Source organism: Cucumis melo, chromosome 10, assembly GCF_025177605.1.
Source record: "Cucumis melo cultivar AY chromosome 10, USDA_Cmelo_AY_1.0, whole genome shotgun sequence".
NCBI classification, from domain to species: domain Eukaryota; kingdom Viridiplantae; phylum Streptophyta; class Magnoliopsida; order Cucurbitales; family Cucurbitaceae; genus Cucumis; species Cucumis melo.
Genome location: NC_066866.1, coordinates 24,377,094 through 24,449,182, shown reverse-complemented (window position 1 = coordinate 24,449,182; position 72,089 = coordinate 24,377,094). Strand labels below are relative to the sequence as shown.

Here is a 72,089-nt window from a genome sequence, read left to right as displayed (position 1 = left end):
TCTTCGCATAAAATAAGTCACTCCCTTGAACCCAGAAAAAAAGGGGCAAAAAGTAAAAGAAAACTCCTCTCGCCGAATTGATTTTTATTATAATTATTTATTTTTTCTCTCTTTTCTATTGGGTTCTTTATCGGATTGGATTTTTAGATTTGGGTCACCGATTTTCCTGTTATTTCTTTAGAATTTGTCCGAATTCCAATCCCGATTGCCCCCCTCTTCTATTGTTGGGGTTGTGTTTAATTTCAACAGTTCGTTTGTGGATTTTGTTCTTTGGAAGACTGCCACGCAGCGATGTTTCGATTTGAGCAGGAGAAGATCCGAAAACGAATTTGATATTTTCCCAATTGGTTTCTTTGATCAGTTGAATTCGTTTCAGTGCTCCTAGGGTCTGATATGGCTGATGCTCTTTCTGTTATTCCTGCATTTGTGCTCCGTAACCTCTCTGATAAACTCTATGAGAAACGGAAGAACGCTGCTCTTGAGGTCTACTTCCCTACACATTTCTTCGTTTTTTTTAATTTTTTTTTTAATTTTAATTTCTAGGGTTTTGATTGTATGTAATCTTCAAAGGGTTTGCATTGTGCTTTTAGGTTGAGGGAATTGTGAAGCAACTTGCTTCAGCTGGAGATCATGAGAAGATTACGGCGGTTATCAATCTGCTGACCAACGATTTCACTATGTCGCCTCAAGCGAATCATAGGAAGGTATGAGATAAATGCGACAGTGGATACTTGTGATAGTTCAGGTTTTTCTTTTAGAGTTTGGGTTTTGGGTGAAATCTTGATTTTTTGTTCACTATTATTATTATTATTATTATTATTATTAGTTATGCGTTTGGAATTTTCTTGATTTTAAACTGTAATTCCATTTTTTAGGGAGGATTGATAGGGCTTGCTGCTGCGACTGTTGGCTTGTCTTCTGATGCGTCTCAACATCTTGAGGTTAGTATATACTTAGGCGGTTACGTATTGGGTTTTATAGTTTAATTCGTCATGATTTCCAATGGACTATAGCCGTTGTATCCTATAACTAATTACATAGTTTTACTTAAAATGTACCTGAAGAGTTTACTGGTTAGAAGATGGATCTGCTATCCTAACTCTGCTGCTTGTTGCTTAAAACTGTTGAACTATAGAGATTCTTTCTACACCGTATAACATTTTGGGAGAAGGGCATACGAAACTTGATTTGTTTTCCTCTCTCTCTTCAAATTGTGTAACTTCAAGGGTTTTTCTTAGTGTTGATGCTTATAATTGTTTTGATGCTATATAAACCAGAAAGGTTCCGTTTTCTGTGCTTATATTTGTTCTGCTTTCTTCCATTTTGGTGATGTTGTTATCTTATAGTTTTTTCTTCTAACATTATGAATGAGCTTTCCAGCAAATTGTACCTCCTGTTCTCAATTCTTTTTCTGATCAAGATAGCAGAGTACGTTATTATGCATGTGAAGCTCTATACAACATTGCAAAGGTGAGAAGAATTGTTAGAGCTGTTAATGTATTTTTGGGGATAAGCTGAATATGTACTTCTATTGCTGCAGGTTGTCAGAGGCGATTTTATAGTTTTTTTTAACCAGATATTTGATGCCTTATGTAAGCTTTCGGCTGATTCAGATGCCAATGTACAAAGTGCTGCTCATCTCTTGGATCGTCTTGTGAAGGTACTCACTTATTCACCCCCTCCTGCCACAAGTTTAAAGAGAAGAGAAGGAAAGAATTCCATGTTTCAAACGTTCTCTGGTCACCATGGATTGAGAGGAACACCAAAGAAATTGGAATGTTTTGAAAATGAAGTAGATGCATATATCTTTGGATATCATATGGCCTCTTATTCAAATGCTTTACCTTTAAATGCTTTACCTGATCTAAATTGACGCAGCTTCTTAAAAGTTAGAACTTGAGAAAGATGTCTTGTTCCATTGCTCTCTGTTTGGAATTCCTCCTCCTCCTTTTGTCCCTTGAATATTAACAAACTCCTCTTTTTTTGATGAACAGTTTCTTTTATTTTTAACTAATTTTATGTATTTAATGGAACAGGATATTGTTACTGAAAGTGATCAGTTTAGGTATGACATCATTTCTCAAACTGCTTGGTTTGACCCTGTTATAGAATGTTACATTTATGAAGCATTGTTTTGAAATTGTATTGCAAGATGTATTAATTTATATTTCTTTTGGTGGTTTTTTCTCTTCAGCATCGAAGAGTTTATTCCATTGCTGAGGGAGCGTATGAATGTCCTAAATCCCTATGTTCGTCAGTTTTTGGTTGGATGGATCACTGTACTTGATAGTGTGCCAGATATTGATATGTTGGGCTTTCTTCCTGATTTTCTTGATGGTGAATATTTGTGTTAACTGAAATTTCTTTTAATATATAATTTGTTCTCTTTTGTTTATTGAATTTGGAGTCTAAAGGTGTGAAGACCTATGTTTCTATAGTTTTTTGCTGCTAAATATTTATGATACTTACATACCCATGATAAATCTCAGGTTTGTTTAATATGTTGAGTGATTCAAGTCATGAAATCCGGCAGCAAGCTGATTCTGCTCTTTCGGAGTTTCTCCAAGAGATAAAAAATTCTCCAGTAAGATTGCTTAGCTAACATTGGTTCACTGAGCGCCCATAACCAGATTAACCTTAAATGGTTGCACTTTATTTATCTATTTAATAATTAATTTGGACCATTTTTATCGTTAAGTCTAATTGTAGTTTTGTAAGCTTTTTGGCTCTATGTGTTGCAGCTCCTCTTTTGTATTTTTCTGATTTTGAATGAAGAGTTTTGGTTTCTTATATAAAACGAAAATTAATTTCCCATTTCTACTGTTGATAATTACATTTACAACTTGTTTGGACAACAAACAAAATCAGAAAAATAGTACAAAGACATACATGCAAATGCAAAAATAGATTTAATAGTTGTCATCTATTTTTTTTTACCTTTCCTTCCTTGCATGTGCAAAATTTATTTGTTCATTTAATAATTTTCTGACTCGAGCAGTGCTACTCTTGAAGTCTGTAGATTATGGCCGGATGGCTGAGATTCTGGTCCAGAGGGCTTCTTCCCCAGATGAATTTACTCGCTTAACGGCTATTACATGGGTACTTTGGACTTTAGCATCCATCATTTGTTATTATAACTTCTCTAAGATCATTAAAACTTGACTACGTTTCACTCTTTTATGAGGTTCTTCCTAGATCTACCAAGAACCAACAGATATTTCTTACTATTGTGCATTATCTTTATAAATTTATAGTTTTCTTATATTTGCAGATTAACGAGTTTGTAAAACTTGGTGGAGATCAACTAGTACCTTATTATGCTGATATTCTAGGAGCAATTCTACCTTCCATAGCTGATAAAGAAGAGAAGATTAGAGTGGTAGGATCTGTCTTCCTCCTTTATTTTGCCCCTTGTGCCACGTACACCGTGCACTTCAATTTTTTTTTTTTTTTGGATAAGAAATACCATGCACTTAGTTTAATTCTATACTTTAAGCTTTTATGTCTCATCCACGATCAATTATGTTTCCTATATCATATGGATGGTTTTCATTATCTTTAACATAATATTATAGTTGAGAAATATGAGAGATGTGTTATAGGACTCATCACCAACACTAAATTTATGAAATCTTCTTATTAGGAAAAAGTACGAATTTGTATGAAAATTTTCTTGCAGAAACATTTTTTTTTGTTGGAGTTGGGCAGTGTAGGGAATGGGAGATTGAGATTATGTAACAAGGCTCTGCTGGCTAAATGGTTGTGGTGGGGAGGTTCTCATTTGGATGTGGGAGGAGGTGGTGGTGGTGGTGGTGGTCAAGCTGTTAGAGTTTGGCAGTGTAGGGATTGGGAGATTGAGGTTATGTAACAAGGTTCTATTGGCTAATTGGATTCTGGGTGGCAACTTCAATGTCTTTAGATGGTCTTTTGAGAAATTCAGTGGTAGGCTTCAATGAACGAGTATGAAAGCATTTAACCACTTCATTGTATTTATTGACCTCCTAAATATCCCCTTACAAAATGGTCTGTAGTCTGTACTCTTGGTCTGGTTATAGACACTACCTGGTGTCTACACTCATTGATAGATTTCTGATTACAAGAAGCATTCAACAAAAATTTGCTTATGCCTCATCAAAGAGACTGGAAAGACCAATTTCTGATCATTACCCTCTTATGCTCCCCATTGGGTTGGACAAATGGGGCCCACACCTTTCCGTTCTGAAAGTATGTGGCTGATGCACAAAGATTTCGATAATATTGTTGATTATTGGTGGAAGAACATTCCGTTGCATGGGAGACTTGGGCACAATGTGATTGTCAAATTAAAAGGACTTAAAGAGGTGCTCAAAGAGTGGAACAAATCCACTTTTGGCTACACTCATACTTAGAAAACCAACTTATGGCTGAAATCACTCTGCTGGACAACCTTGAGGAATCTAACGAGTGCTTGCCTATTTACAAAGATCAGAAAAAGAGTCTAAAGGTTCAACTCCTCGAAATGGTGGCCAAGGAAGAAACTCACTGGAGACAAAAATGCAAGACCATATGGTTTATCAAGGGGGACCTTAACTCCCACTTTCATAAAATGGTGGCCACAGGAGGCAAAATACGATTATTGAAATCATGTCTTCTAATGGCGCAGGTCTTCTTTCAGAAGCAGGAATTGTTGATTAATTTTTGAATTTTTACAGAAGGATTTACACGAAAAAGGACAATCTTCAACTCTCCCAACGTTATCTTGGCCCTGCCTTACTGATCAACAGTCTGCTGGAATCCCCCTTCTCCAGCTAGGAAATCTAGAATGTGTTTGTTCCCTTGGTACCAACAAGACCCCTGGCCCTGACGGCTATACCACAGAATTCTATAGAAAATCCTGGCACATCCTTAAGTTCGACATTATGAGGGTGTTTCTAGATTTCTTCAAGAAAGGTATTTTCAACGGCAACCTTAGTGAAACCTATGTCTGCCTCATTTCCATATGAGCCATTGCTAGGAGAGTTGGTGACTTTAGACCTTTCAGCCTCACTGCTGGGGTCTATAAGATCTTGGCTAGGGTCCTCTTCAACAGGCTTAAGGGTGTCCTCCCCACCCTTATTTCTGAGCACCAATTTGCTTTTGTTGAGGGTAGACAGATCCTTGATGCTTCCCTTATTGCAAATGAACTCATTGATGGATACTCACCGATAGGGTAAGACGGGCATCGTTATCAAACTCGTTATAGAAATGGCCTTCGATACTGTTGATTGGGCTTCCATGGACTCCATTCTTGAGGCTAGAGGCTTTGGTTGTCTATGGTGTAAGTGGATCCTAGGTTCTGTTTCTTCTGCAAATTTCTCTATTATCATCAATGGCCATCTGCGAGGGAAGATTCATGCTACCAGAGGTAGAGGTATTAGGCAAGGGGATCCTCTCTCCCCTTTCCTTTTCAATATTATTATTGACTCTCTCAGCAGAATGCTGTCTCAAGCAGAATTGAATGGGATGATTCAAGGCTTTGGGTTGGGGAAGGATGGACTTCCTATCAATTACCTTCAATTTGCCGATGACATGCTCTTGTTCTCCACAATTGACTCCGATTACATTAAGAACTTATTTGATGTTATCGGTATTTTGAGTCTTGCTCTGGATTATCCATCAATCACCAGAAATCGTAAATTTTGGGTATAAATCTCTGCAGTAATGAACTCCTACACATTGCAGATTTATATGGTTGCAAGGTGGGTTTGTGGCCAAATTCTTACCTTGGGCTTCCCCTCCACGATAAGCCTAGGACCCTCTCTTTTTGAGCTCTGGTTCTTGAAAAAAATAGAGCAAAAAGATTAAAGGTGTGGGGTTCTTACATCTCTAAAAGTGAGAGGCTTACCCTCATTCAAGCTACACCGAGTAACTTACCCACACACTATCTCTCCCTATACAAAATACCAAGTAAGGTGGCTGATTCTATGGAAAAACTCTTTAGGGACTTCCTCTGGAAAGGTAAAGATGATGGTTCACACTTACACTTGGTTTGTTGGGAAAAAGTTACTCCTTCTGTATCATTAGGTTAGGTGGCTTGGGAATCACCTACCTTAAAGTCAGAAACGAGGGCCTTCTTGCAAAATGGATCTTGTGATTCAAGATTGAGAAATTTGCTCTCTGGCATAAGGTGATCGCTGCAAAATTTGGCATTTTTAGTTGTAGTAACAAAGTTGGTTTCCAAAAGGCTCTTGGAAGGCCTTAGTATACCTCCAACCTTGCATGGACACCAATGTTGCCATTACTGTGGGCAATGGTAACTCTATCTCCTTTTCGAACTGACTTGTGGGTGAACAATAGACCTTTGAAGGCTACTTTTCCATGCTTGTTTGATCTATCCCTTGCCCGAGATGTGATGGTGTCGGTATTGTGAAATGAGGTGAGAGTGGATGGAAACTCCACCCTGATAGACACCTCAATGAGTTGAAAATTGAAGAATGGGCTGCCCTATCTTTTCTATTGGTTTCTTGCCAACCCACTCAAGGCGAGGATAAATGGTTTTGAAGATAGATTCATCTGGATTCTATGCAATCAAATTTTGGGTTGACAACAGTTATGATTATGAAACTAATCTGTTTGAGGGCTCAACAAACACCTTATGGTCTGACCAATATCTCAAAAAGGTCAAATTTTTTCTTCGGGAGCTAGCTCATAAGGCGATCCTTATCGTCAGCAAATTACATCATCTTCCTACAAGGGCCCTTTGGTATTGGGGTTCCCTTTGTAAGAATGACACCAAAAACCAAAACCACATTTTTCATTTTTTACTCTTTCTCCAATCATTTTTGAAACTACATTCTTCATTCTTGGAGTCTGGACTTGTCTGGGAACATTTCACAACTCCTATCCCTTATTTTTGACCCTCCCTTCAAAGGCAGAAAAGGCATAATTTGGAAGCAGTTCATAAGAGCTTGCTTATGGTCCATTTGGCTTGCATGCAACAATCGCCTCTTTAACAGTAAAGAAACACATTGATGTCTTCCTTGATAATGTTTGTAACACTGCTATCGCTTGGTGTAAAATGTCAGAACATTTCAGTTCATATAGGTATGACTCTCTTCTGACCAATTGGATATGTCTTCTGTAATCCTTTGGTCTGGGGTCTCTTTTTTGCCCTTCTCCTTGTAATTTCATCCTTTAGTGAAATCGTCTCTTAACAAAACAAAAAAAAAAAAAAAAAAAAAAAAAAAAGAAAAAAAGTTCTTTTGTGTTTCAGGTTTTTTCACGAGAGAGTCAATAGTAATACTGTGGACTGTGTTTAGCACCCTTCCTTTCTGTTGCTCCCACAATAGTGCAATCAGGATCTCCATCACTTGCTGTGGGGTTGCCCTTTCGGGAGAAAATAATGTGTGAGGTATTAGGTGAGGAGGTATTTAGGAGAAAGAATAAAACTTTTAGAGTGGTGGACTGGATGGTGAGGAAATATGGGAGGTGGCAAGGTTTAATGCTTCCTTGTGGGCGTCGGTCAGTTGACTTTTTTAATTATAACCTTTTTAATTTGGTTTCATTTTCCTCGATGAATGCTTGGTGTCTTATGAAATGATAATAACTTTAAAGATTATAAATGTTTATGAGCATGCCAAAATGAGCTTTAGCTCATTCGTAATTGGTATGACCTTCCACTTGAGGGTGAGAGGTTCAATCCCCCATTTTCACAACTGTTTTGCCAAAAAAAAAAAAAAAAAGTTCACAAGCACATAAATATTGTTAGTCAGAATGCAATCTTCATTTTCATTCTCAAATTTGATATTCTTTTCTAGGACGATGAAACATTTTATTTTTTTTATTTCTATTCTATATTTATTCATATGTATCAATATTTTATCCTAAGAATTGTAAGCAATGGTTTGAATATATCAATTTTTTAGAATGTAGACTATTGATTTATTAACGTCGATGTTAAACAGAAAATGCTTTCAAGTTCGTCGATGTTAAACAGAAAATGGTTTTAAGTTATTAACTCCACAAAGTGTACATAAAGAATATAATGATAAATTGGATAAGGTTCCAGTTATAATTTATAAAGAAGTCTTTTGATTTAAAGATAAAAACACATACGATGTTTTTTAACTTTTCATATTTTTGAGGCATGGTCAGGAAGCAACACACGCTTACCTAAACCCTAAGGCCCCGGTTGATAACCATATTTTTTTTAAGTTTTTAAATTAAGCTTAGAACTTTACTTCCGCCTTTAAGTTTTTAAGTTCTCTAATCCATTTCTACTCATTTGCCTTTTTAAGTTTTTAAGTTTTCTAATCCACTTTCAACTCATGTTTTAAAAACCAATCAAAGTTTTGAAAACTGAAAAAAATAGTTTGTTTTCAAAATTTGACAAGAAATTCAAGTTTCTCTAATAAAGTGAACCATAATTTTTAAGTTTTTGTTCTTAAATTTTCATTGAAGGAAAACTGGATAATAGTACTCTTTGTACATGAAATTATTATTAACTTACAGATAAAATGTAGATTTTTCACTTATAACTTAGTTATCGAATTAAATAGCTATAATATTTAGTGTCTGGCAATTTTTAGCTGCATATTAGTTGTTGAGAGTTGGTTTTTTGACTTAATATGATTAGAGAGAGTCTAAAGTGAGTCAAAAGTTTCTCTCTTCAACTTCCTTTTAGATATAATATGGTTTGGTACAGACTGGAGCTTTCCCCTTGATGGGCATGAAAATTTAGTACAACTGATTTGTTTACTTTATATTTGAAGGTTGCCCGGGAAACTAATGAAGAGCTTCGTAATATCAAGGCATTTCCATCTGAAGGATTTGATGTTGGTGCTATCCTTTCTATTGCTAGGAGGTATAGCCCCCGCGGCCCGCCCATCTTTTCTTGCCCCCTATTTCAATGAAACTTGGGTTTTCTGTTAAAGAAGTATTTTTCTACGACACCAAATTGTTGAAGTTAACGATTAGTGGTTATGTTGATTTTCATTTGATGTAAGCATTTTGCTGTGATGACTGGTGAGGATGTTTTCATGATTGTTTCTTCTGTTGATTGGTCAGACAATTATCTAGCGAACATGAGGCTACTAGGATCGAAGCATTATATTGGATATCAACACTTTTAGACAGACATCGAACTGAGGTGACTATGATATTGTCAATTTTTCATTTCTTTTATTCACATGACTTGTCTTTAACATATGGATTGACCTATTACTTACCGTAGAATTATCTTATTCGATCACCATTCTCCGTATTATGTTTTCTTTTTACTTAAGTTTCTTCTTCCCCCCACCCCTAACAAGAAAAAAAAAAAGAAAAAAAAGAAGAAAAAGGAACAAAAAAAAACATATAAGATGGAAGGAATTTGACCTGAAATTCTAATGTTTGGTCACAAGCAAGCTGTCTTTTTTCTAGTGGGTTTGTCCAGAATTAAGAGTGGAAAGTGAATCTCTCAAGGGAGAATGGTTGACCGGACAACGGAAGAAAGAATGGTCAAAAAAGCTCTTTGAAGGATTAGGGCTCCAAAAAAAAAAAGTTCCGTCTCAGTTAACCTCCTGTAACAACAGTAGAACAACAATATTCCTTGTGTCTCTATTAGACAACAAAAGACGGATTTCCAAACTGGGGGCTGGTTGAGCCTAATATCTACTTTTCCTCCTTCCACGATGTTCTTCAATGGAAATCTTCCTACCCTCCCTCAAACTTGGACCGAGAAGATCTTATACTTTACTCTAACTTCTCATCTCTCAACCAAACCACAAAGTCACTAGGACTTTCTCTCTCACTATGGACGCTTCATCTTTTCTAACATTCCTAACACAAGAGAACAGTTCACTGGAATGGGGAAAAAAGATCCATCCAAACAGAAACATTTGATTTGGGAGATGGATTTGATTTGGATGAATAGTTCGAGCCTCCAAAGGATAACAGGATCTTTATTGTTGGTGTTCTGTTGTAGTGGATCTGATGGTTTCCTTGTGTAATGGGTCCTGTTGTTTGAAATGGCTACAAGTAAATACGAGGTGAATGAGACAAGTTGATTTTCTAAAGAAGACAAGGATCTTTATAATAGAAAGCACTTGGACTTTTATTTCCTGTGCTCTCAAATAAGGTTGGTAGCACTAGCAATACATTGTCGTGATACTTCAAATAGTGTTCCAATGAGTTTCAATGAAATATGACGTAGTCTTTACCCTGCTTCTGAGTAGTGCTTTGTTACACCGAAAGGTTTAAGCTATGAAGCACTACACTCTTTTTTTTGGAGAGTGTGCCTGACACAAATCAGACACGCAATTTGTGTGTCATCTTTTTTTTTTAAACTCTGACATGCTGGAATTTTTTAATATCATTAAAAATATTTTTGAAAAATAAAACACACTGTTTTTATTGTTTAATTTCAGCCTGTTCCATGAAAAAAAAACCGTAAGCACTCATCTTCACTCTCCTCTAGTCTTCTCCAATCTTCAACGTTCACCTTCTCCCAATTGGTATACATCTCCAGACTGGTGACTGCCGTTTAGATGATGCTGGTGACTGCCGTTCACCCTCTCCCAATTAGCATACATCTCCCAGACTGATACTTTAGCTTCCAACTTACCCCATAGATCTTCCAACTAGGCAGGAAATATTTTTTAATGCATGAAAAATAATAAAAACGGAGAACTCATGATTTATGGTTCCAAAGGAACACACCCCGTGTACCATTGTTTTGGATAGAAGTGTGATCTCTATTTAGGATTTTGTACTTGTATTGTAGTTTGGAACTTTTTAATGAACTCCAACAACTAATGTACTCTTTATTTATGTTTTAAAGAAGTATTGATATGTTCTAACATGTATGAGTAATTTATCAACGAGTATTATCACATATATTATTTAAAAAAAATAAAAAATTATAACGTGTCTCTAATGTGTCGTGTCCTACTTTTCTAGAAATTGAGCATATCCCGTGTTGTGTCGTTTGCGTGTCGCATGCCGGTGTCCGTGCTTCCTAGGATTTAAGGCTCATGAGGGGCCTGCATTTCTACCGGCTGTAATTACTATCTATGTCCCTCTAGTTCTACCCATTCAATCCATTCTTACCTACTGTGCCAAGTCACTTGCTGCTTCACTTGTTAGCTGACGTACTTATCACTTTTGCAAATATTAGATTAGCGCGGGAGAAGGGGGTTCTGATTAGGATAGGATGAAGAAGTGGAAGTTGAGTATTTCTTCAGGTTAGAATCCTTAAGAAAGACATTCCAAACTGTCTCTCTCCCCCTCTTATCTCCTCTGACTAGTTACCTATGCCCCACCTTGCTTCTGGCACCACCTCCCATAGCCATACCTCGTCCCCTTTTTTGGCATTTCTAGTGCTGGCACTTCCTTCCCACTGATGCTGTGATCATCTCCTCTTCTTCCTCCCTCCTTTTTCACCATAAATTTAGTTTCAAAAGCATCTAAAAAGGAAAACACACACACAAAATTGGAAAATTGGAAAAGGCTGGAAATTGAGAAGCTAGAAATTGGAAAACTGGAAAAAATGACAACTAGAGGCAAAATCAACATGTTGACGATATCTGCCATAGGCAACATATCGATGATATTTCAGCAACTTATCCACAACATTTTAGCAGTTCCTTCACATTTATGTAAAGCTGGCAGCGATATATTGATGAAATTATAAAGCGACGATATTGGTGATATATCGTGGATTTTTGAAAAAAGGATGTTACCTCCTTGTATCTCTATAGGTTCCACGATATTAACAGTACCTTCACATTTATGTAAAGCTGGCAGCAATATATTTATGGAATTATAAAGCAACGATATTGGTGATATATTGTGGATTTTTGAAAAAGGTATCTCTATAGGTTCCATGATTTTTGTTATATTTTGGGACCTTCGGTTGTAACCATGGTGGAAAATTTCTATTTGGCCTAAATTTTAATAGGGGACCCCCGTTTTAATGAAATTTCAAGAATACTTAGATAGTTTTAGAAATTAGCTACGATAACTTAGTTCAAGTTTTTTTAATTTTATGGTTTTGATTACGTGCAATTATATAGTTTCATGCATAATTGATGGCAAACCATCATGAATTGGCCTAGTGGCAAAAGAGGAGACCATAACTAACTAAGAGGTCATGAGTTCAATCTCTATTGGCCACCTAACCTAGAAATATTAATTTCTTACAACTTTCTTTGACATCTAAATGTTATAAGCTCATGTAGGTTGTCCCATGAGATTAGTTGAAGTTCGCTTGAACGGGTCCGGGACAGCTCACATATATAAAAAAAATGCAGAATTAATGAAAAATGTACAAATGATGTTGGGAATATTTTGAGGTCAAATAAAAAATGAAAAGAAAAGATTGCATGCAATCGTATAGTTTCACGATCCAGTGTCATTGTCCTACATTTTATATTTTCTTGTAATTATTCTCCATTTCTTGTTAAAATTTATGTTCTCACATTGACATTTACGATATATATTTATATATATATAAATATTTATTGATAAGAAACATAAAAATGGTAAAGTACAGATATCAAAGTTTCATTAACTAATCATAATAGCAATTTACATAAATTTCCATAAAGTTTTCTGAAATTTCCATATTAGGACCTCAACATTCTCATCGGCATAGATATTTCAAACCTTGGATGTAACTAATAACTCATTTTAATTACATCATTTGTATGGTAACATTCACATTCGTTAATTATTTTATAAGCCCTTGTGCTGTGTTATTTATTTTTTATTTACATCAGCAATGTTATTGAGCCTTCTAAGATAGATTGTTCATTGTAATTGCTATCAATCCATCTAGATATACTGATTTCACTTCAATTCTTGGTTTCTCTTTTCTGCGATTCTTGTGGGTAGTTAATCTTCATTTCTCTTTCGAACAGGTATTAATCTATTTGGATGATATACTTGACAGCCTTCTTCAAGCTCTATCTGATCCTTCCGATGAGGTAATCATCTCTTCTGGTGATTTGAGTTTAGGTTCTCATCTCTCTTGTCCTTTATTTGGTCCGTAGATTTCGAATGGTTATTTTTATCAGGTGCGATCGTACCAACATTAATGCATCGGATCCCATAAGAATTCTGCAGTTAAGTGTACTTGGACAAGAGTAGTACTAAGTTGGGTGACCACTTGGGAAGTCCTCTTGTTGCACCCATTTTTTTAAATAATAATAATAATAATAAAAAAAGCTGTTTTGATTTCAGTTTGCATTTGGTCCAAAGGCTTCAAAATGTTATACTTTTACCTCCAAGTTTTGAGTTTAGTTTCAATGTAGTCGCAATATGTTACCACTTTTACTATAGTTTTCTCTAATGCTCATTTTGGTCCTCGATGTTAACTATCTGTTAGTTAATTTAAAGAACCCTTTAATGTCTACATGGTAAGACAATTACTTCTTTTTGACTGATGTGTTTTTGTATTTTAAGTGATGTCTCTCCTTCCCTCCCTCACAGCCGCACTAACCTTCTTCCTTGCCTCCCTGATGCTGCCACCTTTTCCTACAGTCGATCCTCTGTTTCCACCCTTTCCCTTTTCCATTTTACCTTGGAGTGGATTTGAAATAAGAGCAGATAGCAGTGGGAGATGGCAATGACGGTTGATCAACAAAGTGAAGGGGCAGTCTAATAGGGAGAGATGGAAGAAGGTGGAGAGAGGGAGAGAATTTTCCAAGGGAGAACCTTTTTTGAATATAGCTCAAAATAATACTTTAAAAGTTACTATTGTCATGTTACTATTAAATTAATTAAAAAAATAAGCTTTTAACACAACTAAAAGAAAGTTGCTAATGTGAGCATAAACTTTACTGATGAAACTGATGTTGTCAGTCCTAATTATTCTTACTTTAAAAGATTTTGAACAAAGGTTACCATATGAAAGATCAAGGTTGATGAAGAATTTGATCTACTGATGAAACTGAGTTCTATTACTTGGATTATTATTTGACTGTTTGAAATTCTCTATGGGTTTTCTAATCAGTATTTTTGATGGTTATTTTCTATCCTATGTTGTCATAGGTGGTGCTTCTTGTTCTGGATGTTCATGCTTGCATAGCGATAGATCAGCAACATTTTCGCCAACTTGTTGTCTTCCTAGTGCATAATTTTCGGATCAATAATTCTCTTCTGGAGAAGTGGGTTCTTTTCCCTCCCTTCTTATTTGTTGTTGCAACAATGACTCTGATGTGTTGATATTTATTTTTTGATGTACAAAGTATATGTTGTTTATCATTTTCATAGGCGTGGTGCATTGATAATACGCCGGTTATGTGTACTTTTAAATGCTGAACGGGTCTACCGTGAACTTTCTACAATATTGGAAGGAGAATCAGATTTGGATTTTGCTTCTACAATGGTTCAGGTTGCTATCTCATATTTTTCTTTATTTTTTATAAACCTTGCATAGGTAGCGGAACAAATGAATTGCAGTTGTAGTAAGGCCTAAAGTTTCAATTAATTGCATATTTTAAAGTCTACATGATCTTTTGCCTTAACTGTCGTGATTTTTCTTTTAGTTGTGGGTGAGAGCAACAAAGAGATTCATTTGCTGTTGTAGCAAGGCCTAAAAGTTCAATTGATTGCACTTTTCAAAGTCTATATGATTTTTTGTCATAATGGTCAAATATATGCTCGCGTTTTTGCATAGAGGGGTTTTTTTTTTTTTTTGTTTATTGGTTTTAGTTTTGTGTGTGAGAGCAACATAGAGGTTCATTGGAAAGGCCAAAGCCAAATAACACTATATAGGGGACAAAGGGATAAGGCACCCCTTTTTCCAAAGGATTACAAAAAAAACCTAGTCTTAGATGATGGGAGTCTGGAGTAATTACAAAAAGTGCCTGTGCTCAGTATTCCAGATAGAGTCAGTACGCTGTACAAAACCACAAAAGAAAGAGAAAAAAAGACTTCTTACGTGAAAAAAATTCGAGAGTTCCTTTCAGGCTTTCAAAGGAGCCAAGGGACTGAATTCTTCCAAAGCACTCTTGCTTTCTCTTTCAATAACAATTCCTAGGGAACTTTAAGCAGCTACCTATCCAGCAACTTTGGTTTACATCCCTGCCAGCTGACTATATTCCCAGAAAAATTCCAAGCACTATGTGCAAAGTTAGAGTGAAGTAACAGACGGGAGAGGGTTTCCTCTCTTCTGAAATGCATTAAGCAAATGTTAGGGTGTTAGGGGAGTGAGTTCAATTCATGGTGGCTACCTATATAGGATTTAATATTCAACAAGTTTTCTTGACATCCAAATGCTGTAGGGTCAAGCGGTTTTAATGTAAAATTAGTCAAAGTCCACTTGTGTAAGCTGGTCTGGACAATCACATATACAAAAAATGAAAAGAAGGCTGTGAACCTCCCCTGAGTATTGCCCAAAGTATTGTTGCTGCTAAGAGAAGTAGTCCACAAGAAGAACGCAAGTCTTTTAGCAAGCTTACTATCCATATCTGACTAAACTTCTATTGTGGTTCATTGGTTGTTAGATCTGCCTACTTTACAATATATGATTGCAAAATCTTCGTCCAGCACTCTTCTTTCTATAGGAACCTAGAGTTTTAGCTTTTTGGGAATTTTCCGTACTTATTTTCTTTCAAACACTAAAAGGTGGAAAGAGAATCATATCTGAAACTTCAGGATGGTTTCAAATGTGTTTTTTTGTATGATCACTGCCTCAAAATACTGTTTCTAATGTCAGAAACAAAGGTGCTTAATTGGTTACACTCTTTTTCTTCTCAACCCCAAGCTCCTTATCTTGAAACACTAAGTGTCGAATTCCTGTTGTGTTTGAAACCTCCCCCTTTGTTTAAATATTTTCTTCTATCATTCATTGTATTTTTTGTTACAGGGTCTGCTATCTTTCCATTTCAGCATGTTTACTCTTTTAGTTTGCTACAGGCACTCAATTTGATCTTGCTGACTTCCTCTGAGTTATCTGGTCTTCGAGATCTTTTAAAGAAATCATTGGTGCATGCAGCTGGGAAGGACCTTTTTGTTTCTTTATATGCATCATGGTGCCATTCCCCGATGGCTATTATTAGTCTTTGCTTATTAGCACAGGTAGGGTTTGAATGAGTAAACCCTTGAGTTCTCTATCAAACCATCTCAATATCTAAGTGAGAGTGATACAAGATTTTTCTGTTTCAATATTGTTATTTTACTTCTATGGCAGTCATACCAGCATGCTAGTGTGGTGATTCAGTCTTTGGTGGAGGAAGATATTAATGTGAAATTTTTAGTTCAGCTGGATAAACTCATTCGCCTCCTGGAGACTCCAGTCTTTGCTTATCTAAGATTGCAGGTGCTGAATGACTAAATATAATACACCTTCCTATTGAGTATTTGAAATGATATTCTATAGTAGTCGCTTGCAACTTTTTCATTCTCTTTTTACAATTTCTATTCAGTCAAATAAATTTAATTTTTGTGCCTGCTACTTTTTTTTCTTTTTGTTCTTTCTATTATATTTTTTTGGGGTTAGAAGCTTTCTTTCAGAAAAACGAAGGAAAATAAATTAGAGCGTAAATGAATGTAAGCCTGACCACAAGAGCAACACAAAACAAAAGCATTTACAGAAAATGGGCTTTATTTGTTTTGCTTGCACGTTTATTCTTACATTTAGAAAGAATGGGGAGGGGAGGAAAGAAACTGATGTGATCCATTTGTGTTGTGATGATGTGGTAGGACTGAAGTTAGGCTATCAGCCTATCATCTTGTAGTATCGTGTTGCTTAGGTTTTTTTTTCTTTTTTTTTTTCTTTTGTTTTTCGTTTTTTTTTTTTGTTTTTTAATTTCACACATTATATATATATATATATATATATATTATTTTTTAATCTTGGGGTTTTCTATTGTTTTGCCTGTTTTGTATTTCTTCATTTTCATGATATTTTATCAGATACCATTACGGTGAAAATATTAGACATATTACATATACTTGAACCATTAACCGTGAATAGTACTTGGACTTGTAGATTACAGCTATTTTGTACCATGTGATGAGAATGCCTTAGAAATTATAGTATAATGTTGAGTTTTTTCTTCTTCTTTTCCCTCTTTCTTTCTTTCGTTCTTTCTTTTTAATTGGGGTAAGAAATTGAAATGATTATCCCATGTGGAAGACTTGGAAGGGAAGATGAGTTGTTCTCTCGACCTAAAGCCAAATGAACTAATGAAAAAGTAGTTTAATTAGGTCCCACAAAAAAAAGAAAAAGAAGTCGTTTGTGTTAAGAAAAAAGTTCTGGAAGTCGATGGAAGAACACAAGAATACGCTTACAATCAATGCCTTTGAAACATTCCTCTTGTTATTCATTCTAATTAGATGTTCTTTCGGAAGGAAGGCTTCATGTCTTCCTCGGTTTGTCTTGGGAAAATACAGTAATTTTGTTTTAGGTATCTTGCACTGTTTATATCTTCTTAAATTGGGTACGTCTTTGGAATTTTTGCAGCTTCTCGAACCTGGAAGATATATGTGGCTGTTAAAAGCATTATACGGTCTTCTAATGTTACTTCCCCAGGTATGCCTTGTTAATTTTCACTGCTCCTTTCCATTTTTTTCCCTACTTCTTCTTCATTATATATATATATAGACACATATATATTAAATATTTAGACCATATTAATGTTGTTAGAGTGGCCTTACAGCAACGATCTACTGGGATTTAGCCATTTGTCTCTATGATTCAAAAGTAGGCCATATTAGCGATAGAAAGCAGACCATATTTGACCAATAGGGAAACAACTAAGGTGACCTCTCTTCTTTCCTTGCTGGAGGGGTGGTGTTTTAGGGAGGGGAGAAGGGATGCTCGTGTTTGGAACCCTAATCCTAGTCAGAGCTTTAAATGTAAATCTTTGTTTAGTTTGTTGTTGGATACTGATCCACATATTGAGTCGGTTTTGATGTGGTCTGGAGGACAAAGGTTCCTAAGAAAGTTAGGTTCTTTATTTCACAAGTCTTACTTGGCCGGGTTAACCCTGTTGATAGGCTTGTTGGCAAAACTTTGCTTGTTGAGCCTTTTTGCTACTTGCTTTGTCAGAAGGCAGAGGAAGATTTTGATCATCCTTTTTGGGATTGCCAGTATGCTCGTGTTGTGTGGAGCTCTTTCCTCCATTGCTTTGTTGGGATGCGGAATGTAGAGCAACGATCGAGGAGTTCCTCTTCCATATGCCCTTCAGAGATAAAAGGGGTTTTCTTTGGCCGGGATATGTGTGGTTTTGTGAGACATTTGGGGTGAGGAAAGATAGGGTGTTCCGGGGCAGAGAGGGTGCCTAGATTTGGTCTTTGGTTAGATTTCACATGTCTCCATAGGAAACATTCTTCTTAGTTGGTCCCCCTTCTTTTAATGGGGTTACTTTGTTGGACTGGTTTTTTTTGTATGTCCTTGTATTCTTTCATTTTTTCTCAATGAAAGGCATTGTTTTCATTTATATATATATATATAAATAAAAGCACCAGTGTTACTTTTTCCCGCTATATATTGATGTGGAGGATATGGACATGCAATTTCTTATATTGATTGTTTTTTTGGCGATAATAGAAAGATAAAATTTGGTCACAAGATTCTGAAAATCATGTCAACTACTGTACTTGTGACATCTTACTTTGAATATGTAGATCGCGCCATCCTGGATGTTTGCCTGAATATAGTATTTCTACTTTTGAATTTCCTGAGTGGGACTGGGTTCCAATTCTAAGAGTAGCTTATTGGATAGTTTTGGATGCATGTAATGGCTGTTTTGAAAAGAACTGCTCACTCTGTGTGTTCGGTAAGCTTTTCATAACGGATAGATGGATGAACATGTACCTCTTCCTTCTGGCCTTGAGGATCAAAAGTTGGTTTCCATTCATTCACTTTATCTTTTTAGCCCCAGGAGGAATATTTATTTAATTTCTCTCTTTCATAAGAAACCAACCTTTTGTTGAGATAGCACAAGGATACAAGCCCAAGATAAAACAACCCTCACGCCTACTTATAGGAAGAGGCTCTAATACAAAAGAATTATGCTAAGCTGATAATTATGCCAACCTTTTGATAGAACATCCAGAAGAATGAGTTAAACCTGAGCACATCCAAGAGATCCTCTCCAAAACGCTTGACCCACGTTTACCTGTAGCCTTGCACTAGTCTGCTGTTTCTACTTGGTTGGCAGGAAGCATGCCCAACCTTGACCATGCTAACCTCTCTAGTGGGTGCCTGCCCCCTTGACAAGGACAATCCCTCATTTCTAAACTAAGCGTAGTGCAATGCATTCTATACTTGTAGGATGGACTTTTGTGGCATGGCCACAAGATAAAGCATTAAATTGGACAATGTTTTAAACCTAATAGCTAGTTTTTGAATGAGAACACCACAAGGAAGCCAGAAGATGAGATTAATCCAATGAATAGACCTAGAAAGGGATTTATCATGAAAGTACATTGATTTTGTTTAAACCAAATCTCGAATAGAAGAGCTTTTTTTATTCCTCTTCCTGAAGAACTCGAATAAAAGAGCTTTAACTGCATTGGACTGTAAAATATTTGAGCTTTTGGAAGAGGGCGCACCAAAATCTGAAGAATATTTTCCCAAAAAGTCATGTCAAAACTTCACTGAAGCTGAAGAAATGAGAATAATCTCCCCCAGGCTGAATTAGAGAAACAGCACTTACAGAATAAGTGTTGGAAGGTCTTCACTATGAGCCAAACATGAAGGGGACAACGAGGGCGAAAGTGTTGTTGAAGCATGTGTCGGAGGGTGGCAAAACAATTAAGTGATCCAAAGGCAAGGCTCCCTAATAGCTAGTATAACTTTTGCGAAAAGAAAGGCTCCTAATTTCTCTCTAGAATTGGTTCTTGAGCTGGCAAGAGCTGATGCTTATGGTTTTTTTGGCCAATTATATCTATTCTATATTCTTTTCTTAACTACAAGACGTGCTTTGGTTATTGGATTTGCAATTTTCAAAATTTATGATCATAGGCGTTATTTTATGAGATATTTACATAATTAGCGTAAAATAAATGCACTTATTGTATATTTGAGAAAACCAAGATGCCGTAACCGTCTTTGAGCTACAGATGTTGAAGTTTATATTAGTCTTCAAATCATATGTACCCAAAAAAGCGATGCTAGTATGTAATGCGTCTTGTTATATTTTTTATGTACAAATTTCTTTTGTAACTACAGCCTCTTAATGGTTACTTGTGAATGATGTATTTTCCCCTTTGTGTTCTTTTTTTAAACTTGGAGGGGATGGGGGTTTCTTTCGATAAGAGCTTTTATGATGATTTGGTTTTTTATGCATCGCCACTTAGTTTTGTTAGAGGAAACATTTACGTATTGATTCACCTGTTCCATTTACAATAATGATGTAAATAAACTTGGTTCACTGGGAGAATGATATTAGTGATGTAAATTTACAAGCTAATGAACTTGATATACAATACTTGAATAGGTTCTTCGCATCTGAACTTTACCTGTGCATTGCTAAGCAGACTTCAAACATGTTCGTTTCTATAATGAATAGTTGTATTCTTGTGATGCATTAATTGATTTTTTCTTTACCTATGGTTTGACTTACAAACACAGCAAAGTGCTGCCTTTAAGATACTACGAACACGTCTCAAAACAGTGCCTCCATACTCATTTAGTGGTGAGCATTTCAAGCAATTATCATCTGGGAACTCCTACTCTGTAATGCATCACGTGTCTGGGTTGAATATAAATGAAGATGGTGATGTAAGCCAGGATGCTGGGAACTCTCGTAATGGAATTAACTTTGCTGCTAGGCTACAACAATTTGAGTACATGCAGCATCAACATCGCTTACATGAAAAAGGGCAGACACTGTCCCGGACCAATACTCCACCTCCGCTTACAAAAACGGTTTGTTAACAAATTTATTTTCTAATTCCTTTAGCTCTATAGCTTTCCTGTCATTTACCAGCTAGGTTTCAGAGTTGTTTTTTCAATTCCATTGAGTGTAGAGCTTTTATAGAGATGGTGTGGAAAGGAATGAACATAATTCATGCCTTCGCATACTAACAAAAGTGAGGTTTTTTCATTAGAATCTGAAACATGGAAAAATTGGGCGTCTGTAATGACTCAAGAGATTGAGCATGTGAGACTGACAATAGGGTACTGCCGCTTAAAGCAAATAGATACACTGCTTATAGTACTGTGACAGTTTTCTTTATCTGTAAGATGTTTCAGAACCACCTTAGAGACTATATTAAAGTGGTTATAGTTCATATTATCTCATTAAATAAAAACCACATTCTGCTCTGTTTGATAATTTCTCTCAAAGTTCTTTCCATTGACAGCTATTTTCCCTTTCTTTCTCTTAACATGCGTAAATTTTTTTAACAATTATAAATATCCCATTATATGCAGGGGGTTGAAATCCCAGAAGAAGCAAAGCGGCCAGCCTTAGCCTCAGCCCCGATCTCGGGCCCAGCCTCTGCAGTAGCAGCAGAGATAAACAGGCCTCCTTCAAGAACAAGGAGAGGGCCAGGGCAATTACAACTATGATCATATGCTCTCCATTATATACAGTGGTCTCAGTCATGGATGAGATTTTGTGTAGTTTGTAAAATTGTATATCATAGTAGAGTTTGGTCTAAAAGACTTTTTAAATTAGCTGTGTGGTTGGGAACGGCTGGTTTATAAAAAAATTGAGATGAGCTCAGTTTTTGGCTGAGCTATTCTTTCATTTTGTACAAGGGGACATTTTTACCCATGTGGTCGTGTTATTTTTTTGTTAAAGCCATGGTGGGTAAAAGAGGGGAAAGTACTTAGATGGAGGTTCGGATCAGTTCAATTCGTTTTGCTTTTCTTTTATTTATTTTCTTTCATCATTCTGCTTGTTCGTCGTCTTGTAACAATTTTCTTGAATAAGTTAAATCTAATTCATGTACAGACTTTTTATGGGTGTTATTTCCTTCAAACAATGCTTCTTTCAAGCAGTTGCAGTGTTGAATATCTTTTCCATAGCTAATGTTCGTTCCATACTTCTGCAGGGCCAAAAAGAACTAAGCCTTTTTGGGTATTATTACTTGTGCATTTTGATTATCGCATAATGCTTTAGTTTGTGGTCACTATTCTAACCTTCTTGAGAGAAGAATAAAGGGCATTACACCATTAGTTTCAGGAAAAACTCAATGGCAAACAATGTACAATTTTTGAAACACGCTTAGTTAGGTCCCACCTACTTTATTTTATCACGAGCAAATTAATTAATTAATTGGTTAGCAAATTAATTAATTAATTGGTTATGGAGTTTGGTTATGGAGTTGATAAAGAATATGTTAAGATTTTCTTTTCAAGGATGGTTCCACATGTAGTTAGAATTCATTCTTTATATATCGGTAATATTCTCTTTTCAAGGATGGTCTCACGGGTGGTTAGGATTTATTCCTTATATATTGGTAATATCTTGTAGTCACGGGTGGTTAGGATTTATTCCTTATATATTGGTAATATCTTGTAGGAGAAGTTATGCGAAGAAAAATAATACGAAAGAAAATAATACGAAAGACATAGAAGAATCATCAAGTCGTTTGGGGCTTGAGTTCAATACATCATCTATAGATCTGAGATTAAGGGGAGATATTCTGTTCTTCTTATGAGTTATGGTTATTATGTTCTTATGGTTATGAGTTATGATAAATGTAGTGTTGTATCTTCAGTCATAACTATGTATTAACTATTATTGTATTTGTAATTAATACAATCTTCTATTCTGGGCAAACTGTCCCCAGATGTAGATGCATATTCATCGAACTGGGTTAACAAATGTTACTGTGTCACTTGTTCCTTTACATGTTGCTTCAGCTTAGTACTCTTTCTACAACTGTAGTTACAACTGTTACATATCACTAAAATCGTTCATATTTCTAACACCTTGTTAACTACGAAATATCTATAAATATTTGTAATTTCTCTTGCTTCTACTCTTCTGTTTTTCAGCCTATGGTATCGGACTTCCAGATTCTTTAAACTTCATTAAAGATGAATGGTGGAAACAATATTTGTGCAGCATATAGATACATATATATATGTATATATATATATATATATATATATATATATATATATATAGATACATATATATGGTTTAGGGTATATATATAATTAACAGTAATTATTGCTGGGATCTTATTTTTGGTGATGATGTATTCAATTAGGGCTAACGACGTAAGATAACTAAGCATAAGGTCTATATTCTTGAAATGTACGAACTTCCTAATTTCTATAAATGTTAATACATTTCTTTCCCCAATTTTGGGGGCATAATTACTAAGGTCTCGTTTTAAAAATATTTTGTTTTTTGTTTTTATTTTTTAAAAATAAGTTTGTTTCTTTACTCCTTTATAATGATTTGCATATTCTCTAGTGTAATGGTTGTATTCTTAGCCAAATTTCTAAATAATTCTTTTACTTTTTTTACATTTCAAATTTTGGTAAAATGAAGATAACAAAAAAAAAAAAAAAAAAAAGAAAAAAAAAAAGAAACTTGAAAGTGGAAATAGAAGTCTTAATCTTCAAAAATCAAAAAACAAAATGTTTACTAGGTGAAATCTAAAATTTTAACATATTTTGTTTTCAAATTATCTTCTCCATTTCTTTTTATAATTTGACATTTTTCTCGTTCTCTCACTCTAGATTTTCTCAAAAGATATTTTAATTCTCTTATACATATACTAGATATATATTCTTTGACGAATCTTGTTTTATAAAAGAATTGTTAATGTTACTGCAACTTTCCTGTTGTACGTTGCGATATCCTACCATTGGAAATAATGTAGGATACTTGTCTGATATTAAAAAATGGTTAACTATTCAATTCCAAATGAAAGATTTGAGTGAAGCTGAGTATGTTCTTAGGATCCAAATTGTTCAAAATCGCAAGAACACAATGCTAGCTGTCTCAAACAATTTCTATTGACAAAATGTTGTCTAGATAATAAGATGCAAGGTTAAAAAAAATGTGCACTACCCTTAAGACATGAAATTCTTTTGTTTCAGGAACAATGTTCTAGGATACCTCATGAAGTTGAGGACATTAGACATATTTCCTTTGCATCAGCTATTGGAAATGTGATGTATGATATGTTATGTACGAGACCTAACATATGTTACATAGTAGGGACTGTCAACAAGTATCAGTCCAATCTTGGATATGAACATTGGACTACCGCTAAGAATATCCTTAAGTATCTACAAAGACTGAGGGACTAAATGCTAATGTATGGAGGTGAGAATTTGATTCTTATAGGATACACTAATTCTTATTTTCAGCTAGATAAAGATTCTAGAAAATTAACACCTGGATAGGTGTTTACTCTAAATTAAGGAATTGTAATCTAGAGAAATATCAAGCTAAGTTGTGTTGTTGACTCCACTCTGGAAGTTGAATATGTAGCTACCTATGAAGTAGCTAAAGAAGTAGTTTTGTTAAGGAAGTTCTTGAGTGATTTGGAAGTTGTTTCAAATATGCATACATCAATCATGCTTGTGATAGCAGTGGATCAGTTGCAAATTCAAAAGAACTTAGAAGCTATAAGCGTGGTAAACATATTGAGTTTTAGTCCAAGTGATATGAAAACTGTGAAATTCACGTTATGGAGTAAGAAATTATGAAGAAGAAAGCTACAAAAGTACTAATTACAAGAATGATGCATTTTGAGGAAGGACTAGGGAGTATGAGTTTTGGCTAGGCGATGCGAGGAAGGAAAGTACACGTAATAAAGCTAGGCGATGTTCAAGACAAGATAACACGAGAAGGAAAGTTTAGTAAGCATTTTGGGTTAGGCAAGGAAGAGCAAGTTAAGGAAAGGAAGTTAGGAAAATGAAGATGATTCACTAATTTGGATTAGTCAGCTTCTTATGCGTTGGTTAGAGTTAAGCATGATTAAAGGAAATATTACACTTACACGTATAAGGCACTAAGTTAGCAGCTGGTAAGCTAAGATGAGTTTAAGGATGACCAATCCAGTTTAAGATTATAAATAGGTCTTAATTTGTGAGTTCAAAAGAAATTATAAGGAAATACAAGTGCTGAAGCTCTGCCAAGAAATCATCAGGCGAGGAGAAGAAGAAGGGTGTTAAGAAGGGGGTTAACGGGAAACATTTTAGTTTTATGAGTGACCCTTCCAAAGAAAAGAACAAACATTTATAAATTTTTTCTTTCAAAGACCTTTTTTTTTTTTGTGAAAAAGATACAGGTGTTTAGGATTCATAAGAAATACATGACTATTTGATAGTATGTTTCTAAGTTAACGTATTCATTTTATGTTGCTTGATTGGAATGCTTATATGCGAGAAAACCATTAGCTTTATTCCTATCATGAGCTAGCTATTATTTATGTCATGCCTCGCCCCGCTGGCCACTTCATGTGACTAGAAGGAGGCGTGTCGCCTAGACTGTGGGGGTTGATGCCCTAAATCTCGTGGTCTTGTAGTTTGTAATTGTATATATTATACAAACATTTTATTTATCTAATAAAATAAAGTGTTTTATTTTATTTGACATTTAGTTGCATTAACCCACAAAACCAATAAACTAACATCCAAGGTTATTTTCTGTAACCTAAACATGTATGTGGAGACATACAAGTGGATCGTGCTTAAAATGATAACCTAAATGGTCTGTAGTAAATGGATAAGGCTGGATACATTATCCTGGTGACACTACGAATACGAACTGCGTTGTAGTTGTTACAATTGTTCTAAAGTGCTACAAATGATTTGATCCTAATTATTCATGTCGAGATATTAGAGGGGGGGTATTCTATACAAAGAGTTTGTAAAAGACCAAACCATGAAATGAATAGTCTCTCTTATTAACACCGTTACTAGTTAAGACTACATTTCACCAAGATGACCATAGGTGACTTGACCTAAATCCTGAGTGAGTTGTGAACCCTGCCTATAAAGGCAGTCCTTTGATTTACATGGGTGAGAGTGGCCTATGTTGTCGATTCAATATGGCTACCATTTTGGGGATTCGTCTGATTAGGGAGTTGGGAACACAGCTACATAAGAAGGAATTCACTCCTCTATAGATAAAGTAAGTAGAGAAATTGCTCTCTTAAGGGCTGATTTCAGAGCTTGAACAATGTGGCGCCACACCCTCTCTTGGCCTAAGAGGAGTTCAGTTATAGTAGGACCAAAGGTCCATTTGTTAGCTCAATAAGGATAAATCAGAATCAAATTTATTTTGGTTTAATTTGAATTGTTCAAGTTGATTAAATGAAATAACTTGTATATGATACAAGTAATATAATGTATTTGATACATTATAATATAAAGTTTTTATGCGAGAAGTTAATATTTGAATATGATTCAAATAATAATAATAATATGAATAAGATTCATAAATAAACTATAGGTTAAATTAATATGGATTTGATTCATGTTAGCACTATAGATTATATGAAATTTAAATAATTGTTTATATTATGTATGATATAATATAAAGTTTATATTATATGAGATATAATATGATTTATTAATATAAATTTAATTAATAAAATGTGTAGAGAGAGTGAGGGAGTTATTTTGATAACTTTTCTCCATCTCTCTTAAGTTGGTTGAGATATACAGAATCAATCTGTATTCTCATTTTGATTTCTTGGTTCTCTGTGTTCCAAAAAGAAAAAAAAAAATTCTCTCACAAACTTTTCCCTCACCAAAATTACAGAAGCTCTACAACTCTCTGTTAGATTCTTTCTTTGAGAATAACGAGGAAGACTTTGTGGTGTTCTTGAAAAATTCAGAGAAGATTTCTTGGAGGTTCTACAAAGATTAGTTTCTTTTTCACTTTTCCTCCATAGAAGTATGCTTAGGTTTTAGTTTTGTTTTTCTCTGAATTGTTGTTTTTGGGTTTTACAAATTGAATTCCATTTGCATGACATTCATACGGTTCCGCTTCGGAAATTCCATTCCTTCAATGCCTAGACACCCAACACATACCTCTTCGCGAGATAACGAGTTGAATGCCTAGTAAGTGGAACTTCTCTTGCCATCTCTAATGGAGAGCTCCAACTTTGAATTCATGAGATCTTTACAACTCAATGCAACGAAAAACACTTAAAAAACCAACTTAGTTTAATCACCTAGCCTTTGACACTTAAACTCTTTAGCTACTAGGCGATAAACACAATAGAGATACACAAACCCAACATAGCAGAAAATGGAAAAACATAACATGCTTTTATTACTTGATTCAATACTTTACAATTACTTTTCTTTCCCTGCCTTCCTTCATCCACTGGAATGCTACTCTTCGCGTTAAGGTGTTCAAAAGTATAAGAACCCCTTTCTTATCCTTCTCCTTGATCGCCTAGCAACCTATCTGGATGACAAGACTCATCCCACACAAAAAACTCGGACGCAACCCTCCTTATACGTAATAACTTTAAACCATCCAAAGACGGATAATCTAATCAACTTTCCCGCGTCATAATCCATCTTACCTTTCCTTACTTGGCCTCAACGCCTCAACACCTGGGGAAGAAAAACTTAAACACATAAGGCAAATACTTAGTGAGTGAAGATTTTGAAAAACCTTTTTGGGAATACAAGTCAAGCATAAATTTATTTTCATTTCTCAAATGTGATTTCCAACGACTCATTTCATAAATCACAGAAATCTCACGTTAGCTTCTCTTATTCCTTTCTATCAAGAACATGAGTCCTCCCCCTCACTAAGCCTACTACAATTCACTCTCACCAGTATCTTGTGATTAAGATATTGTGATGTTCACTCCATCTACAATATCTGGAAAGTTTCTTGATCCATTTCTTATTGCACCATTTGTCCACACGACACCATTCATATTATGTACACACCATATAATCACTGCTCACTTGATAGGAATAAGACTAATGGTTTGTACACATTCATCACAATTAACACATAGAAAGCAATAGTTTTCTCTTTTTAAACAACAACAACAACAATACAGAAAGATACAAAATGCGCTATGCATAACTCGGATTCAAAATGAATCTATTAAGAAAACATTACAAAACGTTTAGTTTACAAATCACCCACGCAGGAGTGTTTAGTTTAAAAAAGTCACTAATGCAGAAGTGTTTAGTTTAAAAAAGTCACTAATGCAGAAGTGTTTAGTTTAAAAAAGTCACTAATGCAGAAGTGTTTAGTTTAAGAAGGTCACTCATGTAAATGTCTGATCCTCTTCTTCCCCGAATACCTCTCCTTAACTAGTAGTTCCTCAACAACGCAACTCAACTCCTTGCATTCTCTTGGCAAAACCTCCAAATAACAGTGCTTCTCTTAGGGCCTCCAACCTTATTTATACTAATCTTTTGGACTTGTTACTTTCTTTACTCGCTAGTTTTAATTACCACTTTACATGTGTCGCCTTATTACCTTGCCATACCATGCAACCAAATTCAAGCTCGACACTTAAGCCGATAGTGAACTCAAGATTAGACATTCCCTTGAGACGCAAACCTTATTTTCTTGGGAAACTAAACTCTTCCTCACCTTCTCCTTCTTGGGAAACTAAACCCTTTTTCTCACATTTTTCTTCATTGCCTTCTCTTTCTTGTGACAGACCACCACCACCCACTTCTTTTCTGACTTCACTTCGCGTTACTTTACTAGAAAACCTAACTTTCTTTGCTATAGAACTCCTTCGCCGTGACACTCTTCCTTTATCGCCTTCTCTCAAATGTGACTTCCTTCCTTCCTTTGAACTTTAACTTTAGAACAATCATTCATTTCATTTTAGAAGGATCATCCCACTTTTCGACATCTCTCTTCTTCAATAGGACTCCTTATTTCGGATCTGGGCCTCACATGTGCACATAAGAGTGAATGTAACCATGTGTTGAGTGGTCCACATGGCAAAAAGGTGACCAAAAGCATTCAGAGGTCTGCATTCGAGCTGATTGCCTGAGCAATTGGAATTAAACACAAATTCTCCAAGGATACTGGTGGTGAAATGAATCATCGCAGTAATCTATGGGTGGGGAAGGTTTAAAGTTCAAGCAAAAGGAATAAGGAGAGGCTAATTAAGTGTTTATTGTTTTCAACGCATGACAAAATGTTTTGAAGTTGTTCTTGTAACATGATTTTATGAATGTACTTATATTCCTCAAAGGTTTTCCTAAAGTGTCTCACTAAGTATGTTTCCTTTCTCCAAGACTCAAATTCTTTGAGCCTAACCGCTCCTCTCCTTCCTAACCTCAGTCGAGTGGCTTTGCTCCTCTCCTATATCTGAAACTACGAGTACCTTCGCTTGTGATTCTTCAACAGTCTGTCTTATATTACGATCTTTCTAGTTTGCTTGAGGTATTGGTTCACAAATCAAAGTGAAGTAAAGGAGTCTCGAACTAAACCTACTCAAAAGTGAAAGGAAAGATCAATGAAGATCCATAAATCAAGAGTGAAAGGAAGAAGAATTGCATTTTGATGCCAACAAGAAAAGAAACTTCAGACTCGACTGAAAGGCGAGGAGTTGAATCAGTCTTCCCTTCCTCATTTGCACATGAGAGTCGGGGGACCCTGTCGGGCTCCTTCCCCCCCCCCCCCCCCCCCCCCCAAAAAAAAAAAAAAAAGAAACTGTACGTGAGAGTTTCCCTTCATAAGAGGCCGTTTAGAGAAGGCGAGCTGCTGTGTTGTGCCAGGCAATAAGAGCTGTGCAAGACGTTGAAGTTTAAGTTTAGAAGGTTTAAGTTCTTTAAGTTTTTCCTTGTAATTGTACTAAGTTTTCTATGGAAGGAATAAAGTTGTTTTCACTCACGCTTATGTCTGTTGCGTTTAGAAGTGTTGTACATTAATACGTATGCAACAAATACTCTTTTTTTTTTTAAGTAAAGACTAGGTATAAGCTTATGTTTAAGTAAAAGTCTAAGTTTAAGACCAGGCGTTTTGGCGCTTTGCTTAGAGGTGTCGCAGTTGCCCAGGTCACGACCGCGTTAGAATATGAAGAGGGATGCTTTTTGGATGGGGTGTGACAAAAACCCTAGAATTTAAAATTAGGAACCCAATTGGTGAGCCTTTAATATCAAATTCTAAAACTCCCAAATCAATTTGACAAAACTCCAAGGGAAAGAATTAGATTTGGATTGCCCTTTGAACGAAGGCCTAAGGAGAACTAGTTCCTCACTCCAAGTTTGAACACTCCACAAGCAATGTGATCAAACTTACCTGAAAGTTCTTTGCATGCAACTTTGAATCAAGAATTGTAAGAAGGTGGAGATGAGGCTTCCCTATTTTAAACCCATCCTACTGTACTAAAAAGGACATAAAAAGTTCATTCTACCTTTAACTCAAAGGAGGTAAAACCAAAACAAACATAGATGGGTCCAATAATAAAAATCGAAAAATAAGGTACGTGTTTGTAAAATAAAATAAATTACAAATATTAATTGGTTCCATCTTATAGTGTCAATTGACTCCAATTATAAATCATCTAATCAATTGTTGATGCTCGAATCTCCTTAATTGAGTTGACTTTTTTGTGAATGAGAGAATCAGTGCTAACTGTATTTTCTTAGCTCTGAAACATGTGATTGGTCCTGGAGGTAACACAAGGGCGTCTGGTTCATATCACCAAGTAGGAATAAATAGCATGTAGCTACATTCTCCTCACTATAGATATGTTTCTTTTCATTTGATATAACAATTATTTGTAAGTCAACCATTCACATGTTGCTCGTAATCTTGACTAAGTCAAAATACCATTTTACCCCTAATATTACATCTTGTTTCTTAAGCATCAACTAATCCTTTAATGAGCAATTTGATTTGTGGTCCATCTATTAAACCGAATCCCTCTTGGACCAATGAGAGAGAAAACCCTTTGTTCAAGATCTAGAGTCAATACTTAAAAGAACAACCTCTCTACTATCCCTAGAAGCAGATAGAAGTGCATGCCATCTAGTACCTTATGTCCTTAGTTATCCAACTGATTTTACCCTTGAAATGGGAGGTCTATTGGGTCAGGGCTGATGAGTTCCTCTCACGTTTTTAGATCTAAGGATCATCCCGAGTAACTAGAAGTTCATAGTTAGCTCAAAATTAAGGTTAAGTTATCTAAGTCATCAATGTCGAAATAGTCAGTTTTAAATAGTAAACGGTGTTATAGTGCCAAAGTGATTGTTTCATGGTTCGGTCTTAAGCAAACTCTTAAGATATCCCCACTCTCATGCCTCTACATGAGCAATTTGAGATGACATCGTTTGTAATAATTATAAAGTGGGCTCAATTCATAATGTCTATAGAATAAGGCACCCAACCATATTTGTGTACTGTAGACCATTTAGACTATCTTCTATAACTTAATCCACATTTATGTAACTACATAAAGTTCAAGTACTCATATTATAATTAAGAAATTTTAGTTTGTTGGATCCTGAGTAAATCTCTTTATTCAATAACAATTTATTGAACAACACCTCGACAAAAACTTTATGGAATAATAATATAGATTAATGCTCACAAATTATGAGTTTTAGGACATAAAACCCAACACCATTGTCATTAACTTGACATTTTATGTTCTTTTTTTGGTGAATTTAGTGAATTAAGTTTAGTATATTTATGTTCAATTTACCTATATCCTAGACTTCTTTTAAAGAAAAAAAATGTATTTTCAACGTATAAGTATTCTAGCTTTTCAGAAATTATCGTATCCTATCGTATCCTTATCTTGTATCTGTGTCCATGTATATGCTTCATAAAAGTCGATCCTTCATTGGATATTGATATTTATAGGCGGCTAGGCCAAATTTCTGTTTTACCTCTATAGTTACCTCTGTGTTTTTATGTACCATTGATTCTTTAATAAACAATTTGTTTATTGGCCAACCATAAATTAGGTTGCAACTTTTAGACCAATGAGAAGGTCCTTATTGTTCAAATATTAGTGATAACACTTAAGAAAACTACTCATTTACGTACCATAGACAAGAATGAGCGGATTTATCTTGTGAAATTATGTCAAGTCCAAAAAATTGTAGGTATTTTGAGGTAACAACTTGAGCAATTGTCACCCATGAAAATCAAAGAACGAGTCTAAAGGGAATAAAATCCTTACACAGTGGAAACTTTTATAGAACCAATTCTCAATTTTGATTTGGAATTTTAGAAATACCCATACATTAATAATTATACAAAAAACATACTTACTGTAAGATAAATGGCTAAGCATGCTTGACATAAAAAAAAACTATAGAATTATAGAGTAAAAGAAACTTACTTTCATTGTCATCTCTGAATTCTACAAAACACCAAGTTTATAAATACGAACACCACCACTTGGAACCTCTCTTATTTTCTGAGTAATTTGAGCTTTTGGCTTATGAAACCTATTGAATTTTGAAATTATTGAGAGAAATAACTTTTGTTTTTTTCCAAAGAGATTATGGAGAGAGTTAGAGTTGCTCAATCCTCCTCTGCGCCAACTTCCCTCTTCTCTAGCGAGAAATTAGGACATGTGAGAAACTTTACACATTCTTTAAATAACTCTCACGGAAGAGAGTTATTAAATTAAAATAAGGAGAATTATAAAAAAAATAGCAAATTTGATAAAGTATTTACAAAATATAATAAAATTTCACATTCTACCAACAATAGACAATAATAAACACTGATATGCTTTTATCAGTGACATTGATAAACAATGATGGAAGTTTATCGGTTTCTATCATTGATAGAATCCAAAACTTTGTTATATGTTGTAAATATTTAATTCTATTTTGCTATATTTGAAAATGCCCCAAATTAAATTAAATTAAATCAAATCAAATTAAATTAAATCAAATTAAATCAAAATAATATTAAAATAAGTACTTAGTTAATAAATTAAATAATTAACTAACTCATATTTAATTAATATTTCATTTGAATCATATTTAAATGAATATTTCTCACATAATCTATAGTTTTAATTGAATTAAATCAAACTCAATTTAATAGAATTAAACTAAGCTATAAATTAATTCGCCAAGTAATTAATTACTAAAGTAAAGATGGAGTTTTTTTAAAAAAATATAACAAACCAACAAAATATTTACACTGTATAGAACAATTTTGAAAATGGAAAAATTTCACGGGCCCACGATTTGAAATACCAAAAATGTCACAATTAACACATGATTAATCGACCACAAGCACGCGTGTAGTTCTTCTTCTAAACAATCATGATACTCGATCGTGTAGGAAATGATACACAATAGTGTAGTTCTTTTTAACAATAGAAAAATGCTTTTTGAAATTCTTCTTCTAAGTGATCATGAGGTGTGATCGTGTAGGAAATGATGCACGATCTATAGTTTTCTTTAACGATGGAAAAAATACTTTGTGTAATTCTTGTTATAAATGATCATGATACACAATTGTGTAGGAAATTATACACGATCGTGTAGTTTTTTTAACGATGAGAAAAATACTTCGTTTAGTTCTTCTTCTAAACGATCATCATACACAATCGTCTAGGCAATTATACACGGTCATGTAGGAAATACTTCAAACCTAAACGATCGTTTAGATCATATCAAGGTTATATTTAAATGATTTTGATATTCTAGAAAGGAGTTGTATGAAAGAAAGAAATCGTCCACACGAGATTTTCGGAGAAATTTGGTTTGTGGAGTTGAACTTATGTTGATGTTTTATTTATGTTGATTTGATGCAATGTGGTTCGATCACTAGAATTTGATCCTCTGATTCTCTCTCGGTTGGATGCTTATGCTTGATTTGAGGAAGCGGAGTACATGATATTCTTGAAGTTGGAGTCTTGAAAGAAAGCTTGTATCTCCAAAAGAGTTTCAATCTTCGAGGGTGGCCGACTTCAGGAGTTGGGGGGTCTTCTAGCTTTTGGGAGAATTCTCTCTAGACATTTTGGAGTAAAAAATTTTCCTCCCCACAAATGAAGAGAACTCCTCTATTTACAAAGTTCTTTAGTGGGCTTTTATAGACTTGGACTTGGTCTGGTCCATTGATCATACCCATGGACTCAATCACATGGATTTGGGTCATATTTAATTTTGGACTAAATTAAGCTTATTTTTTTTTGCTCAATTGAATTTTAGCCCAACTAAATAATATTTAATTGAACTAAAATAATTAATTTGATCAAATTCGCATAATAAAGACATGTGGCATCATTAAAATTGTCCAATTTATCTTTAAATTTAATTTGAGACACATGTCAATTTTTATTTAATCCCAAATACAATTATTATAGTAAATGACGTGACAATTTGTAATTGGTTCAAAAATTTCTTATTCAACAAATGTCGCTTTCGAGATTTATGCACGTGTATGGATGGGTGAATCTCAAAAAGATAAATTTAAAGTCCAAATACGAGGTGTATTTTTTTTTTTTTTTTTTTTTTGCTCAATTTGACATATCAAATGAATCAAACTATGAATCTAGTACATGAGTTTGATTTAAATTTGAAATAAAAGTTGGAATATGGCCAATCCTTTATTTGAGAAAAGTTTAAGTTTTATCATCAACTTACTTTGATTTCAGGATAAAAATTTGATAATTTCTTTCTAATAAAATTTAGAACCATATTTTAATTTGAGACAAAGATGAGGTTTCTAGCACACCCTAATTTGTCCTTATATGCACAAGAATTTGGAATGACCAATTTTAATTTTTGGATAAAATGACCAAATCTAATTTTGAGATAAATATGAGATCTCAATTTTAAGTTAGATTTATAACTCTAATTTAAATTTGAGATAAAAATAGGGGTAAAATCTAAATTTTGAAATTTTGAAATATACTTAATTATTTAAAAAAGTGGAATTCGAGATTTTATTCAAAAATAAAATAAGATAATTGAATTTTAATTTTATTTAAAAAAATTAAAATATGTTTAAATATCTCAAAAGTGAAATCCTAGATTTTATTTCAAAATAAAATAACATAAGATAATTCAATTTTAATTTTATTTTATTATTTAATCATTCCAAATTCTCTTAGGAATTGGATTTGTTCGTCTTATAAACATTGGAATTTATGTCCTCAAACTCGTAGTTTGTAGTTAAAACTATATTCTATCTAATAAAGTGTTTATTGAGGATTTATTAGAGAAAATAGAATATTATAATCTTGAATCCAGTAAACTAAGGTCTAGAGGCTATCTAGTGTAAGCTTGAACTTTATGTAGAGATATAAACTTGGATCAAGTTCGAGTATATAGCCCAAACAGTCTATAGTGAATGAATAAGGTTGGACGCCTTATTCTGGAAACACTATGGATGTGGCCCACTCTGTGGTTTAGTACAAACGATGTGATCCTGAATCGTTCATGTAGAGACATGGGAGTGGGGGCATCCTACGTAAAGAGTTTGCATAAAACTGGAACCATGAAATAGTCACTTTCAAGTTATAATATCGTTGACTATATAAACTGATTATTTCGATTATGATGACCTAGGTAACTTAATCTTAATCTTGAGCTAACTATGAACTTTTGTTCAAACGGTATTATCCTTGGATTTGCATAGGTGAGGGCAGCTCAACGGCGTTGGCCCAATAAGCCTCCAATTTCAGGGGTAAGGCTGGATGGATGGCTAGGGACATAGGGGGCAAGACGTAATTCACTCCTACCCGCTTTAGGGTTAGTAGATAGGTTGTTCTCTTAAGGACTGAATCCAAGTCTTGAACAAGGGATCCCACCCTGTCATTCGCCCCAGAGGGACTCGGTTTATAGGTTGGACCTTAAACCAAATGTTCAATAGTAGATCAGTGGGACTTAAGGAACAAGATGTAGTCTCGAGGGTAAAATAATATTTTGACATTACCGAGGTTAGGAACAACCTGTGAAGGATTAACTTACTGATCATGGTTATATCAAATGGACACAAATATATCTATAGTAAGGGGAGTGCAACTACGGGACTTTAGTGGAATGACCCGTTAGTTAACAAATGTTGATTAGCTCGGTCTAAAAGGGGTTTGTCAGTTAATCTCGGATTGTTGGAGCTCATGATCTTTAGGTCCATTAGGTTCCTTTGCTAGCTCATACGAAATTAACTTAGAACAATATGTTGAAATAATTCGAATAGTTCGAATTAGGTAGAGAGAGAAACCGACGAATATATGTGATACAATCGTCGGTTATAAGACTTTGTGTTTAAATGTGACTTAAATGTTAAAAATATGAATATGGATTCATATTCGGAAGCTCGAAATTGATGGAAATGGTCAAAGTTGTGAAAAGTCAAAATGTTGACTTTTGATTTTGAAAAGTTAAACTTTGATCGGCTTTATATTCAAATATGATTTGAATTTCAGAAAAATGAATGCAGATTTATGCTCGGGAGGTCGAAATTAGTCAAGATGGAAAAAATGGTAAAAAATCAAAATATTGACTGTTAAGTCAAAAGTCAATATTTTGACTTTGACTAGAATGATCAAATGATCATTTTGCCCCTTGACTCAAGTTAGTGGGAAAATCCAATATTTTATTGGATAATCCCACTAACTCTTAGTGGGCTATATAGAAGCTTATGATGATGACACCAAGCCCACTAAGAGATAATGGAATGGTGATTAATTGCACTAAATGTTAGTGGAATGGTAGGTGTTGAGATTTAATAAACTAATTACATGCAATTTTGCATGTAATTAGTCTATTTAAGGGGAATTTTTCAACTTGGAAAAAGATTTTTGTAATTTTTTTTAATTTTGAATTACAAACAAACCTATTCTCCCAAATCTCACACTAAAAGCTACCTCCAAATTTAATCTCTTTCTCAAATTTCCTATTTTGAACGGGTCCCACAACTCGGTTTCAAGTCCGAAGAATAGCGGGTCAATTCTAGTGGTGGTCCGGTTCGAGTTCGAAAGAAGATTTGGAGCTTCGAGAAGCTACAAAGGTGAGTATTTCTTTTAACCCTAATTTAATGTAATTAGGGTTGTGTTTAGTATGCATGTTAATCACTAAATTAAGTTTAGTTGCAATTAGGGTAAAAATTCGATCTTTTTCCGCTACGTTAGTATGCTATCCTTCAATAAATAGACCCATACCTTGATCATTCTTTCCTCATCAAGCAGAACAAAGGTATGAGAGAAAAAAAAAATCTCTTTTTTTTTTCTTTTTTCCTTTTTCTTCTGTTATCTTTTTTTTCTTAACTTTTAACTTAATTCTTTTTTTTATTTTCAGGTTTAGTAGTTGTTAATTTTTTTTCTTTTCAGGTTTAGTAACGTTTTCTTCTTTTCAGGATTTTTTTTTTTGCAAGCATTTGAAGGTCCCATGTAAGTATATATGAGGTTACAGTCTCCTCAACGTCCTACTTCTTTGGCTGTCAGCTTTTGGGGTTTGTTCATGATAGACGATGCAACTCTATCATGACGCCTTGTTCCTTCTTCGGGTTTGTTCATGATAGACGATGCAACTCTATCATGATGCCTGCTTCTTCTTGGGGTTTGTTCATGATAGACAATGAAACTCTATCATGACGCCTTACTGCTTTGTCGACGTATGTGGTTTGTTCATGATAGACGATGCAATTCTATCATGACGTCCTATTGCTTTGTCAACGTCTAGGGTTGTTCACGATAGACGATGAAACTCTATCATGACGCCCTGTTCCTTCTTGGGATTTGTTCATGATAGACGATGCAACTTTATCATGACTCTATCATGACGCCCTGTTCCTTCTTGGGATTTGTTCATGATAGACAATGCAACTTTATCATGACGTCCTGCTGCTTCTTGGTGTGTGTTCACGATAGTCAATGCAACTCTATCATGATGCCTGTTGCTTCTTAGGGTTTGTTCCTGATAGACGATGCAACTTTATCATGACGCCCTATTGCTTCATCAACGTCTGGGGTTGTTCATGATAGACGATACAACTTTATCATGACACCCTGCTGCTTATTGGGGTTTGTTCATGATAGATGATGCAACTCTATCATGACGCCCTGCTGCTTTTTGGGATTTGTTCATGATAGACGATGCCACTCTATCATGACACACTGCTGCTTCTTGGGGTTTGTTCATGATAGACTATGCAACTCTATCATGACGCTCTGCTGCTTCTTAGGGTTTGTTCGTGATAGACGATGCAACTCTATTATGACGCTCTACTGCTTTGTCAATGTTTGGGGTTGTTCACGATAGACGATGCAACTCTATCATGATTCCCTGTTGTTTCTTGGGGTTTGTTCAGGATAGACGATGCAACTCTATCAGACGCTCTGCTGCTTCTTGGGGTTTGTTCATGATAGACGATGCAACTCTATCATGGCGCCCTGCTGCTTCTTAGGGTTTGTTCGTGATAGACGATGCAACTTTATCATGATGCTCTAATGCTTCATCAACGTCTGGGGTTATTCATGATAGACGATGCAACTCTATCATGACGTTCTGCTGCTTCTTGGAGTTTGTTCATGATAGATGACGTAACTTTATAATGACGTCTTGCTGCTTCTTAGGGTTTGTTCATGATAGATGATGCAACTCTATTATGATGCTCTGCTGCTTCTTGGGGTTTGTTCATGATAAACAAAGCAACTCTATCATGACGCACTACTGCTTCGTCGACGTATGGGATTTGTTCATGATAGACGATGCAAGTCTATCATGACGCCCTACTGATTCATCAACGTCTGAGGTTTGTCCATGATATATGATGCAACTCTATCATGACGCCCTACTGCTTTGTCGACGTTTGAGGTTTATTCAGATAGATGATGCAACTCTATCAGGATGCCCTTCTTTGTCCACTTTGCTTTCATATATTCTTTGTTCCAAGACCATATCATTAGCACTAAATTGCTTCTGGTGATCTTATTTTGCAGAATGATGGTTTACTTCATAGAACGATTCTTGTCTGAAGTTCGACACCTCGTAGTACTTTCTAATAGAAATCAACCAAGAGATGATGGACTTAGTCTCCTTGTGGAGAAGCCTTGGGCTGGCTCTTTTGCAGATTATTGGCCATGCTTAGACAACAACTCAATTCTTCCCAGATTATATGTGGAGATACCTTTATCTGAGGGAAAACCACATGAGTATTTTTTTTACTGGACAATGATGTTAAGCATAAAATTTCTTGAGAAACTTGCCGTTGATTGGACCAATTTTTAATCCACCTCGATCAATAATCTTGTATGTGTTGGAATTAATGTTCTAAAACTCGTAATTTGTAATCATATTTTTTTTCAATAAAATCGTTATTGAAAATTTGAAAACTATATTCTTAAATCCAATAAACATAGATCCCAAGACTATTTTTTGAGTAAAGTAATTGAACTTTATGTAGAGACATAAACATGGTTAAATTCGAGTAAATAGTCTAAATTGTCTATAGTATATGATTAAAGGTTGGGCACTTTATTCTGAAATACTATCGATGCGGCCCACTTTGTAAATAATACAAATGATGTAATCTTGAATCGTTCATGTAGAGACATGAAAGAGGGGGCATCCTATGTAAAAGGTTTACATAAGACAGAACCATGAAATAGTCATTTTTACGTAATAACGTCATTTACTGTTTAAAACTGACTATCTCGTTTATTGATGACCTAGGTAACTTAATCTTAATCTTAAGCTAACTGCGAACTCCTGTTCACACGAGATTATCCTTAGATTTGCATAGGTGAAGGCAACTCATTAGCGTTGGCCTTATAAGCCTCCCATTTCAGGGATAAGATCGGGTGAATAGTTGGGAACATAGGGTGTAAGACGGAATTCACTTCTACTCGCTTTAGGGTTAGTAGATAGGTTGTTCCCTTAAGAACAGAATCCAAGTTTTGAACATAAGGGCCCTAACCTCTCATTGGCTTGAGAGGGATTCGGTTTATAGGTTGGACCTTAAACCAAATGTTCAATAGTGGATTAGTGGGACTTAAGGAACAAGATGTAGTCTTAGGGGGTAAAAACGGTATTTTGATCTAGCCGAGGTTACGAACAACCTGTAAAGGATTAACTTACTGATTATGGTTATATCAGATGGATAGAAATATATCTATTGTGAGGGGAGTGCAGCTACGAGACTTTAGTGGAATGACTCGTCAGTTAACGAATGTTGATTAACTTGGTCTAAAAGAGTTTAGCTAGTTAACTCGGATCGTTGGAGCCCAGGATCTATAGGTCCATTAGGTTCCCCTGCTAGCTCATACGGAATCAACTTAGAGCAACATGTTGGAATAATTCGAATTGTTCGAATTAGGTAAAAAGAGAAAAACCGACAAATATATATGTAATATAATCGTCAGTTATAAGACTTTATATTTAAATGTGATTTGAATATCAAGAAAATGAATATGTATCCATACTCGGGAGGTCGAAATTAGTCAAAATGGACAAAATAGTAAAAAGTAAAATGTTGACTTTTGACTTGAAAAGTCAAAGTTTGACTTTGACTAAAATGGTCAAATGACCATTTTGTCCTCGACTAAAATTAATAGGAATATACAAAAATCCCATTAAATGGAATGGTGAGGAATTCCACTAATAGTGGAATACAAAGTGTTGAAAAATTAGCTAACTAATTACATGCAATTATGCATGTAATTATGTTATAAATAGTTCTTTTTCTTCAAGCGGTATGAGGATGAATTTTTAGGCTAATTTTATCAAAATCTTCATTCCATATTTCTCTCTAAAATTCCTTCATTCGATAGGTACCACAACCTGGTTCTTAGTCATAAGTATAGCGGGTAAATTCTGGTAGTGGTTCCGGGTGTGTAACCGTTAGAAGGTTTGGAGCTTTAGGGAGCTTCAAAGGTAAAGAATTTCTTTTAACCCTAATCTTTGTAATTAGGGTTGTCTTAAGCATATTAATTACTAAAGTGTTTAGTTGCATATAGAGTAATTTTTTTATCCTGTTTCTGCTGCTTTTGTATGCTATCCTTCATGTGGTATCAGAGCATGCTTAGTTTACTCATTTGGATACTGCTGATGAAACAGATAAACCTTATCAAGATAAGGCCACATATATTCAATAATCATAAGAAAGTGTAACACCAAAAAATTAAACAATATGGAAAGTACTTACATTATCAATGACCTTATTTTGGATCGAGAATGTTTTATCACAAGTTAAGGTATGTTGAGTGTTGACATCTTTTTCTAGAACTTTTATACTTTATTTTCTTTAGGATATAGCTCCAAGACAGGGACACCTCTTCCTACTGGTTTCAACAGTATCGGCAACCTATTTTTATGTTAGACACGTCCATCACTATCGATTCAAGCAGAAAAGAAGTTAGTTAAAGTTTGAAACTACTCAAAGAAAACAAGTATTAAACAAAGCATTTTAAATATTTATAAACACGATAAAAACATCACAATCTATCTCTGACATTTCAAGATAGACTACTGTATGTATCTATTATGAGAAACATAGACATTTATAGTAATCTAGTTTGATCTATCACGATTCATCATAAATTGGTTAGACTATGATATTTTGCTATATTTGAAAATAGGACGAAAGCAAACTATATTTTGAAGAGGTGGACGAAGAAGATAATTTGAGGGATACAAACAATTTTAGAAACAACTTTCCTAAGAAAAGAATGTGTATATTTATTATTTTGTAATATAATAAATAATTTAATTTTAAATAATTGAAATGAGTTTACAACCTAATATAATATAATGTACTTTTAAATTTTTATTTAATTTAACTATGCATTTTAAAATTTGAAATACAAAATTTGGATACAATAAAATATTAAAAAAAAAACTTCTGCCTTTAGTTATTTGATCTCCGACCTTAGTTGACCTGAGATGGCCTGGGATTAATAAATCGCAAAAAAGATACAAATCACAAAGGCATATATGAAATTTATGAAAAAATGATCCCACATCATAGAGTTTTCTTATTTTGTAATACAGACTATAAATATTTTTTGTTTTTGTTACATTTATGTAAACTAACCTATTTAAAACTAACTACCAATATAAACATGTGCAAGAACTTCCATCATATTCAATGCCACAAACTAAACAACTAACACATCTAATCACACGGTAAAATTTGTATGTATAACCAATTAAAAGTTAAGGAACACATCTAACCATAAAATTCTAAATGCTTAGTAAAAGAATATGTATAACCGACATTGAATATATATGACCCAAATATAGAAATTAGAAATTTAAAGAAAAGATTAATAGAAAACTAATTCTAAACAATTTGATTTTAGAAAAATATATATGAAAAGAAAACCTATTCTGAACAAATTTTAAAGAAAATATGAATTTCTATTAATCTAAAGCAAAATTCCAGGGAACCAAAATTTAAAGCAAAATTTAAAGCAAAATTTAAAGCAAAATTTAAAGAAAACATTAGACATAAAACAATCATGTAAACAAAATTTTAAAGGAAAGAAACAACAACCTTTGTGGCTTAACATTCACGTTGAAAAGTTTGGTAATGTCATCTAAACTTCGTGGATGTGGAAGAGAGGACAACTTTCTATAGAATTTTAGACAAATTATCAAGAGCATCTACTAAACTAGGATAAATGTGTAAGGTCGTAAAGTACGCTTTTTTGAACTACACTTGAATAATATTGTGTGTAAGATGTTAGAGCTAGAGTTCAAAACCAAAAGCTACTCTATTATATTCTAAATCATACTCACCACGTAAATGTTCAAGTTGACAAACAGCTTTGCTTATGCACAATATTAGAGAGGTGAAGAGATAGGCAAATGTGAATTTGTTGATATCTCCACACGTGCACATCCGATAACTAGGTAAACAATACAGAATCAAAAGGGATGGTCAAGCTTTAAATCGTCACAAAGAAACCATGTTTAGAGCACATTAAAGAGCAACCAACATAAACAAAACAAAGACCAGATCTATAACGGAAACACCTTTCTTCGATTCAGAAACGAGATTAATTAAACACAAAAAGAAGGATGAGACTGACCTTGAGCAACCTGAGTCGTGAACCGACGATTCTATGCATGGTGGAGCTGAGTGGAAATGAACCCTAGAAAAGGTTGAGGCTCGCCTTAGTTTCTCCCTCGAGTTCGGTTTTCAAAGAAACCCCAATGGTGGCTGTGACAGAGGCGGTAGAAGGAAAGTGGGTCAGGTGCAACGTAGAAGGCGACGTCCAGCGAGTCGAGTGCGGCGTAGAAGGTGGCGTCCAGCGGTGCGGCGCCCAGCAGTGCAGCGTCCAACGGTGCGGCGTCTAGTGGTGTGGTATACGCACAGAGCGGCGGCGTTATGAGATTGGAGATGGAGGCGGGGAAAATGAGAAGGGTTAGAGGGAAAGTTTTATAAATTAAATTTATTTTAATAAATTGTTTTATTAAAATAATTTTTAATAAGTTTATTTTAATAAATTTATTTTATGGTGGGAGGGGGAAATTGTGTGGGAAAATAGGGAAAGGGAAATTGGAGGTTTAGGTTTTTTTTTAAAAAAAAATGAAATTAGTTTTTTATTTAAAAAGTAAAAAGAAATTAGGTTTTTTCAAAAAAAAAAATTTTGTTTATTCTTTTTTTCAATTATTTAGTAATTCTTAACGTTTCTGAAACGTCAAGAAAAAATCCTCTTACTTGACATTTTAAAAATGTCAATAAATTTTTAAATTACTCCTCTCTGCATTTCATAAAAATTCTTGACGTTAAACGCCAAGAATTTAATTGATATTACTTGACGTTTTTAAAATGTCAAGGATAACTACATATTATTTGACATTTTGAAAAACGTCAAGAATGTCAACTTTAAAAGGTTCATATTTCTTGATGGTTTAAAACCATCAAGAAAGCTAAAAATTGCCTATCCTCCGCCTTTTCATAAAAATTCTTGACGGTTTTCCTATTAAACCACCCCTTTCTTGACGTTTTTTTCCAAAAAAACGTCAAGAAAATAAAAATACAATCGTCAAGAAAGCCTCTTTTTCTAGTAGTGACCATAAACAACTTCAATCTTTGCATCCTACCCACCCCTTCCAACAATGCTACCTTACAAGCTAGCCTACTCCACCTCTTCAAACCCTAAAAAATACAAACAAATTCAAAACAAAAAATGCTACCATAACTGCATGATAGCTTTTCCAAATCAACAGCAAAGTTATTCAAAACTACTAAGAAATAAACTATTAGAATTGAACTAAAGGCTACCATAACTGCATGATAGCCAAAACGAATCGTAATACAAAATTTTTAACACAATAATAGTCATCACCTCCCCTCCCAAAGTTTCAATTCAAACCCCCCACCCCCTTTAAAATTTTAATTAAATCCCCCCCCCCCCACTTTATAATTTCAATCCAACCCCCCTTTCTCTTCTCTTCGTTTCACCGGCAAAACAATCTCTCCTCCCTTTTCTCTTTCGTTTTGGTTCTGTGTTTCATAGAACTAAAACATCAATTTTATAAGGGAACTCCCGAGGCAGCACGAAAGCGTCGAAAGATCCCATTACTCCCGACGCCATTCCCTACGAATCACTAATGTCGTCGGGATCTCCCATTACTCCCGATGTCATTTTCGACGAACCAAAAATAGCATCGGGAGCTCCCCTTACGTTTGACGACGTTTACGATACCATGCAGGATGCGTCGGAAATATCTATCTGATATAACTAATGTTTGAAAATTTTCGACTGATAGTTTCCGACACGTGCATGCCGCGTCGGAATAACTTATTATTCTTGACGCCCTACGCCCAAACGTCGAAAATGTTATCCTCTTTCTCGACGACTCTATCACGGCGTTGGAAAAAGGTCATTCTCCCAACATGTGAAAAGTGGCATTGGGATAATGCGTCGTTCCCGACGTTTGTTCTTCTAACGTCTTTTTCTACTTCAGGAGAACCTCAATTTCTTGTAGTGCTATGGTAAAATAAAGCAAAAGATTACATTAATTAAGCTCTAAAATTATCCTAAAATAGCTACCGAAAATCCAAAACCGATTTAAAAACCCTCGAACATCTACAAAATGGGCTCAAAATCCTTGAACAAACTAAAATGTCCAAAAATGCAGGGGTCTTTACAATTGATCAAATAAAAAATAATGTTGCAATTCGTGAATTCTTGTTAGATTGGAGATTTTATCGATAATCTTGCATGCAATGATCCAATTATTAATCAATCTAATGGTTAGAGTTGATCAATATTTAGAATGTCACAACAAAAAGATCCCTAAAATCTTAATGTAAATTTGAATGGGAGTGGGAACCGTTAAGGATAGAAGTGATTTCAAAAAATTTAGTTTGAATGATGAGTAATTCTTGTTCAATACAGATGAAGGCACCTACACGTTTCTTTTTCTATTTCTAGTAACAACCCTCTAGTCGATGAGTTCTTGAATTTGGCAAAAGAAACTTAAAGAAGTCCCTTTTGTGGTTCGATCGATCTCGGACTTACTACTATTGCTACATTGTTATATAGTGACTAGAGTGTAGTTTGGTATGTTTGTAGAGAAACTCCTATCATAGGCGTAGCCTTAATCATATAAAAGCAATCCTAGTCTCACTCTTCTAATGTTATCATGTAGATCATACAATATAATCTCGTGACGTCGAATTGATATAAAACATAAGGGAGTTGATGAAAGAGGCTGATCATTTCATCATCATCATCATCATCATCATCACCATCATGATGTCTTTTTCATACATTCTCCCACAATATATAGAAAAAAAATAAAATAAAATAAAATAAAATCTCAACCCCAGTTAGTGCCATTCCACCATTTTTTAGTCTTTCTCTCTCTTCCATTTCTCTATAATTGGTAATCAACAAACTTGTAACCAATCTGAAATCCCCATTTTCCTTTACCCGTTTCAATTTTCCCCTAAATCGACAATGCTCAATTTCTCCTTCCTCTTCATCCTCAATCCTCCGATTTTCATTTCTTTCTGATATCGGTTTTGGTGTTGTAATTAATTCATCCACTGTTCTTCGCAGCAGAGAGAGAAACAATTCAACCATGGGATTTAGATCTCTGTTCCGAAAAAAGAAACCCTTCTCCTCCGTTAATTCTCCGCTCGTTTCCTCATCCTCCACACTCGGATCTCGATCCTCATTAGATGGTTCAGAATCTCAGATCGCAGAACTCGAGGAAGTATTCAAGAAATTCGATGTGAACGGTGACGGAAAGATCTCGTCTGCTGAATTGGGCTCGATTATGACAAGCCTAGGGCACAACGCTACAGAGGAAGAGCTCGGGAAGATGATAGAGGAATTCGATGCCGATGGTGACGGATTCATCAATTTGCACGAATTTGTGGAATTAAATACTAAAGAAATCGATCCGGAGGAATTATTGGAGAATCTGAGAGAGGCGTTTTCGGTATATGATATCGATGGAAATGGATCGATATCTGCTGAGGAATTGCATAAGGTTCTGAGAAGCTTGGGGGACGATTGTTCGGTAGCGGATTGCCGGCAGATGATCAGCGGCGTCGATAGCAACGGCGATGGAATGATTAGCTTTGAGGAGTTCAAGGTGATGATGTCGACGGGACTCTCCGTTGCTGGCGGCTGAGTTTGAACACCCGCCGGTGGATTTCCAGAGGAATTTGCCAGAATTTGGATCTTTTTTTTCTTTTCCGTTCTGTGTCTGACAAAAGTACCGCAAGTTCTTCCACTATTCTTTTTTTCAATATTTTCTTCTTTGTGATTTTATCTTTTTTCTTTTATCTTTTTTCTTTATAAATGAAGTCCCTAATTTTTATTTTATTTATAAAAATGAGATCTTGTTGCATTTATTTAATAGCCAAATGTTATATATTATTATTGTACATATTGATTATAAAAGTTTATAAGTTTAGAATACATAATAGAAAGCATGGATAGAAATCCAAAAATTTTACTATATTTTATAGATACTTTAATTTATTTTTCTATATTTGAGAATATTTCTATCTATAACATTTACATATAAATTCATGTTTATTAAAATATTTGGAATTTTATTTACTAGTGCCAAGTTATAGTAAACGTGCATAGTCGTAATCTTTAAACTGGGTTTTTTTTCTTGTTTCAACTTAATTATTCTATTTCCAATCTTATGGATCGGTAAAAAAAGTAATATTTTCATTCTTTGGGTTTACTTGCTTAATATTAAATTATATATAACAACATTTTGGGTGATGTCATGTCCAAACATGTTTTAATACCTTCACATTCTAATTCACGGATAGAAATAGTTATCAAACGACATAATTAATCTTGTGTCTTAGCGTCGTTAACGGAGAATATGTTCTTTTTTATTCCAATCAATTTCAATGTCGTTTACAACCTTGTATATTTTAATATTAATTCAAAACTAGCATTATATGTACACCATCTTCTATGTAAGTTTTTTATCCACTTTTTCAATAATTGTGCAATTTTTTTTATGCGGCATTTTTTAAAATATCAAATCCACGTGGAAATGAGGGTGAAAAAGTTAAAAACCACAACTCAACTTAAATATTTATATGCAATATGATTATAGTAGTATGTTTCTATACACTACAACTCAATTTCCATGCACGCAACAACCAACCAATTCACTTAAACAAAAGTAATGACTTTGTCTCTCTAAAAAATAAGTTTAATTTACCTAGATGATAAACAAAATTGCTAGCTACAATAAATATAAGATTCTAACTAAAACCTAAAACTACTTAGTGACCTGAATAATTGTCTTTCAGAACATTAAATACTTTATGAAGTCCCATAATTAGTTTCACTATATAATTTTCTAAGCAAAAACCTACAGTAAAATTTCTCAAAGTTTTTAACAAAGAAAAAGATAATAATAATAAATAAATAAATAAAATGATAAGATAGGTTAAAAATGAGTTTGAGGATTGTAACTTGAGAAGGGTTAGATATGAGGTTCCAATTCCATATCTTTCTTAGTAGCTTTACGCTTCTTAGCACTTGAGGGCATGATGAACAAAAATAAATTCAAAATCAGAACATAAAGTAGTAGGCTCCACGACTTGTTTTTCTAAATTTACATCTTTGAATATGCTACTTGCATAGCTATTCACCCCAAAATAATTAAGAATATAGCAACAACTTACAAGAATTACATATATCGCAAAATTTGACTACAATCTAATCAAAAGACAAAAACATCCCTACAAGAAACCCATTAGGCCACGATTAGATACACATTAAACTTCTGAAAAACAACTCGTCTTCCCATTTCAAAATTTATTCCATCTTTCAGTCTTGCTCTCTTCCTGTTTCTTCCTTTTCATTTGGTTTTCCAGTGTTCATTTCATCGTCTACATCGTTTCTGATTTCTCCATTTCTTCTTCTACGAATTCTTTGCTTCTTGTGATAATGGACATAAATTATTTCTATCATTGATAAACTGTTACATTTGGGGTGGGGTTTTAGGGGAAAAAGGGTTAGGAAATTGGGCCAAATCGTGTTTGGCCCAAGGGTAATAATAAATGGGGATTAGGGTTATCCTAATCCCTAAATAACCCTATCTTATCCTTTTCTTTTCCTTTCTTATAACCCTATATTACCCTACCCAAATAACCCAATCCAAATTCTATTATTGTTTTTTAAATTACTACAATCATAACTCATCCCCCAAACACATATTATTATAACACTATTATCATAATCCCTCTCCCAAACATATACTATCATAACACTACCTTTCATATTCCTTCCCCCAAAACAGATATTACCATAACACTACCAATAATAATCTTTCCCCCAAACACATATTATCATAACACTGAGATTATTATAATTCTTTTTCCTCATAACTCTTTCCCTCCCCAAACGTACTTGTGTTTAGATTTTTTGGTATATGTGTAATCTTTGTTTTTCATTTCGTCGTAATCCATTTAAATCGGTTTCTTCCTTTTCTATTTGAAATGATGTTCTTTGTCATGCACTATTTTAGGTTTGTATGTACGTTATGGTCTATCAGTGATATGATCATTCTATCACTGATGGACTGTTAATGTTTAGTTTTTTCGATTGATGTGTAATTTGTGTTTTGTTTCATTGTAATCCCATCAAAATTGATGTCTTCTTTTTTAGTCTAAAATGGTGTTCTTTGTCATGCTTTGTTTTAAATTTGTGTGTCACTTAGGGTTAGGAGGGTCTATCAGTGATATGTTTGTATCAGTGATAGACTGTTAGTGTCTAGTTTGTGGGTTGATGTGTAACCTTTGTTTTTCGTTTCATCATAATTTATTGAAATCGATTTCTAGTATTTCTGTTTGAAATTATGTTCTCCGTCATGCTTTGTTCAAAATTTGTTTGTTATAATATAGGGTTAGAGTCTATCAGTAATATGTTTGTATCACTAAAGATGTTAGTGTTTAGTTTTTTGGTTTGATGTGTAAGCTTTGTCATTCGTTTCGTCATAATCTCATTGAAATCCATGTCTTCCTTTTATGTTTAAAATGGCGTTCTTCACCATGCTTTTTTTTTTAATTTGTGAGTTATTACTTAGCATTAGTCTATCATTGATACGTTCCTATCACTGATGTGTTTTGTTATTAGTCTATCAGTTATTAGTGTTTTGTTTGTTGGCCGTTTGATGTGTTTATTATAATTTTAATAGATAGATAAGAAAAAAATAGGTATGAGAACATGAAAGTTAATCAACCAAAAAGAAAAAGAAAAAGGGGCAAAAAGAGCCTCATAACTCGAAAGTTAATTAAGCAAAAAGAAGATGAAAGAAAAGAAGGTATCCAATATATATATTAGTCTACTTCTAATTAGCAAAAAGTAAATGTATAGGTTTTCGCTTTTGAAACCTATGCCGACATTTTTTACGTCATCACATGTAGAAATCTTGTGTGGGAATAAATATGTATAAAAATGTATTGCTTTTTCACCTAATTGTCTAGATTTATTTAAAGAATGACCATTTGGACAATTATTAAATATGAAAATGACCAAAACACCTTTGCAACTACTATCACACTTGATTAGATGACAATGTGTCTCAACAGAAAACAATGTTCTTTTTTTCAACACCGTAAATTTGGCTTGCAAGATTTTTGTTTGATTATAGGGTTAAATTGTGTTGAATACCTAGTAGAGGATGTCTTAGATCCAACGGAATAAAATAAGTTGATAACTAAACAATTATTTTTTAGAAGTAATACTTCCATTATTAGACAAGAACTAATAATTGCTTTTAACTATCAGTGTAAATCCTACAGAGATGAACAAAAACTAGTATAATTAGTCAATATTTACTTCCTATACAGTGGTTTGATTCCTAGACAAAATAAATATATTTTGGATTTGAAACATGTGAAAATCTTGGATGATAAGGAGAAGTTTAGGGATTATACCCATTACACGTCTCCCACTTTTCCTAGATTACCTAATATACATACCTCGCAGACCTAGAATTTATAGATGACCCTCGAACACTTTAGCCATGAGAGTCTTCGTGAATGGATCAACAACATTGTGCTCCAAAGCGATCACATCCCCATATTGCACAATCTCCCGTATCAGGTGATACTTCCTCTCTATATATTTCCCTCGTTTGCGGTTGTGAGGTTTTTTTAGAATTGGCTACTGCCTTATAGTTATCACAGTATAGAGTGATGGACAAGTTCATGTTTGGAACAACTTCCAAATCATGCAAGAACTTTTTGAGCCAAACTGCTTCTTTTGCTGCTTCACAAGATGCAAAGTATTCAGTCTTCATGGTGGAGTCTACAATGCATCCTTGCTTGATGCTACACCATACAACAACTCCCTCGTTCAGGATGAACACTGATCCCGACGTGAATTTCCTAGAAGTCTTATCGATATGGAAATCAAAGTCAGTATATCCTGTAAGGATCAAATCCTTAGCTCCATATACAAGCATGTAGTATCTCGTTCTCCTAATATATTTGAGAATAATTTTAACCATCGTCGATTGGTTTAACCCTGGGTTAAACTGACTGCACAAAAAATGTCTGGCCTAGTGTAGAGTATAACATACATTAAGCTGCCTACAGTTGAGGGTAAATGAATGTTAAGACTGCTTTTTTAAATGAAAATCTTGAAGAGAGTATCTTTATGTCTCAACCCGAAGGGTTCATAACCCAAGGTTAGGAGTAAAAAGTTTGCAAGGTGAACGATCAATTTATGGGTTGAAACAAGCATCTAGATCTTAGAACATTAGATTTTATACTACGATCAAATCTTACGGTTTTAACCAAGATGTTGATGAATCTCGTGTATATAAGAAAATCAACAAAGGTAAAATAACTTTCTTAGTACTTGATGTGGATGATGGCCTCCTCATTGGAAATGATATAGGATACCTAACTAACGTTAAAACTTGGTTGGCAGCCCAATTCCAAATTAAAGATTTGGGAGAGACACAATATGTTCTTGGGATCCAAATCATAAGGAATTGTAAGAACAAAATGCTAGAACTATCTCAGGCAACCTATATCGATAAAATGTTGGTTCGATATTCAATGCAGAACTTTAAGAAGGATTTATTAACTTTCAGGCACAAAGTTCGTTTGTCTATGAAATAGTGTTTTAAAACACCTCAAGAAGTTGAGGATATGAGATGTATTCCCTATGCCTCAACTGTGGGCAACTTAATGTGTGTTATGCTCTACACTAGACCAAACATTTGTTATGCAGTGGGAATAGTCAGTAGACATCATTCCAACCTAGGATTAAACCACTGGACGATGGTTAAAATTATTCTCAAGTATCCTAGAAAAACGAGAGATTACATGCTTGTGTATGGAGCTATGAATTTGATCTTTACAGGGTACACTGACTTTGATTTCCATGCTGATAAGGATTAAAGAAAATCCACATCGGGATCAGTGTTCACCTTGAATGGGAGAGCTCTAATATGGCATAGCATCAAGCAGGGATGCATTGCATACTATACTATGAAGGCTAAATATGTTGTTGCTTGTGAAGCAAGAAAAGAAGTAGTTTGGCTCAAGAAGTTCCTGCATGATTTGGAAGTTGTTCCAAACATAAACCTGTTCATCACTTTATACTGTGACAATAGTGGGGCATTAGCCAATTCTAAAGAACCTCACAACCACAAATGATTGAAACACATAGAGAGAAAGTATCACTTGATACGATAGATTGTGCAACGAGGGGACATGATCGTAACCAAGATTGCTTCACAACTAAAATGTTCCAATCGAAACACAATATTGTTGATCCGTTTACGAAGATTATTGTGACTAAAATGTTCGAGGGTCATCTAGAAATTCAAGGTCTATGAGATAAGTACATTAGGTAATTTAGGAAAAGTGGGAGATGTGTAATAGGTATGAAGAGGACCTAGTATATTATATTTGTTTATAAACGTTTAATGTAGTATACTTGTATATTTGACCATTTTTTATGTGTGTGGATTACTTTATTATGTACATTTCATAGACTACGATTGTACTAGAGTTTTAGTCTAAGTATTAATTAATGTGGTTAATGATTTGTCAATTAATTCCATATTGTTATAGCTACTTATCTATAGGTCCATTAGGTCTCCTTCCTAGCTAGCTTGTAAAGGTTAATGAAGTTAGATTGTAATTTGAAATGTTCAAATTTACTTTGAAAATTAATATAATGTATGGTGATACATATATTATAATATAAAATTTATATTTTAATTAAACTTTATAATATAAATTTAATTGTTGGATATCATTCAAAATTAATTTATGAAAGAATAAAATATTTGAATGAGTTCAAATATTAATGTAAGGAGAGTTAGATTCATATTAAAACTATAGGTTAAAATTTAATGAGTATATGATACACATTAAAACTATATGTATGAGAGATATTTATATATGAATATGATTTGTATTTGAATTAAATTAAAAAAAAAAAAAAAAAGATATTTGTTTTAGTAATTAATTAATTACCTAATTAATTGATAATTTAATTTAATTCTATTAAATTAAATTAATTAAATTAAAACTATAAGTTATGTGAGAGATATTCATTTAAATATAATTGATATGAAATACTAACTAAGTTAATTTACATAAAGGGTAATTATAATAGGTAGCAATTTTTAGAATAATTATTAAGTATGTAGCAATATCTTAAAAAAATTGCAAATATAGCAAAGTCTATCAGTGATAGACTTTTATCGTTGTTAGACTCTTATGGTTTATCGGTGATAGACCAACATTTACTACATGGTCTATCGATGATAGACTCCTATCATTGATAGATTTTGACAGATTTTGCTATATTTGCAATTTTTTTAAAATGTTGCTATATACTTAATTATTTTGAATATAATTGTTATATTCGCAACTATCCCTTACATAAATGTAACAAAACCCAAAAATATTTATGGCCCGTGTAACAAAAAAATTAAACCTCATAAAGTCACCATTGTTTTTACATAATTATAGATTTGCCCTTTGTTGTTTTTGAATATTGCGGGATCATTCTTCACTTCACTTTTTTTCTTCTTTTTTGCAACTTATTCTTCTCCTCTTCATATTATTAATTTCTCATGTTATTACTTCTTCTTCTTTATATTCCTACTTATTGTTTGCGATTTCTTCATTTCCTCTTCTACAATTTCTTCCTTCTTCATCTCTCCTCTTCTTTTTTCCTTCTTGGTACAAGATATAATCGATATTGGTATAAGATCTAAATGATCGTGTACCATATCTAAATGATCAGTTATCTGTCTCAGATTAGAGATATACCACTATCACTAATATAGATCATTTAGATTTGGTATAAGATCATATAGACTGGATACAAGATCGTTTAGACTGGATATAAGATCGTTTAGATTGGTTATAAGGGTACACGATCGTTTAAATTAGTTATAAGGATTCAAGATCGTTTAGATTGGTCATAAGGGTACAAGATCGTTTAGACTATGTACAAGGGTAAAAGATCGTTTAGACTATGTACAAGGCTACAAGATCGTTTAGACTTGGTATAAAATTATTTATAATCATTTTTTCACACATATGTGATCAATGAATATTTTTGTTATTTTAGGTTATGAGCTTGTAAGTTTTTTCTATTTTTCAAAATTATTCTATACGGTATAAAATACTCCATATTATGAGGTATTTTTATGCTTTGTTCTATTTTTGAAAAAAAAACCCTTTAATTTAATTAATTAATTAATTAATATTAATTTAAATTAAATTAAATTAAATTAAATTAAATTAAATTAATAACTCCCTTAGGTAAGAGAGTTATTTAGGGAATGTGGGATGTTTTCCCTTGTATGCCAATATTTCTCTAACTTCCTCTTCTTCAGAATGAAGTAAGGGGAAGTAGAGTATGCAAAAAGACAAAGGCACTTCTGGAAAACCAGTGCTTTGCATAAACTCTTTGAAAAGAGAAAAAAAATCTCATTTTCCCAAAAATCTTATTGATTCTCACAAACAAAAATCTCAATTGCTGTGAGATTAGGGAGGTTTTCAAGTGGTGATGACCCCAATATTGGCGTTTAGTAGATACAAAGACTTTAACATACGCAAGTATTCTTTTTTTCCTTTTTTTTTGTGACTTTTTTTTTGTAAAGCGCTAGCTTTTAGGTTACAATAATGTAGTTTCAGTATTTTTTTCCAATGTACTAGTTTTTCTAAATCCCAATTAAATTTGAGTTTCATGGTTTTATTAACTACCTCGGCTGCAAAGGGCTATTATCTCTTCATATTTATCAAATAATACACTTTTGATGGTAATTAGATTAAATTATGAAGGATCTTATACAAGATTATGATGTTTGTAGACACATGAAAAATCTTAAAAGGGTATGTCAATAATAAATCATGATCAGAAGGGTGCATTGCAGAACGCTATCTAACTAATGAATGCATTCACTTTTATACGAATTCTATTCAAGAATTATTAATTAGGTTTGATACTAAAGTTCTTGTTTGCTTGTATAATATGTACGTTTTAGTTCTATCGTGAATGTGACAATGAGGTTCTAAGTGTGCGATTAAGCTTGACAACAAGGCTAAGGTCATGCAATAAAAGGTGCGAGTCCTTGAAGCTTACTTCTTAATATTGTCGTTACTATGAAATAATATAAGGAAAGTAGCTAGGAAGCTCACCCCTTCCGGTTGTAGTGATGGAATGATGTAAGAAAGTGAGATTAATTGTAATACATAGATGGGAAATCCCAGGTAGCTCGCATAATGCTGATAAATCGTGAATCCCAGATCTCGACAATGGAAGAGTTTCAAGTCCCAGTGTTGAACATGAATGACGAGAGGATCTAACTGTGTGGTGTCAGTGGCATGATTCGTGCTAATGATTGAAGTGTCTGTGGCTATATGCGATGAAACCAATACGAGGCAGTTTGACCTTAATATTGTTAATTTTGTCGTGTTCTCTGAAAGGATTTTCTCAAATTCCCCACGCACTAAGTCCAATTTCCTTACATATTGAGTTTTCCTCTCCCCATGTTGTTAGGTATAGAAGCTAAACAAAGGCCCGGTCTCGGGCGTTGTAGCATAGAGGATAAGCAAAGTTGCTTTGCAGTCTTACATGACGTGCTAGCTATGTTATCTCATCATGTGTCTAAGGAGCCGGTCTGTAAGTGCATTGCTCCTTGATGCGGAGGGCTTCAACTTAGACTGTAGAAGGGTGGTCCGACACATCACAATTGTGAGGGGGCCTCAAGGAGGAGGATGAGATCATAATTCTTATACTCCTGAACACCTTCCCATAAAAAGCAACGGTAGGCGGGGGATGGAGGAAGGAAGGTGTATTACACCTTGGTGGAAAGGAAAAGAACATGAGAATTTCAAGAATTGGTTTACTTTTACGTAAAGGAAAGTTGTAAATTGTAAATTTGTACATCTGTAAGCATCTTGCTAATAAAGAAAAGGAGTTTTAAGTTATTCCGCTGTGTTATCTCTTGAGTGTTTTTCGTTGCAAAAGATGAAAAAGTCTCTAAGGCTTAAGTGAAAGAGCTTCCCGAAGAGACAAAAGTAAGAGTCGTGCCACTCACTAGGTGTTCGACGCACTATCTCGCGTGAGGTATGTATGGAATATCTAGGTGGCACATCCTTTAAATGATCGCACGGAGTGGCATTTGGAGCGAGACATGACATTTAGTGAGATCTCATGTACGTGCTCTCTCAAGTAGTTAACTCCCAATACCTAATTCATTCTCTCGAATAACATTAGGCGTTGAATGAAGCTCTGACTAAACAAGCTTGTATTAACGTCAAGTAAACCTTTACTTGACATTTTTAAAAGTGTTAAGTAATTGACTGTCAAGTATAGTCAGATTACTTCACACTAAAAAACCGTCAATTATATGTTTACTTGACACTGTATTAACGTCAAGTAAGTCATCATACTTGACGCTTTTTATATGTCAAGTAAGGTCGTGTACTTGACGCCTTTTACATGCAAGTAAGATGTTATATTTTGACGCCTTTTGCACGTCAAGTAAGGTCGTATACTTGACACTATTTACACGTCAAGTAAGATAATATACTTGACATTATTTACACGTCAAGTAAAATTGTATAGTTGATAATAATTATCCGTCAAATAAAATAGTATATTTGATTCATGTAAGATAATATACTTGACATGTGTCATGTATACTGTTTATAAATATATTAAATATACAAATTTTTCATTTTCTATTTTATGCATTAGGTACATTCATTTCAATAAAACATATCCATCAACAAAATAAACTTTCCAACCAGTAGTTACACAAGAAGAAAATGACAAATAATTTAGTATAATAAGTAAACCAACAATAATTTCATTCTTCTCAACAATGTCGTCAACAATTACACAATTTCAATCCAAATATAGCCAACTAAAATTTTCTATTTGTGGCCTATTCCAAAATCAACAACAATAATAGCTATCTTATATAACAAGAAACATGTATTGTATACCAAAACTAAAGTCTATCTCCTTACATATTTTGCCTCGTGTATATAAGCATAACGACTATGAACAAAACATTTACAGAAAAAAGGTTATGGACATTCCCATATGTTAGCCATTTACAAAATTAAGAAGATCATATCTAGGTGTGTCTATCATATGTACCGAGCTAAAAATTTAGCCCACTCTACTCGTACTTTATCCAATTCAAGCTGTGAGTATGAGTTTCTTGTATCAATCTATAAAACATAAAAATTCAAATAGACACTTTGTTAAAAATAAAAATTAGTCATATTATACTATTTATAATATTAATTATAATGTAAGTAGTTTAAAAACATACCATATCAGTAATAATGCTTGTGTCCTTGCTCACAGTTTCGCGCACATTCAACAGTACCTACTTGTAAAGGACACTATAACACAAAACCAATAACAATGCATATTAGATTATGTACTAAATTAAATTGTAAATAATTTGATAAATATATTTACCTTTACCGCTTTTCAAAATGTTGTTTTTCTAGTATTTTTCAAATACTCCTGAGATTGGAAATTCGTCAAGGTCCTACATTTTCCAAAGTATAGTATAAATCAAAATGAACTTATTTTTTAACGACTAAAAAAAAAAACATAAACAGAGTTAGCTTACATATTTATTATGTATTTAATATCATCTTGGGAGCTTGTTCTCAACGAGTCAAGATGGTATACCACATCATCATACGCATTAAGACTATTAATGACCAATGATCGCTAAATGAAATATATATGCAAGTAATTAGTATTTTGGTACTAATGCAAGTTTGAATTGATAAAAATTATACTTACTCGAGATTATAAGAAGCAACAACAAATTGATCTTATTCGGAATTCATTAATCTACTTCAAAGTCAAGGCTCAGACCAAAAAGAAAATTCATTGGCATTGCTAATATGGGGAAGATGAGAGGAATTATCTTCCTTGTTAGTCAAATTTGGGGATCGAAATAGGTACAATCAAACTATTAACGGAAGTAACTAGAACAAAGAAGATTGAAAATGAGGCTGAATGCTTCAGATATCAGTTAATGAATTCCATAATATAAAGAAGTGTGAAAAGGATTATAGGAATCCGTAACATGAGGCATCAAACAAAGTTCAGCAACAAAAGATCCAACAATTATTATAGGCAAACAAAACTGATAAGATCTCATGAGTTTAATTCAATATCTTTGATTCAATTTGCTTAGAAACTAAAACTAACAAAAACAATCCCATACACCTATCTTGTTCATTCATTCAAGATTTGACAGTGTAGGTGCTCCCTCATAGCCACCAGCTCCACGGCCAAAGGCAGGCCTTCCGCCAGGACCCTACAATATTGAAGAACGAACATAGATCAATTAAAAATTGCCATTGTTAATATGTGGAAGACATACAACAAGTTTCCATTGGAGCAACTGTCGATGATGAGAATTGTGTGGGCAAAGTCAAGGTCGTCGAATTGCCATGAGTCCAAAAATGGAGAGAATCACGTAGGTTGTGTTCAACGATCGGTGTAGAAAGAGAATAATGGGCTGTTGTCGGAGGCTGCCTCTTGGATAGACCCTTTGAAAAACCGTATTAACCCAGATGTATTCGAAGTAGTTGAAATGTATGTCATACTTACTTTTAGCTTTATTTCATTTTTTCTTAATGAGACAGTAGTTTAAGTACGTCAAACTCCGATATTCTTTTGTAGGTCGTTCAAAATAACGAAGAAGAAAAAACCAAATTGGAGGGTCGTGAAGGTATATGAATATCTATCTTATTATAGTTGTAAATTAATTTCTATTTCTAACATAGGTCAAGTCATTTGTATGTGTATCCCCAGTGTCCTAAGCAATCAGAAGTAGTAGAATGTGGTTATTACGTGATGCGGTTCATGCATGAAATTATATAGTCAAAGAGTACTTCTATCATAGACGTAGTAAGTATAACAGTTATAAAACTATCGTGCATGTATACTTTTTTATGAATGAGACTCATTTAGAATCACTTTATTGTCTACAAATAAAAGATTCACCTCATACTTACACACAGGATGACATTGATTGTATAAGGTCTGAGTGGACTAAGTTTGTAGGGAAGCACGTATATTGTGCTCAGGATAAGATATTTTGTCCCACATTTTATCACATATTTTGTCATATATTTTGTCACATATTTTTGTGTTCGAGCTGCCATGGAAAATACAGTGTTGGAGGAAGATATAGCTGCCATGTTCAATATCAATGAGGTAAGGTTATCTTAGAGCTTAGTAAAATGTAGTTTTTGAAGTTGAATTGATTATATACTTGCTTATGTTGTTGGTCTTCTATTTTTTATGTATAATCTTTTCTTTTCTTTTTAGTTTTCTCTCTTTGGTCACTTGCAAAAAGTAAAGCAAATAATTTGACATTTGAGGGTAGAGAATCTTTACAGTGTTAATGAATGGTTCAAAGATAGAGTATTATTATTAACTCATTCCCTTCTTCAATTGTTTTATGTGAATATATAAAAGGAATATTATCATAATCTCTACTTTACATTGTATTTAGTTCACTTTTGTTATCGCATAATACTATCTCATTGAAATTAGAAAATCTAAGTTTCCCAAACATGAAAACTAACCCCTTATTGTCCAATCGGCTATGATTCTTGAGTATGTTACAAAACTTTGCTGATGTGAAACTTCTCATTCTTGTACTTTTGGTATGATATTCCTAATGTCATTCCTTTTTTGTGGCATTTTCCACAAAACTACCATCTAAAAAATGCATTTTTAATGAAAAAGAAGGTAAAGAAACAATAGAATTTTGAGGCATGAACTATCTCTCCTAACTAATTGTCACTGTTCAAATTGTATGCTAAAAAACACAAGCCATCCACCTTCTTCAAATGGCTAAAACTTGCTTGTCATGTTATAAATTCACCAAAATCTCCATTGATTTAGTATCTGTACCTTGAATACACTTTTTGTTGATATGAGACACTCTATTTATTTGTCAGGCGCTAAAAGTTCTTCTCAGCCTTCTACTTCAAATCTCAACACTTCAGAATCCATTTTTATTCAAAAGGTTGTTTTTCTCTCCTTTTGTACTTTGTGCAAGTGCATCGTTTGATCAATTTTTTTGCTTTTAGCCATTGATATGGTTGTAGGTGTTTTAGCTTTGAGTTTTGTTATTCGCTGTTGGTTTTGGACTTTCTATGAAGTGCTATAATTAATTTAGCTGATTTTGTCGGTTGAATTTGGTGTTTGCGATTTTGTTTTTTTTTTCTTGTTCATACGGATGAACTTTGTAGATTTCATTTTTAGTGATAAAATTGTGCATTGTGTACTTGAACAGTAGCATAATTTTGTGACCCGTATATGTAAGGCTTTCCATTTGAATACCCTCTACATTTCCAATACCAAGCTTAAAAGTTATAGAAAAGAATAATTCACTACCAAGCTTAGAAGTTACTATTGTTGAAGTGTGTATGTACTGTGTTATTGAAGTGTGTTGGTGAAATGAATGTGTTGTGTTTTTGAAGTGAATGTGTTGTGTTTTTCAAGTGAATGTACTGTCTTGTTGAATCAATTTTTTTTCCTTTTCTTTTCTTACTAGGTTTTGCCAGAATCCATTGGAGCAGTGAAACCATATTTGCGCCAATTCATTGATGTATAGGCATTTTTATAGGTTTGGTAGGAAAATTTTTGGTTCAAATGTACTTATTTAAATAGCTTGTTCGTACCAAAACATATATATACCAACAATTAAAGCGAAATTAGAAAGTGTATGTTTCTTTATATTAAAGCGTTCACTGTTTCTTTCCATATGCGATTGTATTAGTCTATGTAATGGTATATGTAATGGCAGGGCGACAAGAAAAACAAGATTCAATGAAAAATAGGACAAGAAAAATAGTGACAAAAAACACAATTATGACATTTAAATCTAAAAAAAAAGTGTCATAAAAAACGTTTTCTTGACAGTTAATTAAAGTCATGGTAAGTGAAATGATGACAGCTAATAAGTGTCATAAATGATAAATAATGACATTTATTTGCTGTCATAAAATGAAAATAATGACAGTTATTAACTGTCATAAAATATAAACAATGATAGTTATTATCTGGTATTGAAAATAAATAATGACAATTATAATCTGTCATAAAATATTGAATTCGTGGCATTTATTCTATGTCATGAAAAACACATTTCATGACAGTTTTGGAGAACTGTCATAAAATACTTTCCATCACTGTCGCATCAATGGCTGCAAATAACTGTCACGAAAGCTTTCTGTGACATCATTTAACCGTAGTCGTAGGCCCTTTTTCTACTAGTGCTTTTTGTATATCGCCTAGTTGGTTGACAAAAACAATGGCTGCCTTAGATGGTTTCTTCATTTCGCTTCCTTCTTCTTTGTGTTATAATTTTGTGTTAAGGCAATAAAATTTGGAATAAATAGGCATTTTGTCTTTTGTAACCTATAAAACACATTACTCTTAATTTCACATGTTTTGCTATGCTTTATGCTCTTTTATAGCACAATTTTATTTCATTATTTTATCTAAAAGACTACAATAACTTGTATTTCTACAAGTTCTCACAAAGATGCTCATAGTGAAGAGTTCAACAATGATATTATTCATGATGGTCACCTCATATCATCTGCATAACATGTTACATTAGAAGATGACATTCTCGAACTAACACATTAATATGTGTTGTTTAACACAACTGAGATGGAACTATATATAGAGTGAGTAATTTATTTAATCGCATGTAAATTTATGCCAAATTAACTATATAAGTGTTATTCATGATCCATCAATCACTCAGAATGCATAAAAATGAGTTGTTACTCTCTAGTAGAAAACTTGCAAGTGATAATAGTCTTTTTAGAAAGATTTACTCTGAACAATTTTTTCGTTGGTTAACAGATAAGGTGATAATCAACTACACACTAGCATGGGTAATATACTTCACTCGTTAATCTAAGGTGTAACTTTTATTTATATGAGCAGATTCCGCTAGATTTTCCTAACACAGATCACTAAAATGGCTTGCTTGCTTATAAACCTCACAAGATTGAAATATCATATTCGAGGTACATTATAAATGGCCACAGAGACCATATAAAAGTGTAGAAAAGACAACTCAAAGTGGTGGTACCGTGTTTCTATTGATACAACCACTTGTAAATCAAATGATATAGATTGAGCTCCAATCATTAATGTGGTTACATATTTCGAAATAGCATTATTTCTTAATACATGCATCGAATTCCAATGCTCAAGTGTGATCGGGAAAATGTTTATAATGGTGTCAAAGTTGAATATGGATTTACACTTATTAACTTACATCAAAATCAACATCAATTTGAGAGAGAGTCATATAATCTTGCATCACAAGCAAAACAAGTATTTTGTGCAAGAGAACATGACATTTCTAACTGATATGTTTTATTAAGAGCACTCCTAAGAGGAATTCATGAATTAGAAAAGTATGACAAAGTTGACGTGGATAAGAAGTTTTCTGGTCAAGGTTCTTTCATAACGCTTGAAGAAATTGATGAGGAGTTTGAACATCGTAGGTATCGAGATGATTGTAAAGACATGTTTATCGTTGTGATAACATAGTGCGCTTTTTTTTTTTTTTGGACTGCTTGGAGTATGCACTAGTTATATATAGGACTTCTTTTTTTTTTTTTAATGCATTTGCACAATTATACCATTTGTGGCCATTTTGTGAATTTGTACTAGTATAGAATTAGTGGCCTTGATGTAAAGTTGCACACACATAATTCATAATAGATGAGTTGCCTTTTAATTTAATTTGTTGTATGTCATTTTTTTGTTGTACATTTGCACAAATATATTATTTATAACCAAATATGTAGTTTTGTACTAACATTGAATTACTAGATATTTATGTCAAACACTAAAAAATTAGTTCTCATGTGAACTAATGAGGTTGTCGTTCAACTTAGTGTTCTTTAATTCATGTTGCATTTGGTGAGCCGACACTTTACTATTTACAACACTTGAAGCAAATATGTCACTAAGTTGCCTATCAAATATTTTCTTTTTTCTTCTTGATTTTAAGAAAACAATAATGTGTAATATTATTTCATTGTTTCGTTTCAGAGTTTGCTTAAGGGAAAAGTTGTAGTAAACAAGGGGAAAAAGAGTAAAAAACCTCGTGGTTTTCTGTTTCAAGATTTGTACAATGTGTAATATTGTTTCATATTTTATGTTCTTTATTGCCTTTTTGTTAGTAATTCAAAGTTATTGTTTCAAACCCTAATCTTGTTAATGGCATCGATGCAACAAATCCACACCAACCAAATTGTCGATTCTTCACCACGTAAATTTATCTTCCACACACTATATTTATTATTTCTATTCATATTATATTTAAATTTACTTAAAATTTGACATTTTGGCTTTTTTTTTATATTGGGAAAGAGTGTTATAATCAATTCTCATCGTAAAGTGCATGCTTCTAGATTGGTCTGGCTCTGAAAAATTGATTGCTAAAGGAAGATGGTCTTCTAATGGTCCTCAAACATTGGATTATCATATCCCACTTGGTTCTAATGCAGTGCAAGTATAGGTTGATACAATAAAGAAGCTTGATTCATTTTTACGAAGGCCTACTTCTAACCTGGTTGTCATTGATCATGCATTAGCCACCACTATTGCTTGGTTGGCTAATAAAGTCAAGATATGTAATCAATGTTTTTTTCAACTTGGTTGAAGTTTCTAATTCTAATGTAACTAATATTTATTTAGTTTATTGGTTGATGTATTATTTGATTTAAAGATCAAAATATTTTGGTGATTGAAGGGGCAAAACATGTGAGAGTTACGTATTATGGGAAGTACTCTTGTATTGGATGCTTTTGAAACTATGAAAACTAGATTGATTATTGATATATTGTATGAACTTTTAGTCATGCGGATTTTTTTTTTTTCCAATTATATGTACTCAATGTCTTAAGAGATTGTGTGAATTTGGAACTAAAGCATCTTGTATGTGTCTTAAACATTTCATTGTTGCTTAAATTAACTATTGTTATTAATATGTAATATTTCATTTCTATACGTCAGAACTTTAAAGATTTTATTTACACTTGAGTAGAGATTAATTTTCAATCATATATGTAAAAAGTAAAGCTACAAACATGGACAAAAAGAAACATTTGAAAGCATTTTTCAATGCTAAGGAAAATGGTATGGGTATAAAGTATAGAAATTCCGCCAATGCTACTAAACATAAAACCCGTGCAATGGAATTTCGTACCACTGTCCATGACGTTGAAAATGATATGCTACGTTTTTTAAATAACATCACCTATGGCAAACGTTGAGAAATAAGCTATCAAAGGCTTACAATTCACATGCTATAAAAATGTTATAATATAGGTTTAATAGCGTATGTTTCTTGCTATCATTAACGTTATAATATGGAAATTACTCTTCTTTTCAACATACTAAAACGTTATAAAATTGTTTCCATAACGATAATTACATGCTAATAAAAAGTAATCATAGTGTGTTATGTCAACATACTATGAAGTGTTGTCATGACATAACAATTATGCAATTAAAAATGGACTTTTAACAACACCTTTTATTGCGAGAAAAAAACATATAGAAAGTGTAAGACTTTTAATAACATCATCTATGACACAGCATCTCCAAAAACACTATTAAAGATTTACAATAGTGAATTTTGACTACTATAGTATGTATACACCGAAAAATGTATGTTTTTCTTGCAGTGAATAAGTCAAAAATAAATTTTGCCAACAACACATATATTCTTTTCCTCCGTTCTCAAACTCACAATCAAATACAATTATAAAATCTTGAGTTTCATTTTTATGAATTTTTGTGTTTCTAAAAATGAAATTTCAAATCACAAAATCAAGGATCATTTTTTTATATAATGCATTTTAAAAAAGTAATGTCAAAAATAGGGTGGGAGGCAAAGTATTGACAAAAATAGAGTGATTTTGTGGAAGTCGTGTACCCCGTACACGACTTTACTAGGAAATCGTAGACGGGGTCCACGACTTCAATGCGTGGACCCCACTCCCTTCTTTTTTAATTCAAAGATATTTAATATATATATTTATTTATTTAGTATTTAATGCGTGGGTCCCACACGTATTAAATATATATTTATATATTTATATATTTATTATTTAATACGTGGGTCCCACAAGTTATTTATTTTTAAATTTAAGTATATTATATATTTATATATTTATGTAACATTTAATATATATATATATATATATATATATATATATATATATATATATATATATTATATTTTGGGTTTTTAATAAATGCATTAAACTTCTTGAAAAAAAAATTAAACAAACTCAATCTTTAGGATTTCTATTCTACCAAATTTCGTTATTCGGACTAAGCTAAGCAGATAAAAGATGAAAAATAAGTAAAAACGAGCTTAAAAAAATTAAGACAATAGTATTCTATATATACATCAAATTTATATAAATAAAATCCAACAAAATTTGGGAATATTTTTTTTAATAATACATCTATTTTTGTCAATAGTTTGCCTCGTACCCTATTTTTGATATTATTTTTTAAAAATGCATTATTAAAAAAAATATTCCCAAATTTTTTTACTTATTTTTCATCTTTTATTTGCTTAGCTTAGTCCGAATAACGAAATTTGGTAGAGTAGAAATCCAAAAGATTGAGTTTGTTTAATTTTGTTTCAAGAAGTTTAATCCATTTATTAAAAATCCAAAATATAATATATAATATATATATATATATATATATATATATATATATATATTAAATGTTACATAAATATATAAATATATAATATATTTAAATTTAAAAATAAATAACTTGTGGGCCCACGTATTAAATAATAAATATATAATATATAAATATATATTTAATACGTGTGGGACCCACACATTAAATACTAAATAAATAAATATATATATTGAATATCTTTGAATTAAAAAAAAAAAGAAGGGAATGGGGTCCACACATTGAAGTCGTGGACCCCGTCTACGATTTCCTAGCAAAGGTACACGACTTCCACAAAATCACTCTATTTTTGTCAATACTTTGCCTCCCACCCTATTTTTGACCTTACTTTTTTAAAATGCATTATTAAAAAAAAAGATTCCAAAATCAAATTGGACCTTAATTTTCTATGTAGGATTTAAGTTTGATGGTGTAATATTTTTTTCAACCCGAAGTAGATTGCTCGTTAAAAAATGAAAAGATATAATTGAATCAAACTTAATTTTTCAGTATGGTCGCTTTTTTCTTAATGACATTGTTGGAGATGTGATCTACTCTTTTTTTTTATTATTTATTTAGAGTTTTGATCGTTTAATTTTTTTTTTTTTTTTTTTTTTTTTTTTTTTTTTTTGTTTTACGAAAAGATGAAGGATTGATGTAGGTAGGTTGTTGAACACAGGATCTTTTGATTTTCTGTAAGTAAAAAAAAAAAAAAAAAAATTAACATATTTGCAGGAAGGTTGGGCCTTTAACATGCGACTTTCTACTAAATATTGAAACTTAAATATTTTTATAGAATATTTTCATCCTTATAATATATTATTTTTAAAGAAGGAAGTCCCTAAAAGATACAAACATTTTCAAAGTTTGAAAGTAAAAAATAGCACAAACATGAAGTTCATACTCTGTAATGGTTGGGCAATGATTTCCCATCTAACTCCTTGTTGAAAAATCTTGTTATGTAATCAGCATATGTAAATTGTTGATATACAGCTGGTGTATCTTGTGAGATTAGTTCTGGAAATGGTCCATATAAGTTATCTCTGATTCTAGGATTGTAAAAAACCGCAACGGAAACACGTGCTTCTGGCTTTCCATTTGCCAATACTCTGTGCTCCACACTTTTGTACACATCATTTGACGCGATCTGTAACCAAAACTAAATGAAATATTACACTTTTGTTCAACAAAAATCATTAATCTAAGTATGTGATATTCTTTAATATCATGTAAAAATAAAATAATATTATTTTATAACTTAAAAAAAAAAAAAAAAATCATTTTTGATCTTTAGAATATTCAGAAAGCAACGAAAGAATTCAATCACTGAAATCTGAAATCTTGAAACCTTACTTTATAAAAGACACTACTTGTTTATAAGTTATAAAACTAATCATTATAGGTTCAAAGTCTGAAAAAAATAATAATAAAATCAAAATTGAATTGATAAAGATTTTTTAATATAGAAAATAAACAATATAAAATATAAAATTACATGGTTGCATTCTACCTAGTACCTAATTTATATTTAGCTAAACTTTAAAGTTTGAACAGATTGTTTTAATAAATATAGAAAAAATAAAATAAAATAATATTTTAGAACTTTAGATTTTGTATGTGCAATAGGCTCATTTGGAAATTGCTGACAGTCTGTTTGATTATTTAAAGAGAAAATCAATGTTCTTTTCTATCCTTTTTTGTTTCTTTAATATTTGACTTGTTTACGCATCATCCAAGAGATTTGCAAGGAATTAAAAATAATCTTAGGTGAATATTTAATAAATTCCAATAAATAAACTCAAATGGGATTTTGGTTGGTTAAATATATGATTGACCAAAAATAAATTCATTCTAAGAGTTTGGGGGCAAATGTGGAAAGTTAATTTAGTTGGAATAAATTTGAAACCTCTCAAACAAAAATTAAATTGTATTTTCCTAATATAGGTGTATAATTGTATTACCAATCTCGGGATTATCATACATAAATTTATTCTACCGTGAATAATAATTGAAGAGAGAAGTCCATCAAATATCTATGGTACTTAAATATTCTTGCTTTTCAAAATATATATTAGGCACATTTTCTAATAATTTGAAAATTTAACCATTTTATTCTTAATTTCACTAATGTATTCTAATTATGATACTTTCAAATAAATCTTCTTTTCCTTTATATTTAATTTGGTCATGTACTTTGAGTTTCATTATTTTATTTAATAATAAAAATCAGTTTCACATTTAAATAAAACCAACTTTTATAACAAAATTTTTAGATTCTGCTTCATTTAAAACAACTTTTTAGAAAACATAGCCAAAATTATTTTTATGCTTCAGTAATTGAGGGCAATGAATTATGTTTTTTTTAAAATAAAAAAAATATATTATTATTATTTTTTTAGAGAACATAGCCAAAAATAACTCAGCCAATCTTTTTAAGGTTACCTGAAGCAAGTCACCGATATTGATAACAAGAGCACCGGGGACGGGCTCAACATCCACCCAACCACCGCCGTGCCTTATCTGCAAACCGCCGATATGATCCTGCAGCAGAACGGTCAAAACTCCAGGATCTGTGTGCGATTTTATCCCCACCGTCAGATCCGGCTGTGGGCAGTACGGATAGTAATGCCCCACCATCATCCGCCCTTCTCCGTACGTCGCCTCCTTAAGCCGCTCTGATCTCAGCCCTAATCCCTCACACAGCAATTCCTCTAATAAATACCCCAACCTTTCCGTTTCCTTCGCCCACTCCGCCACCGCCTTCCTGCAAATCGCCGGAATATTCTCCGACGCTGCAGCCATCGGTCCTAGTCCTATCTGAAGCGTATCTCTCCAACTGGCCGCTTTTGCCTTAAACAGATCGATGTTCGACAAGTACGACACTCCGGTCTCAACGTCCCTCCGGTAGTAGGACGATTTTGCCTCCGCTGGCAGTTCGTGAAAAGCCCTAATGGAATCGAGAATATCGTCGAGCACTTTTTGCGGAACTCCATGGTTGATGATTTGGAAGAATCCGAAGGTGGAGGCGGCGTCTCGGATGTGATCGACGATGGAGGAGCGGTTGTCGGGGGAGTGGAGGGCGGCCAGGTCTATGGTGGGGACGAGGACGGGGGGAGAGGAAGATGGTGATTTAGAGGTTGGTTTGAGGTCGGAGAGAGTTTCAGGTGGGTGGATGAAAATGCGAGGGATTTGATTGATGCCGGCGTCGAGAAGGCCTTTGACGCCGGCTTTGGTTTGGTCAAATTGCTTCAATTCAGTGGCTCGATCGAAATCAGCGGCCATTTTTAGGGTGTAGAATTTGTTGTTTGGAGTTGTGATAGTGTTTTTGGAGGGGAATGTAGTTTGAAGGAGAGAGAGAGGGTTTGAGTTGCAGAGGGTGAGCATTGTTCGTACAACTTCCTAAAATAAAAAATATTCTTAATTTATACACATATATATATATATATATGCGCATAGATAACTTATTAAACATACCACACAAAATGAATTGTTCAACATAATTAACTTTTCTTTCTTTCTTTCTTTCTTTCTTTCTTCTCCCTTTCAAACCTTCATCTCATTAACTTTCCTCATCTCAAAATGACAAAGTCTCATTTACCCTTTTAACCTCCTCACTACAACTCAAATCTTCCCTTTTTGTCCCCTTTCCAATTTTATTTTTACAATAAAAATAAAAATAGTAAAATTAGAGGTTTATTTTCAATAAATTGAAATTCTATTTTTAAATTGATAAAATTGCAAAACAGTTAATTTTTAAATAATAATGAACGAGAGAACAATGTCTTAAATGTGATTTCTAAATGCAATTGTAACAAATATCACAAATACCCTATAATTAATACAAACTATGCACCCACACTTGAATATTTTAATTTTTCCCAACGAAAATAAACACCTTCTACAATATATCACATCTTCTGCATGCAACTACTTCACATCTTCTGCATTCACTTCTTCACTTTTGAAAACTCTAGAATTTTGTTGTGTATCTCCTTTCATTCATATCTTTGTTCCTTTAGCATATTCGTTGCTTCAATTTTTCAATTAGCATCTCTATTGCTTCAAACTTTCATTCGCACGGTCATCTCCGTTCTTTCCTCCGTTTCGGTGAGTTTTAAGATCGTTTTCCACTGTTTTCTTTTAAGATCGCATTCCACCAGCCTTCCTTCAAGTATTCAATCATTTGTTTCGTCTTCAACCTTCCGTTCGTTTTCAAATGGGTGAGTTATTCTTTGGATTTGTCCCCTATTTGTTCGCGTGGCATCTCCGTTTCGGTTGATTGTTAAGATCACTTTCCGTTGCTTCCAATTGAATCTCTTAATTTAGTTTTCCTTAATTAGTTAATTTTTATCCTAATAATTAATTATTGTATTGTTTTTGGCATGATTTTAGGGATGAATTGAATTTTGAATTTAAACTTAACTAATTATGATAATTATTTGCATTTGACATGATTTTAGGGAGAGATTGGTACGATGTTTGTAAAAAATTGAATCTTTAAAATTCTTTTTCGTTTATTTATGTTTATCCTAATAATTAATTAGGCATGATTTTAGAGAGAGATTTAATTTTAAATTTATTATTCGAAAAATAAAAAATTGAATATTTGAAATTCTTTTTCGTGAATTTCTTAATTTTTATCATGATAATTAGGAGATGTTGAAACTAATGGCATATGTTTAGGGATATTTGAAATAATATAATAATTTTTTATTTAGTTAATAATTATCATAAGTGGGTGTGTTTACAAATATGTGATATTTTGTTTGATTTTTTTTTATCTCAACAAATACACTTTATTTGTATATGACAATTGTCATCCGTGGAGGGATAATTTCGGGTCAAAAAAATGAAAAAATATTTATGGCAGTTAGTTTTGCTATAAATCAAAACAATATAATATTTTGCTATTTTTTTTAATCTATCGTCATATTTGCTATTTCCACGAATTTCCCTTTGTTTTTTATATTTCTTAACTTGATTTATTTACTTTTTTTTTCTTTCTTTATTTGTTTTTCAATTCACAATCTTGTTTCTTTGAATTCATGTTTTTTCTTTCTTTATTAATTTTTCATATTTACATCTCAACTACTTTTTTAATTTATTTTCTTCTCTCTTTATTAATCTTTCGCATGGATGTTGAATTTTCAAATTTTAGATCTAATTTTAATTTTTTTGTTTCTATTTAACCATATTTATTTTATATTTTATACTTATTAGTTTTTATATTTATATGTTTAGTTTAATTTTTAATTTTAAATTGTTTGATATCTAAATTTATATATTATTTTGATCTTCAAAATTTAAATTGTGAATATGTTTATTAAATGATTTTAAATTTCAAATTTTGCAATATGCATTATGCATGTTTACATAATATTTTAAATTTAAATTTACTATTTCTAGTATTACTCAAATTTGTTAGAATTTTACATCATTTTTTTTACTGAAATAATCATTTAAGTTATCTTTATTACAACCATAACATTTACGTAATAATATAATTGGGTTGAATTTGAACCAATATCATTTGAGATAAATGAATTGAATGAGAAATAATATTTCAAATTTATATTGTATTATAGTTATTAATTTTTTAACGAGATTTACGTATATTTGATAAGGTATGTTTTTTATAATTGTTTTTTATATATTTTAATGAATAATATATTTTTTATTTTTTTACATAATTAAATAATATTTAAACTAAAAAAATAAGTAAAAACTTTAGGGAAACAATCGAACAAACAAAAAACAAAAAAAATGATTATCAGATAAATTTATGTTTTTGTTTGTTTTCTCAAAAAATAGGAAACGGGAATATTTATCCAACATAATTGGGTTTCTTGTCAAAGATGAAGAAACAAAGAAGGAGAAAGAAAAAAAAAACAAGAAAGTAGAAAGTTATCGACTAATTTAATAAAATTTAAAGAATTATATCATAATTAATTAATTGTATTTAGCGTTTGCTTTTGGTTTCATTTAGGAAGGTCTCATGTAAAATGGATATAGTTATTCAGATTTTGGTTGCATTCTCAACGTGTGGTGTTTGTTATTAGATTGAATTACGTTTTTTATGATCTCAAGAAATTTACCAAAGTGTCCCTGCTTTGAAAACTTATAATTTAATTCTTGTTTATAAAGTCAAAGCATAGGGAACTAAATTCTAATCGTAAAACATAGACACGCTGATATTGATTTGGTTACCTTTCCAAGTATTTATTTTGAAAACAAGTAATTTAAAAAAGAATTGGAATGTTACACATCAACTTAAATAGCTTTTAAAAACTCTCAAAGTTTATTTTAAACTGATTTTGTGGAAGAAATAACTTTTTCAAAAATAAAACACTTTTTCTAAACAATCTGAATTTTTTAAATAAATGTAATTTTGAAAAATAATGTAGGTAGAAAACAAATATTTAGAATAATATTTTCGTAATATCATAAATAAAATATAAAGCATAGAAAGACAGGTTAAGGTTTTGAAAGAATAAAGAAAATGTTTACTTATGAAATAAAAGATTTTAGTAATAATTTAAAAATATCTAAGCAGA

The 72,089-nt window shown here is 33.0% G+C and overlaps 3 protein-coding genes, 1 long non-coding RNA gene and 1 pseudogene across 7 annotated transcripts in view; 3 read left to right on the top strand and 2 right to left on the bottom strand.

The window, feature by feature from the left end:
* LOC103502538 (protein VAC14 homolog) overlaps nucleotides 1-21,874 on the top strand; it is a 22,058-nt gene extending 184 nt beyond the window's left edge. The window contains exons 1-20 of one of the 2 annotated variants that reach the window (XM_008466497.3): nucleotides 1-483; nucleotides 591-704; nucleotides 876-941; nucleotides 1,381-1,470; nucleotides 1,541-1,660; nucleotides 2,037-2,065; nucleotides 2,195-2,337; nucleotides 2,490-2,584; nucleotides 3,013-3,099; nucleotides 3,272-3,379; nucleotides 8,730-8,821; nucleotides 9,025-9,106; nucleotides 12,861-12,926; nucleotides 13,993-14,108; nucleotides 14,215-14,335; nucleotides 15,862-16,023; nucleotides 16,136-16,264; nucleotides 17,411-17,479; nucleotides 20,528-20,824; nucleotides 21,332-21,874. The exon at nucleotides 1-483 is cut by the window's left edge and continues 184 nt beyond it. In XM_008466497.3, the coding sequence (XP_008464719.1) occupies nucleotides 394-483; nucleotides 591-704; nucleotides 876-941; nucleotides 1,381-1,470; nucleotides 1,541-1,660; nucleotides 2,037-2,065; nucleotides 2,195-2,337; nucleotides 2,490-2,584; nucleotides 3,013-3,099; nucleotides 3,272-3,379; nucleotides 8,730-8,821; nucleotides 9,025-9,106; nucleotides 12,861-12,926; nucleotides 13,993-14,108; nucleotides 14,215-14,335; nucleotides 15,862-16,023; nucleotides 16,136-16,264; nucleotides 17,411-17,479; nucleotides 20,528-20,824; nucleotides 21,332-21,469 (2,214 nt within the window). In that variant the 5' untranslated portion in view covers nucleotides 1-393 and the 3' untranslated portion in view covers nucleotides 21,470-21,874. Of the gene's footprint in view, nucleotides 484-590; nucleotides 705-875; nucleotides 942-1,380; nucleotides 1,471-1,540; nucleotides 1,661-2,036; nucleotides 2,066-2,194; nucleotides 2,338-2,489; nucleotides 2,585-3,012; nucleotides 3,100-3,271; nucleotides 3,380-8,729; nucleotides 8,822-9,024; nucleotides 9,107-12,860; nucleotides 12,927-13,992; nucleotides 14,109-14,214; nucleotides 14,336-15,861; nucleotides 16,024-16,135; nucleotides 16,265-17,410; nucleotides 17,480-17,998; nucleotides 18,390-20,527; nucleotides 20,825-21,331 lie in introns of those variants that run through there. The other variant, XM_051090761.1, reaches the window with a different exon arrangement.
* LOC127151495 (5S ribosomal RNA) lies at nucleotides 13,015-13,133 on the top strand (annotated as a pseudogene).
* A 19,056-nt stretch (nucleotides 21,875-40,930) lies between the features above and the next one.
* LOC107992095 (uncharacterized) lies at nucleotides 40,931-43,156 on the bottom strand. Of its 2 annotated transcripts, none has more exons than XR_007824159.1 (2): nucleotides 42,838-43,139; nucleotides 40,931-41,135 (listed from the first exon to the last, which is right to left on the bottom strand). It is a non-coding gene; the product is annotated as an uncharacterized LOC107992095 (long non-coding RNA). The 2 variants fall into 2 exon arrangements; XR_007824160.1 differs by lacking the exon at nucleotides 40,931-41,135 and adding an exon at nucleotides 42,255-42,654 and having other exon boundaries at nucleotides 42,838-43,156.
* Nucleotides 43,157-45,556: 2,400 nt separating this feature from the next.
* On the top strand, nucleotides 45,557-46,596 carry LOC103502536 (probable calcium-binding protein CML25). The gene has a single exon (XM_008466496.3). It carries the CDS (start codon nucleotides 45,845-45,847, stop codon nucleotides 46,400-46,402), a length of 558 nt encoding a protein of 185 aa, XP_008464718.1. The 5' UTR covers nucleotides 45,557-45,844; the 3' UTR covers nucleotides 46,403-46,596.
* Nucleotides 46,597-66,322: 19,726 nt separating this feature from the next.
* Nucleotides 66,323-69,101, bottom strand: LOC103502535 (1-aminocyclopropane-1-carboxylate oxidase homolog 1-like). Of its 2 annotated transcripts, none has more exons than XM_008466495.3 (2): nucleotides 67,978-69,101; nucleotides 66,323-66,682 (listed from the first exon to the last, which is right to left on the bottom strand). In XM_008466495.3, exons 1-2 carry the CDS (start codon nucleotides 68,917-68,919, stop codon nucleotides 66,434-66,436), a joined length of 1,191 nt encoding a protein of 396 aa, XP_008464717.1. In that variant the 5' UTR covers nucleotides 68,920-69,101; the 3' UTR covers nucleotides 66,323-66,433. The 2 variants fall into 2 exon arrangements, with proteins under 2 accessions (XP_008464717.1, XP_016903250.1); XM_017047761.2 differs by having other exon boundaries at nucleotides 66,323-66,694; nucleotides 67,978-69,000.
* Between the last annotated feature and the right edge of the window lie 2,988 nt (nucleotides 69,102-72,089).

Bases quoted from the DNA above. Each gene is read 5' to 3' on its own strand.
- LOC103502536 (XM_008466496.3), top strand. From the start codon at position 45,845: ATGGGATTTAGATCTCTGTTCCGAAAAAAGAAACCCTTCTCCTCCGTT.
- LOC103502535 (XM_017047761.2), bottom strand. From the start codon at position 68,919: ATGCTCACCCTCTGCAACTCAAACCCTCTCTCTCTCCTTCAAACTACA. The intron at 66,695-67,977 runs GTAACCTTAAAA...TATTTCATTTAG, and splicing joins ATATCGGTGACTTGCTTCAG to TTTTGGTTACAGATCGCGTC.